Below are 71,257 nucleotides of genomic sequence, written 5' to 3' on the forward strand. Positions count from 1 at the left end.
GAATTAAAAAGATTATTATGATTATAATATGTCTACGCAATTGAATCTACATTAACGTAAATTTATGACTCAAAATAATGTGAATTCATTACTCTCTCTCTCTCCCTCTCCCTCTCCCCTAGATCTAGATTTAGATCTAGAGAAAATATCCTCATTCATGCATGATGAAACCTCCTAAGGCTAAACATCACATTCTAGCTACAATTTTAAAATATAATACTAGAATCATGTGAATCTACACAATTAAATCAATATTGCAACAAATTGGAGCTAATTTGATGATCAAAATAGCAAGAACCATGAGCATCTCTAGATCACATTGAAACTCTAATTTAGCCTTAAATCTAAATTTAAACTTCAAAAAAAAATGCAAGCTAGGGATGAGATATACATACCTTATTTGGCTCCTCCAAGGAAATCAAAAACAAAACCTTCCCCCCTATTTTCCAAATCGGCCGCCACAGTAAATGCTTATTGTTTCGAACGGTAAGTCTGTCTGAATGGAGCTGGCCGAGAAGAAGCAGTATTTATGAAGTATTTTCACAGGCGGTCGACTTAATAAACCGCATGTGAAAAGTAATTTCCACAGGCGGTTTCTTACGTGGACCGCATTTCCACAGGCGGTCCACGTAAGAAACCGCCTGTGGAAATTACTTTTCACAGGCGGTCCTCGGCCGCACGGGGCCGCAGCCACTTTCTCAAGCGGTTTTTCCTACGAACCGCCTGTACAAATCAATCCTAGGTGTCTCGGAAAATAGGTTTTGTAGTAGTGACACCCACTCTCTTGCGCGCACCCTCGTGATGTCCACGCCCACGCCGAGCACAATCTCGCAATCGCTAACACTAAGGGCGCTAAGGGGGACCTAGCTGCGGCTAGCGAGCTCCACCTCCTCTTCGCACTCCTCCCCGTTGTGAGGATAGGTGACGTCCTAAGAGGGGGTGAATTAGGATACTTAAAAACATAAACCAAATTGGCTCCAAAAACTTCACAAGATAAATTTATCTCAATTTTTATTTAAATGTGCTCTAGATTTATCTAGTATATCTACTCTATCGCTCAAGAGTATTGCAACCTACTCTAAAAAGGTAAATTGCAAGAATGCAAATGCGGAAACGTAAATAAGGTAGAGAGACAAACTCGATACAAGAAATTTTTATCCCATGGTATCGATGACATGAGTACCACTCATAGTCCACGTTGGAGCTCCATTAAAAATATGCTGCCGGTTGGCACCCGGTCATAACTCTTGAGCCACCAAGCGACCAAGGCAAGATCTCAAGCCGGATGAGCCACCAAACCACTAAGGCAAGGTCTCACCACTAGCCTCTCTTCCGGTCACTTACCGTTGTGATCACTTCAAAGCTTGAGCCACCAAGGTAAGGGTCTCAGTGTCCCCATACACGTGTCTTACCGCTGCTCCACACTAAGTTGGAGGGTCAACAAGCTTGAGCAACTACGGCTCAGGTTGCTGGCGAGTCTCTAAGACTTCAAGGCACTGGCTTACCACTTGGTACAAACTAGGATCACTCCTTGATCCACTCTCTAGGCAGTAATCACCTGGCAACACTCTCTCTAGGCCTATAAGCACTAATCACTCACTAATATTGTGCTTAATTGACTTATATGATCACTTTAAGCACATTGTTAGCTTGGATATCTTCTAAAGTGTCTATAGTCTTCTTTGGACTCCAGTAGCATGCCACACCTTTAAATGACTAAGTGGAGGGTATTTATAGCCTCAAACCCATCAACTAGCCGTTTTCCTAATGGCTCAGAAAAGCTGTTGACACCGGATGATCCGGTGAGAACTGTAGTACTAACACTGGATCATCTAGTGAGTACATCTTTAGAAACTAGCCATTAGAACTCCTACTCAAAGCCTTTGTGAACACCGAACACTTCGGTGTACCTTCAAATCTATCACCGGACCTTCCGGTAAGTTATCTTAGCCATCCGAACATTCGCAGCCTCTCTGTGTAAAATGCTCCAGTGCAGCAACGAACCTTCTAGTGGGTTGTTCTTCATTCTTCAACACTTACAGTTGCATCTGCAAGAAATGCTTCGGTGCTATAATCTGGTGTGCACAAACATAGCACCGAAACATCTAGTGGGTTGATCTTCAATCTTCTGCACTTGCATTCTTCTCTATATGAAATACTCTGGTGTTACCCAATGCAGATAATCGGACTATCCAGTGAGCTTCTCAGCCTCCTCTCCCTTTGTTAGAAACACTCTGGTAGTCTTATGTCCTAATCACCGGACTATCCAGTGAGGCTATCAGCCTCTGGACATAATGCTCCGATGAGTGCAAACTCCTTTGCACCAAACCATCCGGTGAGGCAAATCTTCCTGGAACTTTTTAATTCAATCAAACTTCGTCTTGACTTTGGTGGTTTCTTCATGTATTGCATATATGATACCTACTAACATATATTCTTGACAAACATGTTAGTTCCAATGATTATATTGTCATTAATCATCAAAATCACAATCGTGGCCTAATATGACCATTTTGGCTACAATCTCTCTTTTTAGTGATTGATGACAACACAACCAAACCAAGTGATAAATAATAAATGATACCAATGTAAATAGCACAAAGTCTTACCATATTGCTTAGATGCATGTTCTTACCACTTAATGCCCCTTTGTTGTGGCTCCCCTTTCTCTATTGTCACTATCTCCCTTGATCGATCAATGCAAGAGCTTCTCCCCCTTTGTTAACTTTAACATTCCTGAACATCTTATATCTTGCTTCTTATTTTGGTCATCAAATTTCTCCCCCTTTGTCAACAATCTCAAAAAGGGCTATAAAAACATGTTGAACTCAAGGAAAGATATTAGAGCACATAGAATAGAGCTTTATAAATCATGATCCAATAAAATGATATCAATAGAAAGGATATCACTTGTAATAATACCACTTGATGGAATATAATTCAAGAATATTGTACTAGTTGGAATGAAAGCATATAGATCACAATTCATGGAACTCACATAATATGATTTAAACTCCTTGTATATGTGTGCATACATATGATGAGAAAGAAATATATGCATAATTATACAATATGGGAGGTAGGAAGTTTAAGCCATATTATACATGGAGGTAGCTTAAATGAACAAAAGAATTAATAATTATATCAATTGAAGCCTTTAAACATTGCATACATCTGAGGACGTGTTGATTTCTCTATGAGACTACAAAAGATATCTTTATGAGACTACAAAAGATACATCTAATAATACATGTTAGTCTTAAAATCACAACCTATAAGATATGATCCCACTAAATATGTGCATAAAAATGTTAAATACTTGTGAGAGATATGTATTTATTTTTTATAACAATGGGGATTTATCCTATAGATTGGATCATGACATATTAAAGATACCAATTGTAAAACTGGTGCTATGAAAAGAACAAACTACTAATAAACCGTGTAGATTTCTTATAAGAAAGAGAAACACACAAGCGACCTACCATATGAAAATCTACATTAGGCATTGCAACAAATTGAAATATGCACATGCAATTCTAGACAAGACATATAAGCTACAATAGTTGAAAGATTTTGAATCTAGCCACATTATCACTTTTACCTTGGATGAGGATTTTGATATATGATGATCACGATCTTCATCAAAGCGCCCAATCTTATACACTTGCCTTCTTTGCTTAAACCTTCACTTCATTTTGTGAGCTAAGTCTCCAAACCCTCATAGCCGCCTCAGGCTTCAAGTATTCTTTGGAACCCAAACTGATTAGAACCCTTTTCATGTTGGTGATGACTTCCTTAGCACCCAAATAGGTTGGTTCCACCCTCGGTCCTTTTTTTCCAACTATATGTGCAATCACCTTGCTATTTTTCTTCTTCTTGAGCTTGTAGTGGTTGCTCTTGATCTTATTCTTGTAGTTAGACTTGGTGTAGATATTGAAGGTCTTGTTAGAGAGGTTCGTGATCTTCTTCTTTTTTTATCTTCTTCTTGACTTGCTTATATTGAAAGTACTTGTGACATTCTTGATGGCACTTAAAGCATATCATGGTGGACCCCCCTCCTCAAGCTTGTTCACCATGGTTGCATGGTTATCTTGAGAAGGTTGAACATGATTCTTGCTTTTTAATCTTACCAAATCTTCCTTGAGCTTCTCCACTTCTTACTTGAGCTCATCATTCTCTTGTGCAATGAGTTCATTAGATGGTTCTATAACAACATTCTCAAAACAAATCTCATTGTAAAGGGGTGATCTAGATAAATCAATTAAATCATCATGAAAAGTACAAGCATCTGTATTAGGATTTAAATTAAATAGAGAGATAGATTGCTTTAAAGGGACCTTAGTTTAAGATTTAATTCACTCAAATTTTATCTTAATCTCTTCATGCTCCTTGTTTAGCAAATTGAATTAGCTCAATAATTGTTCATAATTGGAAACAAATATAGCATGAATGTCATTAAGTGCATAAAATTTCTTAAGTTATTTAGATTATTTCTTTAAGGCCCTTTGTTGTTCATTAATCAAATCAAGAAGTTCTTCATACGAGAGAGAATCCTCATCGAATTTATCATCATGTACATCGCTATTCATACCTTTGGCCATAAGGCACTTGTGTGATGACTTGCGCAATGACGACTTGTGTGATAATGATCTTAAGGAAGAGTTTCTCTTAGAGGGTAGGATGGTGAGGCTTTCATCACTTGAACTCAATTCTTCATCATCGCTCACTCATCTTCCTATACTTGCAAATGTTTTATTTCTTTCTCTTGTCTACCTCTTGCTCTTAGTCTTCTCTTTCTTGATATGATTAATTGTTTTGATCAAGTCTTTTAAAGAATTGTTTTGATCAAGTCTTTTAAAGAGATTGAACGATCAATATTGGCATTGATCCTCTTGATGTTTTCTCTACTTGTAACATGAGCTTGATTATCTTAGGATCAATTTCTTCATCACTTGATGTGCTTTGATCATTTTATTCATAGCTCTCTTCATCTTGATCACCATCATCTTCGCTTGAGCTTGACTATTTCTCTTGTCTCCTTATCCTTGCCTTCATGTGTTGGCATTGAGCTTGTCTACTTGTGAGAGCAAAGTTCTTAATATCGGATGAGGTAGAAGCTTCAACCACCATGTTCATAGTCATCTCATGGGTGATGATCTTACCTAAAACTTGACTTGAAGTCATCTTCTTGATGTCGTTGTCGTTATAGATGATAGAGACTATTAACTTGTACTTCGGAAGAAGAGCATAAAGTATTCTTCTCACCACTTGATCATCATCAATTTGCGCCAAACCTAACTCATTGATCTCATTGACAAGAATATTCAAACATGAGTACATATTATTAGCACTTTCATGAGTAAATTGTTTGATGCTATCGAGTTTAGTAACAAGCACATGCTATTTTTCATTGCGCATATTCTTTGTGCATTCATGTATTTCAATGAGACTAGTCTAAATATCATGTACAATGATGAGAGAATAAACATGATTAAATGCATCGATATTTAAAGATTATAAAATAAAACTCTTCGCTAATGCATCTAATTACCTCTCCTTGTTAGTGATGTGAGCTCTCATCCCTTCCTCGGTGACCCTCCAAGCATCTAAACCTTTAGCTTGCAAATAACAAGTCATTAGAATTTTTCGACGAGAAAAATTAGTATCGTCAAAATATGGAGTGCTATGAGTATCTATCCCAACCCTAGATGTCATAACTTTAGGCGATTAAACCTATCAAGAGCATGAGACTCTGATACCAAATGTGAGGATCAGTGACGTCCTATGAGAAGGGTGAATTATGACACTTAAAAACCTAAACCAAATTAGCTCCAAAAACTTCACAAGATAAACCTATCTCAATTTCTATCTAAATGTGTTATAGGTTTATCTAGTATGTCTACTCTACAAGAGGATTATAATTTACTCTAGCAAGGTAAATTGCAAGAATGTAAATGCGAAAATGTAAATAAGGTAGAGAAACAAATTCGGCATAAGGGATTTTCATTCCGTAATATCGATGACATGAATGCCACCCTTAGTCCACGTTGGAGCTCCACCAAGTATATGCTCTTAGTCGGCACCCGGTTATGACTCTCGAGCTACCAAGTCACTAAGGAAAGGTCTCAAGCTGGATGAGACACCAAGGCACTAAAGCAAAGTCTCACCACTAGCCTCTCTTCTGGTCACTTGTCTCCATGATCATTTTAGAGCTTGAACCACCAAGTCAACGGTCTTTGTGTCCCTATACACGTGTCTTGTCATCACTCCACACCAAATCGGAGGGTTAACAAGCTTGAATAACTCCGGCTCAAGTTGCCAGCGAGTCTCCAAGACTCTAAGGCGCCGACGTACCACTTGATACAAGCTAGAATCACTCCTTGATCCACTCTCTAGGCAGCAATCACCTAACAACACTCTCTTTAAACCTATAAACACTAATCACTCACTAATCTTGTGTTTAATTTCCTTGGATGATCATTTTAAGCACTTTGATGGCATGAATATCTTCTCAAGTGTCTATAGTTTTCTCTGGACTCTAGCAGCATGCCACACATTCAAATGACTAAGTGGAGGGTATTTATAGCTTCAAACCCGCTAACTAGCTATTTTTCGAATGGCTTAGAAAAGCTATTAACACCAGATGATCCAGTGAGAATAATAGTACTAACATCGGATCATTCGGTGAGTATATATTTAGAAACTAGTCGTTAGAACCACCGCACCGAAGGCACACTCCGGCTCCGACCAACCTCCACTACCTCCCGGGGCACTGCCGCGTTGAGAACCATCCTCCAAACCGACCACAACCACCTGCACTCCTGCAGATGAGCATCCGTCACCACCACTGCCACTGAAAAAAGGCACATGCCTGCCGTCACAGCTAGTGGCGCATAATGACGCCACAAGGCTGACCATGTGGCGGCCGGAGTCCATACGCACACTACCTACAAACAACTAACGATGCAAAGAAGAAGAAGTATCCCTACAAGCGTACGCTCGCGTATGGGTACAGGGAGGACATGGTGGTCAGGAACTTGTGGCGGAAGAGGTTGGCGCCCCGAAGTATCGCTGCCGAAGTACTCGCCACGCCCTGGCCGGAGCATCCCCCGATGCTGAAGCTTGCCGCGCTTGACGCCGAAGCGCCCTTCGCTTCCGAAGCCTCGCTCACCTCCGGTGTCCCCATGCCTTGCCATACTCCGGAGCCTCCGCCTCCTACAGCCTCGTTATCACCTCGGGCTCTCTGCCACCGGGGACTCCGGACGGATCCATCTTCTTCACGCCCATCAGATTCGCCGATGACTCCACTTCGGCATCTACCGCTGAGGGGGTAACGGGCTGCCTCCCGCAGCCTCGTTATCGGCTCCACCTCCTTTATGCCCCTCAGCTTCTCCAATGACTCTACTTTTGGCATCTACCACTGAGGGGGTAGTGGGCCACCTCCTGCATCCCCGTTGTCGACTTCGCCACCTCGGCCTTGTCATCAACCCTGTCGTTGACTCCATTTCTGGCTCTATCACCGCAGGCTCCGGATGACTCTACCTCCGACGCGCCTCTCAGCTTCACCAACGAATCCGCCTTCGGCTTCACCGCAACGCTCTGTCAGGTCTCTCCTCCGTCAAACCTCGCCGCCACCACGTGCGGTTATCGCTGAGAGGTTTTTCGAGGACGGGAGGCTGTTTGGGACATCTAGACTTCAAAGAGGCTGGAGCTAATTCATCGTGCATCCGCTCGCCCCTCAGAACCTTGGAACTAGCGGATGAGGGGGTACTGTTAGGGAAAAATAGACCAGCCTGAGGATACTGGTTGACGATTGCTATCAAAGGTCCCTCCGGAGCCTTCGGCCTCCGGACTCCCAGCAAGAGGACTAGCCCCCCGAGGCTGCGGACCCCTTCAGGCCACCCCTCCGGCATGTACATGGCCTTCCGAAGACTCGAAGCTTTAGCAAGTCCTTCCAGAGCCTTCGGCCTCTGGACTCCCAGCAGGAAGCTGGGCCCCTGGAGGTTGTAGACCCCTTCAGGCCACCCCTCCGGTGCCCATGCGGCCTTCCAAAGCCTAAAGATGCAGCCGGCCTCCGAAGATAATATTAGGGAAGAAAGGACACCTCCTGCAGCCGACCTGACGCGAGGTGACGGGCGATTAATGCTGGTGAAAGTGGTGCTTATCCTGACACCCCAGCGCGATGAAAGTCATCCTAACACCCCCGACAGAGCGGCATCAGGCCGCAAATAGCAACCGGCTCACCCCTCAGGGGCAGGCACCACAATAGTTACCATGGTAGATATTTATCTTCTATGTAAGGTAAAAAGTAGTTATTTAGGATAAGGCCTGGTAATTCGGCCAGGTCCTAGATATTTATACATCATGAGAACTTGTATACTAAGCTACGTACACCCTATAAATAGGGGGTCAGGTCATCTGGGAGGAGGGGACCCTCCTGGAAAGGATTTTTCTCCTTTGATCAGATGTAAAAGCTCTTCTTATAACCAGTTGATACACACCATAAGCAAAAGCACAGGACGTAGGGCTGTTATCCAACCAGGAGGCCCGAACCTGGTAAAATCTCTTGTGTTCTTAGGTCCATTATAGACACAACCCTTCTCTCGCTCTCTCCTCTCAGCTCACTGCTATCCCTAAGCTTGAGCTTTCTCATTAGATGAGGCTCTCGTCATACTCTGTTCGCGCAAGACATCCTCTTACACCAATAGTATAAAAGCTTTATTTTCCTATAACCCATTCAATTAAGTTCCTCTTTGACTAGCGAGTTGTTCGGTGAATTGTCTGATCAGTACATTGTGCTTGTCCTTTGAAAATATGTTTTTACTAAGTACAAAGTTTAGATACCGATGGTTTAGATTTTATTCCATGATTTTCCTATCTAGCAATATTGTAGTGGAAAATCTTGCAACATTATCCATTATTGCACTACCTAGCAATATTGTAGTAAAAGACCTTGCAATATTGTGTGGAGGCACTACTACACAAGAGAATGCAGTTATTTTTAAAATATTAATTAATAACAGTTTTTTAAAAAAAAAATGATCTATCCCTATTTTTATATGCCACATGGCTCGCTCAATTGGTAGTGTTCTATTGGTTGTAATGAACTTTTTAATTATCTTATATTAAATAGGTTGTGCTATTATACGTGTTATACGTACACGCTTATTAGTGCAAAATTGCTTAATACAAAGGCATTTAGTTTCTAGTTCAAATTGACCCACTACTATGTTAGTTGACTGTCTTGAGCAATTATCAGGTCATTAACTATCCCTACAAATTTAGCAATTATCAGGTCATTAACTATCCCTACAAATTTATGTATTTTTCTCATAAAATATTCTTGAGCAATTATCAGATCACGAAATGTGGGAGGAAATATGTACTATAGGATACAAGCTTTGTTTTCCCACGACCTGTTCGATTAAGTTCTTTTTGACTAGCAAGTTGTGCGGTGCATTATTTTCCCACAACCTATTCGATTAAGTGTACAACCTTGCAATATTGTCTATAACTATCTAGCAATACTGTAATAAAAGACTTTGCAATATTGTGCAGAGGCACTGCTACGTAAGAGAATGTATTGTTCTTAAAATATAAATTTATAGCAGGTTATTTTAAAAAAAATGACATATCCGTTTTTTTATATGGCACATGGTTGTTCAATTGGTGGTGTTCCATTGGTTATAATGAATTTTTTGATTATCTTATATTAAATAGGTTGTGCTATTATATATGTTAATTGGTGGTGTTCCATTGGTATTTTTATATGGCACATTTACTAGTGTACTTCAAATGGATGAAGTGACAACATAGGAATGCAGGTCCAATAATATAGAGCCAAAATATTAAATATGTAAGTTCACCACTCATTAATAAATAGGTAATTACAACTAACTCAATATATCTCATCCCTCTAACCAAATATATACTAACTTAAATATCCACTCTTATCTCTTCAACCCATCCACCTAACTAAACAATTTTTTTAAATCATTCAAAAAAAAAAATTCTATCTAACCTTACACTCTAACCAAATACGTCATAAATGCTCCTGATATATTCATTTCATTTCGTAATACTTGGTACCTTTGACCAATCACAGAGATTTAAGCAATCATTGGTAAAATATTTTATGACCAAAATGTCTCTTTTATGATTAGTATTGAGTTACATGAATAATGAGGTGAAGTATCAATTGGTAGGGGTAAAATGAGAAAAAATATTAAAAAAAATATAGTGAGATACATAAAATATCAAGTATTTTGAAAAGACTTTTTATTAAAAGTGATAAGTATTACCAAAGGGAGGAAGTACAATTTTTTTTGTTTTTCCGGTTGTCTACCGATACGGACAGAAACAGTCGGAAAAACCTCTGCGGCCAACTCTCGCTAACCCTAACCCGATCCAATTAGGCCTACAATGCCGGCGGCGATGGCCGGAGCAGGCGGCAGCGGCGGTCGGGCCCTCGATTGCCGCAGCTTCTGGAAGGCCGGCGCTTACGAGGCCCCCGCCGCCCCCACCCGCGAGCTCCACGGTTCGTCTCCTCCTCCAATTTCGCTATCCTCTTGCGAAACCCCGACGCGAACTGCGTTGCTGATGTGTCTGTGGCCGCAGATGCACTGGAGACGGGGGACTTCGACCGCGCGCGTGTGCACCCCAAGTTCCTCCACACCAACGCAACCTCCCACAAGTGGGCGTTCGGAGGTTGGTGCCTCTTCGCTCATCCTCCCGTTCCGCGATTTGTTTGCGTTTGCTGCTGCGGTGGTGATGTGGGTTGCCGTCTTTCCGAGGCGGTTGGAGTTTTACAGAATAAGGATGATTCTGTTATTTTAAATTGATAACCTAAGGTTGTTATTGTCAAGAGGGGAAACATTAGGTAACTGACTCATTACCTTGATTGATGTGAAGGGTGTACACATACCGTGCAGACGTGCAGTGTTTGTTGCTAATGTTAATTGTGTTTGATCAAGTGGTCAAAGAAATTTTTATCCGATTGCCTAGACAGTGATACACCATCATAGTGTGATGAACCTTTTGTGTTAAATAAGACAAGGCGATAAGTTTGTTAGGGCAAAGAGGGGGAATTTTTTAGATAATTGAAAGAGCATTCCATTGATCGATGTGAATAGGTTACACATACGGCGCACTGGTTGCCGTTAGTGTTATTTGATCAAGTACTCGACTGCCCTTGAGGGTGACACATATTCTTAGTTTTTGATGTGTATTGATTTCCTTACATTTTGATCAAGTTACTTGATTGTTAGTCAATGTTTTCCTTACATTTTGTTTCTTCGTATTTTCTGTTGCAGCTATAGCCGAACTTCTTGACAATGCGGTGGATGAGGTTTGTAATATCTTCTTTATAAATTTAGCTAGTGCCCCAGAATTTCCTTAGTTTGTTATTGGTATAACGTTCTGATAGTGTGTATCAGATATGCAATGGTGCCACATTCATAAAAGTGGACAAAAGCATCAATTTGAAAGACAATAGCCCAATGCTAATTTTCCAAGGTACCCAATGTTCAATATAAAGCATGAAGGTGGAATATAGTTAGTTGAATCGGTTGGGGGTAGATCCATAGTTCTATGTTGATTTCTGTTAACTTGGAGCTACTTCACAGATGATGGAGGAGGCATGGATCCTGAAGGTGTTCGTCAATGCATGAGTCTAGGATTCTCAACCAAGAAATCTAAGACCACCATTGGCCAGTGTAAGTAATGTGTTTGAACCGGATGATTTTACGACCTTGACTAACATGTGTTGACTTTTAAATAGATGCGCACCTCTTACTAAGTTCCAATCATCTAATTTTAAGGATTGTGCACTCTATTCTCTTGAGGAATGCTACTAAATGAGGAAACTGAAACAAAAATATGATGGAAAAATGGTTTTATCTGTAGTGCTTAAGACATAAAATCTTAGGTGTATTATGTATTTAATCATTTTAACACCCCCATTGTGTTCATATGGTGATTGTACTGTCGTATATGACGGTTTGCTATTTGATGTAACATAATAGGCTTGAACTAAGGTTTTGTTGAACTAATTTAGTGCAGTTCATTTGTGTTGCTTATATTTATGAATTGTGGTTTAAGGACATTCAAAAAGTTCCTTTTAATCAAGTTTAAATGGCAACCAGAAAATCTTAATGCCAAGGTCCTATTTGGATATGCAGTGAACGTGATAACTACCATTCAGAGGAAGGCCACACAGTGTGGCCTGAAGGAGATTAGGGCTATAGAGGAGAGGGATAGAAGCAGGCTGTGATGAGAGAACTTTAAATGGGACATAATTCTTTCTTGCTTGCCTCAATCTATATGGTATTAGATGTTTGAACCCTCCTAGGACTAGAACCTGGACCTTAACTTAGGCTATCTTGATTTTCCTACTTTTAGTCAGCTGATTTGGCGACTCCTCTTTCCTAACCCACCAACTGTCTCTCCTAACCATCATAGGCTCCCCTCTGCGCCAAATAAAGTCCATACAGGATAGGATAGTGAGGTTTTGGATCCTAATCCTTATAAATTATAATGTAATTCAAATTTGAACTAAATACTAATGTTTCCTAGAGGAATCCCCCTCATGCAAACACCCCTAAATGTCATATATATGGTTGTCCAAGTTGAAGGATTGATCCCTTGTTGTTGGTGACTATACTTGTTGTTGGTGACTATATTTTAGAGATATCAAATGAAAAGCTGTGCTACAGTTCATAGGCTCTATTTCTCACATAAACATAATTGAGATTTACTTGTATCTCGTATACACAATTGGTATTAAAAAAATCAAGCTCTTCCATTCAAGTTGCAGTGTTCTGCAATTTCAAATCTCAAATAGATCTCATTTGTTAACAATAACTTATTCTTGAAAAGAAGGCTTAGTCTTAGTTGTTGATAATTTTTAGTTCAAAACAGTTGTATCGATTCTTGTATCTAGTATCTAGCTGCTTGATGCTTTTGTGTAAAAGACTCTTGTTATGTGTTCCTATTATTATTTTTGTACCTTTTCCACTGACAGATGGAAATGGCTTTAAGACAAGCACAATGAGACTTGGTGCAGATGCAATTGTGTTTACACGTGCAATCCGTGGAAGGTAAATGTTCTTAACCACATTTAGAATTGATTTATTTTGATTGTTGAATCTTTTCTGTAATTAGCAATGATTTTCACACAGTTCATTCTCCTGCAGCAATGTTACCTTGAGTATAGGTTTGCTCTCCTACACTTTTTTGAGGAGAACAATGAAGGACGACATTGTTGTCCCAATGGTATGTGAAATTGGCTCAGTGTTATATATTTCAGGCAGTGTTTTTTCTGTCTAGATCTGACATTTTCCATCACCATTGCAGCTCGATTTTAAAATCCAAGATGGGAACATTGTACCTTTGGTCTATGGTTCTCAGGGTGATTGGGACAGTAGCCTGAAGATAATACTTGATTGGTCCCCTTTTTCTTCAAGGGAAGAACTTCTACAACAGGTCCGCACATTTATACCAGGCATTATTTAGTCCATTTCCCAGTCAAATTTTGAAACCAAATACTGTTTTTTCACAAATGAGTATTTATGATTCGACACTAGATAGTAGCTCCTATATTTGTAAAGGAATGAGCAACATTTGTCACAAGCTAGTTAGAATCCCAATTGTAGTCCTAGAATCCTTTGACTATGCAACTCTGCAGGACCTAGTCGACTGGGTCCTACTCTGGATCCCAAACAGCGTAAGCCGTAAGATACCCATCATAATTATAGATTACCTTAGAGTTGTCACTCTGATATGAACCAAACTAACACGAGAGTTGTCACTCTGATGCGATCCAAACTAACCTAATCCCACCGGTTCTAGCTAACTTTGTATAGCTTATCTTCTAAAATGTCACCCTTTTCATCTACAAAAGCCAATTTTACTGATCATATACACAATGCTATTACTTTTTCCATATAAGATGTGTTGTTCAAAATATGGGTACAAATTTTGACAATATTTTAGCGGCCATGTTTATAACAATGCGGTTTATTTTAGTGTTGGAAATACATCATATTTACTTATTTTTTAACATGCTAGAGTCCACGATACTATGATTCAATGTCACACTTCGACTTTGCAAGAAGAAAATCGATCTGACTTAGAATCCTGATTCTGACTACCTTTTGAAAGACTGAACATAGTAGGCACAAAGCCTCAATACTGAAGGGCTAACCTATTTGGGCCCCTAGTAGGCGCAAAGCCTCAATACTAGTAGGTTATATTAGATTAATCTTATCTGTAATGTTTATGAGTGCCCTCTATATAATCAGGCTTATTGTAGTTGTAGGCTACAAAACACCGATACGTCACTGATCGAGCGTATCCATATCAGATACGGTATCCGATACTTATACGGCTCCGATACGGCTAGGATACGTATCTGTCGCGTATCGGGAAAATAAGAAAAAAAATAAAAATCAGATACATCTCCGATACGCGCATCCGAAGTGCTATCGCTGTGTCAGGAGAGGAGACGGAGGCGGCGGAGGGGCGAGAGGAGGCGGTGGCGGGGACAGGGGGACAGAGGAGGCGACGGGCCGACGGGGGCGAGGAGGCGGAGGCGGCGGCGGGGGCGAGGAGGAGGCGGAGGCGGGCCGGCGGGGGCGAGGAGGCGGCGGGCCGGCGGGGGCGTGGGCGACGGGGAGGCGGAGGCGGGGGCGAGTGGAGGAGGCGGTGGCGTCTGGGTGATGACTGATGAGGAGTCGCGGGGGGTGTGGGTTATTTAGGGTTAGGTAGATGGACTAGATGCCTATATGGGCTGAATAGCAGTCCAATACATCTAACCATTTATTTTTTCTTTTCGTTTTTTCTTATTAAACAAGTGATGCATTTTCTGCTATTATTATATGCACCATATTAATTATTTAAAAAAAAGTCAAACGTATCCACGTATCGGGGTTTTTAGGAAAATGACGTATCCACGTATCCGTATCAGCCCGATACCGATACATGTATCCGTATCGGTGCTGCCTAGGTTGTAGGCATCATCCCAGTCTTTAGTATCTCGTTGTGACTCTGAGGGAGCGTGGACATAGTTCTTTTTGTTCTCCCAAAGTGGCATCCATAATTTTTTTAGTGCTATTTCCTACTCCCTCTGGTCACAAATACTTGACATTTTGGACAAGATCTGGTAAATTTTTTGAAATTTTGACTACCAATGACATTTAAAATATTTAGTTTGGAAACATGAAAATCATATGTGTAGATTTGTCTTGAAAAATACTTTGAAGATATCATAAATTATTCTACCTTATAAATATATTCTAATAGAAAAAAGTGGTCAAAAGACCTTGTCATGTCCAAAACGTCAAGCATGCTTTCCATGGTTTTAGTCCTTTCATTACAAGTTAAACTGATTATCATATTTTCTGAAGCTATTCAATAAGCAAAGTTCTACAGCAGTTATGTTCTTGTTGTTAAGCAACATATTTTCTGTATGCATATATACTGACAGTGTTCATATGCATTCAGTTTCAGGATGTTGATAGTCATGGAACTAAAGTGGCAATATACAATTTATGGATGAACGATGACGGCCTTTTGGAACTTGACTTCGAGGATGATGACGAGGTAAATGTTCATATAATTTTCGTTGCAAGTAAACATTGCCTCTGCGTATTGTCCATTTTGTTTTGTTCCCTTAATCCTGCCACAGAATATAATAAGTATTTTATAATGTATGTGGATTGTGAAGAATGATTTTCCTTGCCCTGATGAAAACGCCTTGAAGGCAACAACCCCATACATGCTATCGTATTCTTTTCTTGGTTGTCTTTTTCCACTACAGATTTCAAATACATGGTCAGGTGTCTTGTAAACTCATAATTTGCACATAAGAGGACTGTAACAGAAATTAGCCAGATTATACATGTTAAACATGATTCTAAAACTTGTTAGAGAAGTTAGGGTGTTTTGCTTTGTATCGTTATAGTGGTAATGCCTCTGGAAACAACCTGACTGATCTGTTCTATGTAGTTATTCAATTCTCAAGGGAACTAATGTTTACTGTAGGAGCTGTATTAGAATACAAAGATACACATTTAATAATTTTTGTAAACTGTTGGGCTGTTGAGAACTGAGGGCTCTCTGTTATTTTCTGTCAGAGCAGGATATCTGTGCATTTCAAAATTGCCGCACATGAGACATTGAACAATGTTTAACATTGTTTTTTAGACTTCAGCTCTTGCATTGCATAGCTGCATTCTGTTCTTCCGTTATTATACGTCCTAATTGTTTTTACACTCAATTATTGAAACCCTGATTTCCTGATACTCAATTTTCAGGACATATTGCTTAGAGATCAAGGTGGTGCAAGTGCAAGTGGGGGATTCAGAAAGCTCCAGAAAGAAATGGTTGAGCAACATATATCTCACAGACTCAGATTTTCATTGCGAGTAGGTTTTGTTTGTTTATATTCTGGGTTTGTTCATATCTAGCTTCTTTATCTGGATAATAACATGCGTTCCTCCATATACAGGCGTATACCTCCATCCTTTACCTCAGGAAGTTTAATAATTTCCAAATAATATTAAGAGGAAAACCTGTTGAACAGATAAGCATCAATGATGAATTGAAGTTTAAGAAAGTTGTTACTTACAAACCTCAAGTTGCACATGATTCTCATGTGGTAAGTAAATAACTAAATATTTACATTTTCCACAAAAATTGTCACATTCTTTATTAGCTATGCTTGAACTTACTGTTTTCTTCCATGAAATGGTTCATTTGTTTTTTCTTTACAAATACATTTTTTTTTGGTTCGTGGTTTTATTTGTTTATGTTTGTTTATAACTACTTTTCAACTGTAACTGTAGGTCTCAGTGAATGTAGATGTTGGATTTGCGAAGGAGGCCCCTGTTTTGGGCATTTTTGGGATGAATGTCTACCACAAAAATCGTCTTATAATGGTAACAGCTCCCTCCAGATCTGGCTTATTTTTTAATTCATTTCATTTGATATCACCACAGTTCCTTTTTTAGGGCAATCGCTGTTTTTTTAATGCATCATGTTACTTAGATATCAGCATTTAGGAGCAAGGTTTTTCCTATCAGTCAATGATGCCCATGCATTGCTTCTGAGTATGTAGGATATTTAACATAATTGCTGTACAAGGTTTGATGGAAAATTTGTGGCATACTAGCCAACATACTGTTTACATATTTAGACCCACTAGGTCCATATACCGGCAGTAATACTCGTAGGGAGGTCCATTTCAGCAATCGCTAGGCCGTAATAGTTTCTTGTTGGCCTGTTGGGTACTACTCCCTCCGTTTCTTTTTATAGGGCCTATTAGGATTTGAAAAAGTATTGGAATGTATACTTTGACCATTAATTCCTCTTATGATATATTATCGCTACAAAATCAATATCATATCAAAGATATGTGAAATACGAATCTGTTGATACAACTTTTGTACACTAAACATGCATAGAATTTAACTAATTGTTGGTCAAAACTTATAAAGTTTGACCTTTTCAAATCCTAATATGCACTATAAAAAAGAAACAGAGTACTTTTTAACTAGCCTTCTGCAGTCTCCTGAGAATTCAACTACTATATTTGTGGAATGATGAAGGGATATACATGCCCAATTGTTTTATTATTATTTTGAGTTATCTCCTCTGCAATCATTGTAGTTTGAGTGTGCTTGTGTGTGTGATCCGGGATGATGTCTTCTTTCAGAAATATTTAGCTCCATTTTTAAGACTCAATGTGCAATTTAGATATACACTGATTTTCAATCAATGCTTCTTGCCCTCAAGTTTCTCTACTGAAAATCGAGAATTTTCGTTGTTTTGAATGGTATTTAGACCTGTTATGTAAGGGATATCAAGCTTCCTAGCAAAAAGTTTTCGATATGTTCTGGCAGGTGTATAGATTCTGCTATACTTATTTTTTAACATAACGAGAATGTCTAAATGCTCGTCATTAAATTGACATTTTCTAAATGTATGAGCTGATGTTCTTTATATCTTGAAATTACGGTTCTGACTTGAGCCAACCATCTTAAATGCACAGATCTAGTGATTCAAATGTAATAGTGAAATTTTGGTCTGAACTGATTTTCTATTAACTTTTTTTTTTCCCCTTTACAGCCCTTCTGGAAGGTCCTTCAGGAAGGATCTAGTAGAGGGAGGAGTGTAGTTGGTGCGTTTCTTATGGTTAATACTGCAATATTGTTATTTATGTTATTCCTCTCTGGGATGACAAATGTCATGATTCAGGTGTACTTGAGGCAAATTTTATTGAGCCAGCACATGACAAACAAGATTTTGAGCGGACTCCACTATTCATTCGGCTAGAAACGAAACTTAGACAAATTATTGTTGATTTCTGGTAAGCACTTTATGCAATTTGGTTCAGAATCTTTTCTTGTCCACATGAAATGCTCAATCTTGAAGTAACATAGGCAATTGTTCCTATATTGTAGTCATCAAGTTGTATACTAAATTTCGAATACAATAAAAGGAACAACCCTTGTAACCACCCGAGAAGCTGCTATTCCGACATCACCAGCTTCATATTAATGAATAAACTTATTGCAGATTTCTATGGCCCCATCTAATGCTTCTGTCATAAGCAGTTAACTAGTTGAAACACTACTGAAGTGAGAACTGAGCATTGTATTGTATTCAGTACTACTACTTGTACTGTGTCTTAGCAGAGATTAAAATACCGCAGAAAACAAAAACTTGACTCACATCCTGAAATTCAAATTTGAACGAGGGCCCCACCCCTGAACCTGCCTGTTTCCTTGGATAGCAGGCAAAACAGGGGGGGGGGGGGGGGATGTTCCTGGTCTTCAGTATGAAAATCACATACCTTGGACCTTGCAGTTGGGCACTTTCCATACAGCCATCTGATCTCGCTGTATTGCCTTCAGTGTTGATTATTTTAACAAATTTATGTATTTACAGGAAAGAAAAGTGTCATTTGATTGGTTACCAGCCAGTCAATCCTCATTTAAGAACCCAATATAAGGCCACTCTCAAAGATTCAGCTGGTCCTGGAACTCGGGTTCAGCAGAAAGCTTCCAGTGCCCGGAACACTGGAGGGCTTTCGTCAAATTTGCTACCAGAGACATATGATGATGTAGCAGCTGTCGGGCTGGCAGCTAATGGTGCTCAACTCAATGCTTCCTCGTTTGTTCTTTATTTGTACTAGTTCCTGCTTTTGCTAAAGTATTTTTTATTTTATGTGTGGTTTAAATGTTATGAAATATAAATTTCTCTACAATACTGTGAAAGCTGTTCTTTTGTGCGCTTAACTGCCAAGAGGTATCCCACTATTTCTCTGTCTTGAATGTGTGTAGCTGAGTCTCGAATCAAAACTTTTGAACCGAGAAATGGTTTGATGATTTCTTGTGGCTGTTTTGGTGCCATTTCAATTGAAGCTCATTGTCCAATTAAATAATGGTGTAAAATACCGAAAATACAAATGCAGTGATGTGCTGCAACCCTGTGAGGGCAAAGCTGTTGGTGTCTGTTTGTCAAATAATGACATAAAGAGAATGCATTTTCCTCTGGTTAATATGGAACTAAAGTATATCAAAATTTGCATGTGAGAAAACTTTTCCTAAGCCCTCTAGAAGAAGCATAGGTGGAATGGTAGTAGTTCCTTATTGGACCTTGGCCTGGGCAATTTGGACATACCCAAGGCTGCTTGCTGGTTTGAAGCAGAACATGTAACCAATGATCATAAAGTAAATGTAGCTTGAGTTAGAATGCTTCGTCCACTTCTTGTTTGTAAAATAAAATAACATTTGGAACCAAAGGCACCATATGGTAGCCCTAGGGGCATCAATAAATTTATTATAGCTGCTTCAGTGAGATTATATCCATTGTTTGCTTGTGTATCATAACTCTTTCACTTGAAATGGCAGGTTTTATTTATTATAGATTGGTGATTTAGTTCATGCTTTCCTTGTGTTTTTAATCTCTTTTTTACATGATAATCATTGATAGCCTATAGATTTTGTTTTCATCTAATTCATGTTCTTGCTATTTTTTGGGCCAGGTTCTCATTTACAGTCGTCTGGTCAAGCGCAAGAAAACAGTATGGAGTCAGAAGGCTTGGATGAGGTTTGAACTTTTAGGCTTTCAATTAAGTCATGTTGCTCTTGTAGGTAGGTGCCTAGGCGTCCTGGGGTCCTGGTACCTTGGGCTGCCATGACTTGCCCGGGCACTGTGAGAACTTGACTAATAGGTTATTTGTTGGCACTAGATGAGTTATACAGTTTGCATGATGCAAATATACTTCAACTCCTAAATTATGCTACAATGATTGTTAACAATTATAGCATTCCTCCAAGTGTATTTGCTATTGACATCTGACCATTTCTATTTTTTGATGTTTGCTGCATTCAGGATCTGGTAGAGATTGGCTCTCACGGTGTTCTTGATCCCAATTTTATTGAGAAGCTGAGTGAAGAAAATATTGCTCTGTTTTCAAGGTAAATTGCTTTACTATTGACTTAATGTATCTGGGGGAATTTCAGCAAGATATCAGTAACTAGAGTTTCTGCATGGAATTTTGCAACTACTGATCTTGTTAAATTAAACTAAGTGTGATTTTACTTATAAATGCATTACCCTCATAGAAAACACTTGATACTAATAACCTAACATGTTTGGGAATAAAACATATAAGACAGTGAGCGGAAGGAACAGCTGAGACATTAAACACACAAATGTCAGTCGCACAGATAACATCATTTTATCTTGATCAGGTATTCAGTTCATGCACAAATAGCACATTCTCACAAAAAAAACTTTGAATGAGCACTTCCTTTTTCCTTCTAAAAACGCCTACCGGTCAGTTTTCATCGGTTTTGGTTGCAGTCAGTCAATATGTTAGAAATTGCAGACGCACCTTGAGACTATCCATGCGTGAGCTCAAGCGTTGTACTATAAAGAGAAACACACAGCGAGGTAAACTTGTTGGATGGAGAGAAGCTAGGAGAACCCACCGATGGATCTAGGTGTGGAGTGGAGGGTTCGAGCGGCTGCGTCTTGTGCACGATCATGAAATCATGTTGTGTGATTGCGGTGAAGTGGAGTGCAGCACGCTTGAGGTAGCGTCGCGTGAGGGGGTGTCAGGGGCGGCGTTGGGGGCGCAAAGATGCCTGGGAAGCGGTGGCGGCTGGAGGCGACGAATAGAATAGGATGGGGAGGAAAAAACTAATGATTTGGGAATAGTAATGGCATTGGTGGTTAATTACCCTAGGCTTGTGTGGACTTCTATTTTTCCTATAGTCATAATCTGTAAAAAGCTGGTGGGAGACAACTTGTAGGTTGTGGCAGAAAAGGGGGTTAGATTTTGACAAGCAGATTGTACAATCTACTTGTTTGTTTTAGCTTCAGCTTTTCAGAATCCCAAGCTAAAATAAACAGGCTATAAGCTTTATAAATGGCCATGGACAGAATATGTGCCTTTATGGTACATGTATGATTGTCATGTTATAGTCTGTATAATTACTGAAAGGCTGGGTGATTAGTTGAGTACCGGTCACCGACTTTGGAACACTGTTAACAACGTAATATTTTCATCGCACGTGTAAGGAAATTACAAAGTACTACAGAACAATATTTATTCCAAAGTAACTTTAAGCTTCTTAATCAGACTATTGTGCATCAGTTAAATTGTCTGCTCTTGGTAAAAAAAAAAAGTTGCTGCTACCTGGAGGTTTAACAGCTTTCTTAGTGGCTGCAGCTACTATACAACTTATGTAAACATACATATGTATTCATGATCACTGTATCCTTATTTTTAGTAACTTCTAATTCAATTCATAGGGTTATGTAGTAGCAGTGCATTGTGTTAAACCCGTCTTGCACTCATTCTTTGCACGCTAAAGTTGCAAATATTCTTTACAGGCGTGAAGAGCTTCGACAACGAGATACACAGTTGAAGCAGATGGTATGCATACCATGCTGAGCCATCAATTAGCGAAGAGAAAATGTAATCTCCTGTTCAGAGCTGAATGCTTCTTCTTTGTAGATTGGGGACCTGGAGCATGAACTTGAGGAAACAAAAATGAAGTGCTGTCAGCTTGTTGCTGAGCTGAAGGTACGGAAGAATCAGCAGCATCTCCCTTACATGTGAAGGTTAGTTTGGTTACTTTTGACATTATGTTTGCTATGTGCTAGGGTTTCCATTTCATGTCACCTGTTTAGTTCTTTAATCTTGCTACTATTGTATTCCTGTATGAAAAAAGAAAAGAATCCATGGGGTGTGTTTGTGAATTAGAAAGCTTAAAAGCTATTACTTCCATAGTCTTACTTGATCCCATCTTGTGCGGTACTGCGGTTACAATTATCTTTAAATCTTTTTAGTGTTCCAATATATCATAAAAATATTCTTCGAAATCACCAGCACATAAGCGGCTAATGATTTAAGACAATCAAGGATGGTGAAAGTATACAAGGAAATTTGCTGTCAGCAACATAATGGGATCTCCATCATTGTTAGCCACTCTTATGGAGTGGTTGAATCATCATGTTTGTTCTGTGGCAGGTCTAGAAACTATTTGGGGATAAAAAAATTGGAATTTAGGTAGCTTTTGGTCCCAAAACTGGTCTTGTTGTAGAACATAGATTGCTTTGAATTAAAAAAATTCCAAATTCTGATGAACATACTTGTTCTTATGGTATATGCGGTTGAGAGGGAGGTTTAGGGGTGTGAACCGACCAAATTTGTATTTTCCTGTCTAGCTCTAATTTTGCGACTCAAGGAATACAACGAGTGCATCATCCGCTCATCGAAACTATCATGCAACTACAAATAGGAATTAGGTTATCCCACATAAAAAAAGGAATGATGGACCAATTTGTCCTTGTATCCATTCACTTGATCTAAAAATGACATTGACCACCAAAAGGTATATTTCATGATATTTCGCTATAATATCCAATAGTTGAGATATGAATGAAACAAGTGATTGCTTGCATATCTTTTTTTTGTAGGTTGTCACTGTGTGCATGCAATGACTTCTTCTAGGTGCTCATTGTTTTTACCGAAATGACATAGTTTAGAAATGTGCATAGGAAAATATAATAAATGACATATGGATTTCTGGCCACATTCTCCATAAAAAAGGAATGATGGACCAATCTTGGGTTAGGGAAGGAGATATTCGTGACTACTGGCAGTTGCATTATGGGGCAGCTCATGATATTCATATCGATCTAATATCCACCTCTTCATCTATTGTTTCTTTGCTAAACGGGTGGAAAATCCATCCAATTTGGTTATATCATGGACTCGAAAAACGGATCTGAATGTGATTGAAATGCACGATCTTCACAGGTATCACTTTTTTCACGATACCTAAACCTAAAAGGTGTTGCAATATATGATTAAGTACAGGGGACTAGTTGCCCGTTTTTATAATTCAGAAGTGGGAGATTGCACCAAAGTTCATGGAGCTCAAAGTTCATTGTTTTTATGATTATTTTTTTATCCTCTTCTGGTCTTGCCTATTTTTCTGCAATCCATTTTGTTCATTTTGAGCAACTTTTTTGAGATCACATCAAATAGTAAACAGTAATGCCAATTGTTGTAACTGCAATTTGATTGTTTGAAAAGGTGGCCTATGCTTTGGGCTGGTCTAAGAAATAGATGGTTTTTCGGTTTGTTAGTAGGAAGGAATCGTAATTTATTTAGCAATTGCAGCAACTCAGGGTATACGTAGGATTGAGGACACAGCAGGGCAACCAATGGCCAACAATGAACTGAAGGTGATGAAGTGCTGACATTGCTTATACTTTTGGCTTGTACAAAAGTAGGCTAACTCATAGTTGAGCTCAAAGAAGTGTAGGACGTAAATTTCAGTCAGACAGAATGGTTATGTCGTGGATAAGTGATATGATAAGGTTGCGACCTATGTTCCAGCCTTCTGAGCATAAGTACGACCCAAAACCAATCCATTTTGGTAGATCGGTTATTTTGCTGTCGATTTCTACCTCAAATTAGATGCTGCTTTTGATAAAGGAATTTAGATGGATTTTTTTGTGGGGTGGGGGGGGGGGGTGGGGGGGGCGGGGGGCACCAGCTGATGAACCAGTCAGCGTTAAGGTTGGTGACAACATTTCTCAGCCACAATATCACGTCGTGAGTTGTTACATTTGAGTTCATATTTGGTTTTAGATTGTTTCCTTGAATCATCTGATCAAAACACTTTCGTGCTGTTGGACTTCTAGAAGTCCATGTAACTGCAGTAACGGTAAGGTCCGTTGGAGTACTATGATTTATTGTTCTTTGTATGTGCACAAATATGCAAGTTGCTCAACTTTTCTCAAGTACACCTAACCAAACTAAGATAAACAAAATTAGCTTCGGACTTTGCTCCTGATGTCTGGTCCAATCAGTAAGGCACAGTTGCAGTGACTGTTCTATGCCTGGGGTCTGTCAGGATAGAATGAACATTAACGAAGCCAACTTGTCTCATCGTCTCCTCCAAGTTCAGCATGTAGTACTCGTCCAGAAACGGTTCAGTGCTCTTCATCAGGGTAAACAGCACTGGGGACAGTTCCTGAAACGATAATCGACACGTTAATTTGTCAATGCGAGGCATTCCTTACGTGCTTTAAGGTGATTTAATTTAAATATGGTCCCGGAGCTTACCTGAAGTACTTTAGATTTTGGCTGTAAATCGAAGAAGAAATGGAGCTATGTTAGTCTACTTTTGAACAAAGGCGTATGCAGATAATTCAGGGAAATTAAGTTATCTTACCGAGTTGTCGGTCAAGGCGATGGTTCCTCCTGGGCGAAGGAGTCGGAATGCTTCCTTCACCAATCCAGTTATTGCCCGTGCTGGACACTCGTGGCACTGCGGATTTTTTCAGAAGTAGCATGACTGAGCTAGTAGTAAAACCTATCCCGTCCTCTTAATTCTTGTACTCTTTTCTTGAAAATGGCTTAATTCTTGAACTGTGGAAAAAGGTTAATCTGCCAAATGACTTCTATCCGCTATGCAATCTGTTTTGTTTAAGTTAATCCTTTTGCACTGTTGTGCGTAATTGGTGGGTTTAAGTGAAAGATTAGGAGGGAAGAGGGATGGCCAGTAGATTTATGCACATGAAATTGCACAATCATGCTCTTGTTGGACAAACTGAGAAAACCATGCAAATCCTCTACTATATATCATCTCAAATTTCAAGACCAAACAGTATCGTGTCTAGTTTTTGCTACCTCCAAATTCTCTACTATATCGTCTCAAATTTCTTGGCTCTAGTTAATATGTTGAATTAATTTTATGAAAGCATCTGCATTCAAATTTGATAAAAGCTTACCACATAAGCAAGGGAGACTAGGTCGAATGAATCCGACGGCAACCCAGTCGCTTCACCATTTGCATGAACCCAACGAATAGGGTTTTGCCGTGACAACTTTTCTTCCTTCTGTGCCGCCACTGCGAGGAAGTAAGGTGATAGATCGAGTCCCTACGTCATGTCATCAGAAGCGTCAATAAATTAGCACGGTAGTGTAAAACAAAAACACCATCCATATGCAGAAAGATTGCAGTGTAAGCTATCAATCTGTTTTTTTTTTATTTCTTTTGATGAACATGGGGAGATTGTGAACTAGATTTAATAAAAGATAATAAACAAGCACATCCTTTCATGCAATCGGGTTGATGACAACAAGATTATACGAAGTAGTAGCATCATACTATTGATCTTTCAGAAGGTATACTAGGATAAAGAAGTTTATCAGACAATTTACAGTTGGACTGAGAACATTTAAAGGAGCTTAACCGGATTTGAGTACTTACAACAGCTTTAGCCGAAGGGAACTTCTCAGCCAGGTATCTGGCGCTTACTCCAACAGAACAGCCAATGTCCAAAATGTCATTTATCTGACAGTTTCCCGAGTACTTGAGGTGATGCTCCTCGATTGCGTTCAGCCAGTTACCTCGAACGATTTGGTTCGCCTCTTCGATGGATGTAGCCTCCGGTATGGCCCTCTTTGCAATCGACATTGTTGCAGGTTCAGCCTCTGCTGCAGCCTAGCTCATTCAGGATCGACATGAGAGAAAAGAAAAGCTCAGTTCCTTAACTTCCTTATATCCCTCCAAGTTAAACAGATAAAATGTTATGAGTTTCAGATCTTTCAGAGTCTTGGAATGACAGCATTATCATCTTTACTTAGAAAAAAATTATGCAAATCTGAGCTACAATTCACAAATCAAAAGATCAAGTTGATGGGGGGAAAGTGAGTTACCTACCAGCCATGATAGGTTCCCTTCATCGTAGGCGTGAAATGGGTTGAGATAATCTGCTCAACAGAAGCAAGTCGTTAATGCTCCAGTTTACTTTAGATAAATGTGTAATTGTTCAATGGAGCCTAAATCACTTGCAACAAAGGTTAATGTCATCTTTCTTTGTAACAAATGGTGAAAAATCAGTCAACTGCAAGAAGGAAAGGCAGAAGTGAACTCACAGTCAGGGTAGACGAGGTTGGGGTCTCGTATCCTCTCGAACATCTCGTACACGTCCGACTCCAGCACCTTCTTCGTCATCTCCCTCCACGGGATGTTCGACTTCTCTGCTGTCCTGCACACGCATTCTCACAATCTCACCACCATCTCCTCCATTTCCAAGAGTAAGTGAACAGCGATGTCCTCTGTCCAGAAAGAATGGCATTGCCTGTACCTGATGATGACCTCGCGGGAGGCGAGCTTCATGAGCGAGTAGAGCGGCTTGAAGGCGATGAGCGCGCCGACGAGCCGCGACAGCGGCGTCTCGCCGGACCAAGCCGGCCGCTCCAGCGCCCCTTCCTGCGGCGCCGCCGGCCCGGCCCCGGTCACCGCGGCTACGACGACCGCATTGCGGGGCCGGCGGTCTGCGGGCCGCGGGAGGCCGCCGCCGGCGCCGGCGCGCGCGAGGATGGCCGCCATGTTTGGTCGCTTTCTTGGGCTTTCGTTTTTAGCATGTACTAGTGGTTCTTGAGCTCTCTGGAGCGATGGGTTTATATTTCTGCCGCGTTTGATTGGCGGGGTGGATTGTGTTTGTTATCTGGAGGGAGGAGCGGCGACCAATAAGGTATTGACACGCTGGTATGGTATCCTTTGGCAGGTTGAGCGTTTTTTTGGGGCTTGCCTTTGTTTTGTTTCCAAAATACAAGGGATCATTTTGCCTTGGTATTGATTTGCTTGCTAATGTAAACGCAATCGCAAATGCACCGTTACACACATTTGATCATTACTTTTTTAAGTATATATTGATTTTTTAGATAATGTTAAGTATAAATTGATAAATTAACAAAAGATAAATTTGTCTAGAGGACACTATTAAAATATGGCTTCATCAACACTCTTATTTTGGATATAACACTCTTATTTTCGATATTAGCTCCAGGACACTGAAATCGTGCCATGGGTTGTGGGACATTGGAGGAGAGAGGAGGAAAATATTATTATGCCTCAGCTTCACAGCTACTTCACGATGATTTGATAATTAATAATTATAAAATTATTAGAAATATAATATATCCTGAGGATAGAGTAATATCGTATATGTATCTACTACCTTGTATGATAGATTTAATAACCGTATGAGGTAAATAAGACATGTGTAGATAGTTTAAATAGTTTATCGTGTTCTATATAAAAACTATTCTTAGATTAGGAAAGAATCCTACAAATAACACAATCTAGAAAGGTTACACTCGAGACTCTGAGAATAATATGTGTCGAGAGATGATCCCTGATAATGAATCCGCAATAACCAGACGAATGCCACGTTAGCCTACGTTTCTTGTGGGTGTATATCGAATTGGACTAAAAAATATAAGGATTCATTTAGGTTCAGAGTTTTCATAGGATAATAGCACTACGTCCTGTACAAGACCGGTCTTGACATTTAGTGGGCCCTAGAGCAAGTAGAAACAGAGGCCCTTTCTTCGTGTATTCAGTTGTATTATAAAAACAGATGTCCTTCCTTCCTACTCCCTCCCATCACAAATAAGAGTCGTTTTGGGTTAGGTGTAGTCAACCGTTTCATACTTTGGTTATAAATTACTTTTTACGTTTTGAGTTTGGATGTTTGGAAATAATAATGGTAGATTCATCTAGAAAAATACTTTTACAATAGAATATTTTTACTATATTTTTTCAACATATTATAATAAAAAATAATGGTCAAAGTTGTATTTTGAGGACCGTGTCGATGTCTAAAATGATATTTATTTGTGATTAGAGGGAATATATTTTATTGTATTTTCTAGAGATAAATTTACATGTATTTTTAAAAACCACCATAAACATCTTAATCGCTGCTTGAGCTGAGCGGTACAGATTGTAAATCAGGTAGGGTTGCTCTTATTTTGTACCATTTATTAGGACAAAAACCACAATTAGATCAGACCAGTTATAAAGAAATTAAAAAAACAACCATACGAGTTAAGGACTTAAATGATTTCACTCTTAAACATAACACCATGCACGTATAATGGTATCAACACATGCTTGCCTAGAGAAAAAAAAAGAGAGAGAGAAGAACCAGAGTTATTGGTGAACGATGGATAACAGTGCCTCTTTTATTTGACTTTGTGCTAATTAAAATAAAACAATAGATGCGGTGCAAAGAGGAAACAAACAAATAAACAAAGCTCTACTCAGCTTTTGTAGCCAAAAATACTAGTACTAATACAATATTCTTTAGCTAATATGGGCCCCTTCAGGCTTGATCCCGTGTATTGACTTATAAATTTATATGAACTTGTTTTAGAATGTCCTCCTCTTTTTTACAAGCCGGTTCCTCCCCCTTTATATCAGGAAAAGAATTTACAAACATACAGATCATGCCAAACTTCGTGGCAGACCTACTTCTGATGAAGCCAACTACCCAAAGTTCATCATGACGTCGTATAGGAAAGTATGCCTTGCTCTAGTTGTCCTGCATGTCCTGTCCCATCACTGAACGCTGTCACACTCACTAGTTAGGCCATCCCGAAGCATTAAATGCTACGATACTACATGATGGGTCACTGCTCCAACACGCTTGCCGACGACCTCGCTCACTGAAAGGGAGTGCCTAAGGAAAGAAAAATACTTGAGTGTATGGTATTAAATGCATCTTGATAGGTTAGGTGAATACCTAACTTGCAACCAGCTCTTTTGCAACCAGGGGGTTGGTGGCATGAGCCTCGCCCTGGTCGCGCGATGAGTCCTAAGGTCTTGAAAATATCTACTGCCCGCTGACACTTAATGATATGGGACCCACCCTGTAGGGCACCCCTTATCTATTACACCGATGGTACACCTCTCTAACCCGACTATATAAGGAGAGGAGGGGAAACATCGAAAGGGGCCAAGGAGAAAAGGAACCAAAATACAAGTCAGAAAGAGAGCCAAAGAGAAGCAAAACAAGGTCGGAAGAAGTAGAAACAACTCATTAAGACCCACAACAGATTCAAGCCTTGATCAGATACATTCGACAAGAGTTTCATGATTTAGAACATGAGAGAAGTCATCGAGGTTCATATGAGTAGATCTAAACACATCCCATTGTAATTGTGTTATCCTAATATTAATCAAAGTAGCATAGAATGTAGAGCTATTATCCTATAGGAGGTCTGAACTTGTATAAAATGTGTTCTCCTCTTTGATATGTATAGTTGATGACCATATATCCCTAGTTTAAATAACTATTTGCATAATTAACTTTATTAATTATCAATAGCTGATGCGGTCCGTGGGGTGCGACAAGACATGTCTTCATCAACTAAGTGCATCAAGTCTTTGACAATGGGCTACTTCGATGACAAGTTTTATAACGTCTTCGGACCCAACATCTATGTGAAGCCCAATGAGTTGGCGGAGGTTCCTCAATCTTTGATGGTAAATTTCGGCCATCGAGCCTTGGAGGTCAAAGGTCAAGATGATTACTCATTTGATCATATGGCTAGTAGTTTGGGAAACCTAACTATGATTACAGCCTTAATTTCCACGCCCTTCGCCACCGAGTATCACAAATATAGAGAAGAGATTCTGGAAGATGAACCTCGCTTCTCGGAGTTCGATGTATCTATAGACGAAGAAGACATACAAGACTACAATGTCAATGTGCTTTCTGTTGGTCAGCCAGAGGATCCAACGATGGTTAGTCGTGGCCATGAGAACCGTGACACAAGTAACAATAATGACAGGGCACGACAAGAAGAGTTGAGTCTGATGAGGAATAAATAATTAATAATTGTATACATTTAATAGAAATACAATATCCTTTGAACAAGTATCCATGGTACACACGTCCACTATGTAAGAATCAACAAAAGAGACACGACATTAGTGACGGCTGCTCAAAATACGTCACTAATCACACATTAGTGATGGGTCCAAAGATGATGCGTCACTAATGAAAACCTCGGGCTCAAACTCATCTTAGATGATAGGTCATTAGTGATGGGTCTTAACTTGACCCATCACTAATAATAGCAGTGACGGGTCCAATTATTACCTATCATTGATGCATCAGTCATTAGTGACGCGTCTACAAATAGACCCGTCACTGATGTGTTACATCGAGCAGAGGATAGATATCTCCTCCCACCTAGCACCCGGTCATTCTCATCCACTTACTCATCTCTCGTCCCTCTCTTCGTCACCACTGCCCCCTCCCCACCGCACCTTGGCACCTACCTTCCCTACTGGCCTCTGCTGCCATGGTTGACAAGCATGCTTGAGCTCCTCCCTCCTACATTTATTCTATTCATTATCTCCTTCATTTGTTTTGTTCCTCCTCTCTCACCTCCCCTATTCTCTCAGATCCAGACAACCGGAGGCAATGACTCTCCCAGGCATTCGCACGGCGGCGCAGGGATGCAACGCCCATGCTAGAAAAATGCAACGCCCATGAGAAGAGGCAGTGCCCGCGTGAGGAGGAGGCGGCCATAAGGCCGAGGCCCACCCGAATCCAGCGATAATGAGGTGCACCAAGGCAGGACCGAGGGCACCCGGATCCAATGGTGGTGAGGTTGGGCCCGCTCGGATCTGGTAGGCACGAGGCCAGGGTCATCCAGATCCTACAGCGGATGGCGGTGGGGCGAGACGGCCTATTGGGTGGTGAGGAGAGGTGGGCGGAGGTGGAGTGTGGTCAGGCGAGGTGACCCATGGTGGAGCGCAGTGCGCCAGCGAGGCACCGATCGACCGACCGGTGCTCTGCACCGCCTTCCTCCGCTCAGGTACCCCATGCCATCTCCCTCCCCCTGTCGCGTGTTCCCTGATTGACCTGACCCCGTGCCTCCAATCAATCGCTGCCTCCTCCCCAACACCGCCACAGAGTCGATCCACGCCGACGATGGCGGAGAGGAAGCTGGATCGACCCGTGACACTGTCCATGCCCCTCCATGCTATCCCCGACCTCCTCTTGTCCTCCACGCTGGTGTCAGCCGCCCCCTGCTAGTGCATTCAACTGGGTCACCGGCCGCAACAACCGTTGTCGTCTCGTCACCCCCTGCTAGCTGCTCCGACTAGGTCACCGGCCACCGAACGCTACCAAGTTTGAATATAAGTTCCTCTGGGCTACCAATGGTTTGGGTTGGTAGGATTAAAAATGGTTTCCTCTGACTAACAACTACAATATGAGATTATAAATAACATTAGTCTATATGACTGCATATTGTGATGTTCTATTCAATTTATTCTTATTGCTATATGACTACTGCATATTGTGATGATCTATTCAAATCTCATTACAGTCATACAAGTCAATGTAAGGTCCATGGCTTATATTACTGGTGAATCATGACAGAAATAGTAAATTGCTCTCGCTCATATATTATTTTTTTTAGAATTTTTTTACTTTTAATGCAAAGGTCACAGATCAAAGTGGCTGAATATTCTAGGACCGAGTTGATTTACTGGATAAGACTCTTTTGAATGTGAGGTCATTGTTCTTTTGTTTACTTTTATGTCTAGTTTGTAAAGAGAAGAAAATTTAGTATTAAGCTAAATGCTATTGTACATGAACACTCGCAAAAGGCCGAACTACCATTGCAGCTTATGCCCTTCTTGAGCACGATGGTTCCATTGCATGCTAGAACTACCATTGCACGCTAGAACTATTGTTATTTTTTACAAGATTTTTGCTTGAAATCATAGTTGTCTGAATCTCAAAAAGTTTATCATTTAATGGATGTCGTTTTAGATAAATTGTTTCTTTGATAGCCTTACTTCACATGAATCACGTATAATGCTTAAATGCAAAATTGGCTCTTACTCTAATTCATATTTGTAACTAATGCATCTTTGCTTGTAACCCGTTTTATATTTTTTTTTTTCAAAAACACATTAGTAACGGATCTTGACCTGACCCATCACTGATATACATCATTAGTGATAGATCTAAACCAGTCACTGATATACGTCATTAGTGATGGGTCTAGATCTAGACCTATAACTGATTTACAGTCATTAGTGTCGAGTCCAGACTCATCACTAATGTGTCCACATTAGTGACGTATTTGGAGTGATAGGGATTTTACGCGTCACTAATGAGGGTTATCACCTGTCACTAAAAAGCTATTCTGATGTAGTGGTCTGTAACACGATGCGACAGGATCTACAATCCGTCACTAAAAAGCTATTCTGATAGCTCATCGTGTTCTATATGGAAATCATCCTCAAATTAGGAAGGAACCTTCCAAATATTTGGAAGTTATACAATTCGAGAATGTTACATTTGGAACTCCGAGTATAGTACATCTCCTTGACCCAATTATATAAGGAGGGGAGGGGGGTACGTCCAGAGGTAGATCTGGGAGAAAGTTGATAGGAGTCGAGACAATCAAATTTCAACCTTTAAGCTTGACAAGCAATACAGAACAATCCTAGTCGGATAGGAGCAGATTCAACCCATTGAGATGTACAAAAGAGTCATGCCATAATTAGATTTATCTAACAAGAGCTTTAGGATTTAGAACATGAGAGAACTTTCCAAGTTCCTTAGAATTAGATCTAGATACTTCCCCATTATAATTATTTTTTTTCTAAAATTAATCAAGGCAAAACATGATATAGAGATATTATCTTAAGGGATGCCTTAACCTGTATAATATCTCGTGTTCTTGTCTTCGATATGCAGAGTTGATGACCAGATATCCCTATTTTCAATAAGTATTTGCATAATCGATTTTACCAATCATCCACAGCTGGCGCTACCCGTGGGGATATACGACAAGACATGTCTTCATCAACTAAGTGCACCAAGTCTCTGAAAATGGGCTATTCCGATGGCAGATTCTACGATAACTTCAGACCCAACATCTACGTGAAGCTCAATGAGTTGATGAAGGTTCATCGATCTCTAATGGAGAATATTGACCGACATACCCTAGAGTTTGTTGGTCAAAATGATAACTCGTGTGATCATATGGCTTGTGGGTCAACAAACCCAACTACAATTGTGGTCTCAACTTCTGGTAGCTCTCATTACTAAGTAATTGCCAATATAGAGAAGGATATTCCGGAGGACGAACCTCGCTTCTCGAATTTGATGCATCAATAGATGAAGAAAACATGGAGGATAATGGTGTCAATGTGATCTTTGCTAATCATGCTGAGTATTAGCCGGATGTTAGTTCTAGACATGAGAGCCCCATTATAAATAAAAGTGACGATTGTGTTCCATGAGGATAGTCGGGTCCACCCAAACTCCCCTCCTCGACACACGTCCTAGGCAGAAATTAACACCGCATGAGTTGCCATTTAGAGTTCAATTCTTTGGGCCGACAAGGTAACAAGAAGGAGTTTGCCTTCGGTACTGCTCAATACCAACAAGGCACGAGGATTCTGCTCTCCAATCCACCTCGGGAAGAATTAGATACTCTAGAAGGAGTGTGGTGGTTGGAATACGTTAATGTAATTATTACCGGTGCACAACAATGGGCAGTGGTGGGCCCACTCACGGACATGGGTGTATGTACACTTAAAAATTTTGTGCATTTTTTCTGTATCTCATATACTAGACCAGCCCAACTCCTAAAAGGCAACCCAACCGGCAACCAGAGCACATCACCTGCACACAACGCACACTGCACAACCCATGACCTAACGGCCCAGCGACGCTTGCACAACCGCATATGTAGTTCGTGGCGCACAACCAATGGCCCAACGACCAGTTTGCACATGCCTTCACACCCAACTTGCTGAGACAGAGTTTGGGGCGCATGGCGGCGGCAGTGCGAGCGCGCTAGGGCAAGGTGGAGCTGTGCGTTAGGTGCAAGCGAGGTGTCTCCTGTGGGGTGCTAGGCGCAGGGCCTGCTGGTGCTGGGCATGGGCACGATGGCACGAGTGCAATGTTGGCAAGCATAGCACCAATGGGGTAGGGCAACGGCCACAGCGCGAGCTAGGCACAGATGGTGGTGAGGCGGAGCAACACCAGGGTGATCACGACACCTACGAGGTAGAGCATGGTGCCAGTGACTGCGATGGCTTTGACTCCCTCTCTGACACCGGCGGCCATAGACACAACCCGTAACACTGTGAGAACTCCTTGAGTCCCTCTCTCTCTCAGTCATTCGAACAAATATGATAATTTGGGAAGGCATGTGTTAATCATCTACCACAGCTAAGATGCAGACAGTAGCATCTTTATTTGCATACTAGTTTGCTTTTACTCAAATTAAGCAATTGTTCTAAGGCATGGGCTAATCATCTACCGCAACTAGGATGCAGACAATAGCATCTTTATATTACCTTAGATATTGGCATTATTATGAACAATTTGTACTTTGCATCTTGTCATTCTTTAATATTTATGGTTATAAAAAAAATTAGCTGCATATAATGTAGTATGTATATCCAAGTTGAAAATCCTGGGCTTGTCACTGGCTACAGGTAGAAGCCTCGAGCTGAGCAAGATCTATGTCACATCCCAAAATTTCTTTTTATGTCATTGAACACTCATGGGTATCACTGGCATCATAATTGAATTCTTGAGCATTTGTTGAATGCTTTTGAATTAAAATTTAAAATGACAAACTCAATGAAAATGATGCATTGTGAAGGAGCTCACAAAACTTACATACAAATTTGGCCTACAAATAATTTTAGAATTATCCCATGATTTTTTAAGAATAGTGAATTTTACTAGATTTTTTAGAGTTAAATTGAAGCTATAAAAATTCATGCAACATTTAAAAGCTTCCAACTTGAATGCATTTTAATTCAAAATATGCTCAGACTTTTTGGGCCAATCCAATTCAAATAGGTTGCACATGAGTTATAGAAGCTACACAATTTTTTTCATGATTGTTAGGGCTTTAGAAGACCACTGTTTGGACTGAGAACAAGGGAAGAACAATTGGAATCATTGTACTATTCACCAGGGCACACCTGTCATCTTCCTCCCCTCTATCGCCCGTTCTGTCTCAAACAGCGGCTCGGCACCACACGGCTGAAGTGGCCTGCCATTGCTGTGGCCGGCCAGGTGCCCACGCGAAATGGCACTCATGCCCTCGCCCTTGCCTTATCCCCCAACGCCCTCCTGCTCCTCTCTCAATCTCTCCCTCACTGCTCTCCTCTCTCGCTCATTCTCTCTCTAAGTTGAGCCCACGCCATAGCAACGCCCAGCCGAGCTACTGCTCCCTTCTTGCCAAGCTACCCCACGCTCAAATCCTTCAAAAGGGGATCCCCAAGAGCTTCTCTGCTAGCCCGGCAACTCGCCATCCTCTCCCTCGCAGTCGAGCCCGGCAACTCCCGGCTACAAGTCGAGTGAAGTTGTTCTTTAAGCAATGCTTGTGAGTAAGATAACCATGTCTGATTTATCGGTCTGTCAGCACAACAAGGAAAGAAAAAATCTATCTGATTACCTAAAGAGAGGATTAACTACTTCCTTGACTTTGACTGCCAGCTCGAAAGTTTTCTTCTTGATCGAATAGTGGGGGGCTAGAGAAGGAAGGACAATTTCGAGTAATATTTAAGACACTTTGATCTTCTTGTTTAGAATTGTATTTGATCTGTCAGAGAGAGATTCAACATGTAGTCTATGGGGACTGCAGTTTGAGTTCTCTGAGCTTGCGCTTTACACTACGGAACCTGTGGATGTGGAGTCATGGAAATTGGTGAAGCTGTGCCACCTGACTGCCTGAGAGGAGGTGATCGACTAGCTACCATTTTATCTCCATGCTGCAAATTATGCACCTGTTTTATATCATCTGTAGGTAGCCTATCCAAACAGAATAAGGAATAATATAGAGAGCTTTGGCTCTTGGGGTTTCAATGGAAAATACTTTGGATTATTTATGTTTGTCTAGTACTGTATGTCTGAATGGCACTCTAGCATAATGTAAAAATATGGCGCTTCGGCTTTGAATTTGAGCTTGCAATTGTGCACGTAGGTAAAGTAATCTGACAAGTATATCTATCAACATGTATTTTTGAGGAATTTTTCACATCGACCAGTTGTTCTTGAGCCATGCTACTACGTAAACACAAGTACCGCCCTCATAGTTACACAAGGCAATTCATGCCATTCAAATACGAATCATATCAATAAGTTGTTCCGGACGTAAGAGTTTTCCTGCAAGATCCTACGGGAATTGTGCGATTTGAAATTTCTTAAGTCCGCAAGCCTGGCTGCAATATATCCCTGGCTCAAACCTCAGAATATCTTGAAGTTGATAAGGGTATCATTGTTAATTCCTAAAAAAAACCTTTTATTTTTAGATCTGGAGCTATCCTGCTAGCTAAGTACTTTTACTATCAATTTCAGCTCTACGACGGATCTGCTCCACTGTGGATTTCTAAAGCAGAGTAGAAAAAACTGAAGTATAGCTATGCCAAACATACCCCCAGATATAATCCTATTATAATTATCTTCTTCTAAAATTAATGATGATTATTCTAAAAGAGGCTCGAACCTGTATAAAATCTCGTGTCCTTATTTTCGATATGCTCAATTGATGAACAAGTATCCTTAATTTAAATAAATATTTGCATAATCTACTTTACCAATTATCGACAATTTCATAAACTTGCAAGTTTAGATTCAAGTAAACATTTGAGCAATCGCAACATTAATTAATACTTGGGAAGTAAAGTTTTTTTTTTTACGTTTCAAAACGCAAGTTTTGGTTGTAGAGCTGGGATTTTTTTTTTTATCAAAGTTAAGGCCCGTCAACCAAAAAAACTTACATCTAGAACGGTCTTTCCCCTTCTACAGTGCTCCTATGGCACACCAAAACTAGTGGCCTAAAAAAGGGGATAAAGTTGGGAAAAAGGGGATAAACCATCATGTGGTTGAAGCTTGTCTCTTAAGCTCGTACTATTATGATTTACGGGGATTGTTGAAAAAGTATTAAAGAGAAGAGTGCTACGGATGTCAATACTATCGATCCTGAGATTATTGTTGACGTGAAAAAGATACCGTACTAAACACTAAGCATCTTGTGTGCAATATCTGGAGAGTAGCACTCAGGATATCCCAGTCGTGATGATGCGTCATCGGATATGCGTCGTCACCCACACTCAGAAGGAATCCAGTTGGAGCGTGGATGACCGATGGCTCATCCTTAATCGTCGAGATCAAGAACATGTAGTAATGTAGATTAGAAAAGAGAACAAGACTACATGAGCTAAGTAAAAGACGAAAGGTAATATAAATTATATTTGATCGATTGATTGATAATTCAATCGCCTATGATCCTCTCATATTTAAAGGGCGAAAGGTCTTAGCCGTATAAGATTATGATTTTTAATAAAACTAAATAAAAATTACAGATATAATTCAGCTATATCTTTCCTATTTGACGATGCAAATTTTAAATATTCACCCGAATATCCTTTATTAAAGTTTGGTCTTCTTCAATTCGACTACATTTTTTTTCGGAATATCTGTCCGTGTCAACTAACCACGGGTCGAAAGTACTGTTTACTAGGCGGAGTACTGTTCACTGGCGAAAAGTACTGTTCATTGATCAGAGTTACTGTTCACTGATAGGAGTACTGTTTATTGTTTATTGGTCGGAGTTATTGTTCACTGTAATGCCACTGTAAATACCAAATATTATTATCAATAATTATTAAAATCCAATTTTTTGAAGCCATAGTATTTTATGTTGGCCTTACACTTTGCCACCAGCCAACTTATCACCAAATTACATTTTTATTAGGAAGGGCTGGGTGACCCGACAACCTGTAAAGTGCATGTTTGGAATTCTTCACAATTGGACGTAAAAGGGTTGAAAAGTACTGAAGAAGGTGGAAAATGTGCCTCCAACCATGCTTAGCGTGGTCATCATCGGGATTCATCGGTAAAAGGCAAGTAGTGCCTCCAACCATGCTTAGCGTGGTCATCGGGATTCATTGGTAAAAGATAAGGGGTGTGATTAATGTTATGTTTAAATTTATACATCATATTATTTTATCTAATTAAAATAGAGTATACCTCATTAAGAGAAATAGCTTGTTTATTTTTGGTTTCACACTTGGTACTTCAGAGGTCGATGAGTATACTCATGTCGATGCACTTATACTTGTGCTAATCTTTATTAATTCTAATACAGAGATTGTCATCGTAAGGTGAAGTATGTCGACCGGTTGTATTTATGATTTATTCCATAATACTTGCTGCAGTTGCTTAATGATGGGTTGTATGCATATATATGCACCATGTTGCAATCATGTCATTTCATGAGCATTATTCATGGTTTTGCATAAACCTGAAATCAATGATGATTATGACGTTATGAGAATATTTTTTAAATTTCGTTGACATATGCATACATATGCATATCATATGAAGATAAAAACTGATTACTACCATCATGTTGTTACTCTCACCGATACATAGAGTTGCATAAGAGGTTGTCATCATTCAACATTAAACTCTCCAATGGAGTTATATCATGTTATTCATACAATCTCATACCGTCTAAAGAATATAAAATCCTGGAGAATTGGTACTATGATATATGAACACTTTAGGTGTTTGTTTGACGGTCACCATATTGAGAAATTGTATTAGCAGATGTTGTACTATATGGAGGAGTGTTTTTTTTTTAATTTCCCATGTCTTGACTCATCTTTGAGAGTAAGCTTTTGCTTTCAGGTTAAATTTTTATTTAAACTATAGATGATATATATATATATATATATATATATATATAGTCGTTACTTGTTGAATATATCTCACCTCATATTTCTTTTACAGGTATGCCTAGACCGTTTTGACGAGCATAATGAGCTGGGGAATTGAAGCTTGAACGCACCATAATGTTAGTATTTCAAATCATGTTGCACAAACCCAGTTTAATAGTACGATGCTTGTGATTGTGATAAGATTTTGTCTAAAGGACATTTAATCTCGTTTATGTTGTAAGGAATTATACAGTGTAATAGTGTCATGAAGAATTTCAATTACTGGTTATATTTTGTTTAGAATATTATATTTTATCATATCTGTTATACCATACAATACAAGAGAGGTGTTGCCAAAATTTTAATTTTGGTTGAAATATGCTTTAGCCGTAGAGCATGGCGTTACAATGTTTGTTTGGGTTGATGTTTTTTCAAAAGCTACTTTTGGCTTGGGACCTTGGAGATGCTATTTTTTCAAAAGCTGCTTGTGCAAAAGTTGTGACCGTTTGACAACTTGCTTTTTAGATGGGCTGGTTGATGACTTTTGAGCTGAATGAAGTGTGCAATATCTGTAATACTCCTAGCTGTTTGGAGTGAATATAAATTGTTTTAGTGACTATTACTAATACATATAAGATGTATATACATGTATATACATGTATCTGGTATTATTGGAATATGTAAATAATTTATAATCTATATGATATAATTTTTCAAACGATTTGTGAGCACCAAAATATATAAATTATGTATCTAGTATTATTGAAATATGTATTATCGTAGGTGTCAAATGATCTATAACTTTTTGTGTCAAAAAATCACTTCATCATTCTCTTCCTTATCTATAAAGATACTCTTAGACTTTCTCTGAACATGTATACTGAACTTATATTACTTCGCCTAGTGTCACAACTAGACTCGTCAAAAGTACTATAATACTGTTTCAACAATAAATGTTTGATGCACGTGAAGCCATGTTAACATCTCCTCGTGTGAAAGTCAATGGAGCTTATGCCATTAGATTCTCTTTGATAACGTACCACTCATTGAAGCTAAGAGAGTAATTTTTTTAAAATATTAATAAAATATTATTTACTTAGATTTATTAATAAAATATTCTTTCCTTAGATTTAAGTGTTATTTCTTCTCTTAAAACCCTTTCATGCTGAAATAGAAGCATTATAGTTTTATTATATGAAAAATGAATTTTTAAAACATCGAGATGCGTCGTTTGAATTTTAAAAAAGTTTGAAAATGCTTCATAAAAGAAAATTCCAAGTTTTTTCCTCCTTCGAGCCAACTCCCTTTTCACCTGAGGACCTCTGCAGAGTATAAAATTAATATATCAGTTATGCTCATGGTTAAAAGTGGTGTGATCCTTTTACATGATTAATTGGTTTGCGTTGGTATGGTTCAGATGGTTTGGGTTTTGGTTTGGTTGATGGTTCGTTATTTGTGATGAGTAGTAGTTGGATGGTTGATTACTTGTGATGGGTAATAATGGATGTTTTTTGGATTACTTGGGATGAGTATTTAGTTGGTTTGAGAGCTTACTGTGGATTTCAGATGGTTGAGAAATCTGTGTAGATGTTTTTAGAAGTGAAAATTTATTGATGATTCATCTAGTTAAATAAGATTATTTTATAACTCTTACGGTAGCATAGTTGGTATTTATGTAAATTATACTTGTTATAGCATGTTCCTTTCTTTAAATTTGCATATAATTTATTTCTCACACTTGCGTTGCGGAGTATGATATGTATTTACACTTGCTATTTCTATACAAATGTCCATCAAATTGTTACTCAGACAATAAAGGAGAACCATATTACTACTTAAACGAAGAGGAAGACTTCTAGTTTGGTGGACCCAATCGATTGTCTGTGAAAGATAAAAGCTTCACTGTGTTTTGCTAGCGTGCTTTGTTTAAGATATTAAGATTATTTCTATTTATTTAAATTAAATATTATAATAAAAACACTGTGTGATATATTAATAAAGTCGTTATATATATCAAACTTGACCTTAATATATATATATATATATATATATATATATATATAACTTATTTCTGATTTTTTTATAAAACTGGTTGTGACAGTGGTATAGCAGTGACCACAGCCAAGGCAGCTGTAATGACCATGGAAACCAGAGCAAAGGAAACAAAAACGACCAAATCTGGCGCCCAAAGCGACGTCCTCCGCACCACAACTCCTCGCAAACTCCGGATAAAACTCATCATCCTCCTCCTAAACCTCGCTCGCTCCGTGGCTCCTCAATCCCCCATGGAGGCCTCCGCCTCCGCCCCCGACCCCGCCTCCGCGGCGCCCCGCGCGCTCCTCCCCCTGCTCACCTCACCCCCGCGCTTCATCCACCTCCCCCCCCGCCCATCCGCCCGCCGCAACGGCCGTGGCTGGAGCGGGGGTCTCCTGCTACGCCCGCCGCCCCTCCGGAGGCAGGACCCGGGCGCCCGCGCCCGCCGCACGACGAGCTGTTGCTGCTTGTCCAGCGGGAGCTCGGCGGACTTGCTGCAGGGCGGCGGCTCGCTGGTCGCCGCCGCGGCGCTCCTCGCCGCATTGCAGGTGGTGTGGCTGCGGTGTTGCCGCGCGGGGCACGGCGGTTCCCCGGAGGTGAGTTCTAGTGGGTGGACATTGTGGCCTTGTGCTTCGTATGTAGTTCATGAATTCTTCTTCTTCTTTCTGAGAAAAAGTTACTTGAATATTGTCATTTTATATGTTCTGCTTCTTGAACATTACGGCTCGTACCCTGCACATTTTGAACTTGAATTGTCAGTTAATAGCATACCTTGCTGGACAAACCAGATAGTAAAAACATCCAGCACAAAATATGGTTACTGGTTTGGGCTAGTGTCATCCGGTTCCACAAATGTAGTTATATATATTTTTCGTAGATTATCCTTCTAGACCAGGCAAAGGTTCTCGATGAGAAGCGCTGGTGATACCAAAACTGTTGATCGTGTGTTGAATGCAAGTAGTAGCTTCAGGTTAGCCCAGCTTATTCTGGTTTTGGGTACATGTTCTTGGATTCTGAGGTCTGGGAATCTGGTGACTAGCTAGTGTTTCATTGACAAATCTTGGAGACTACAGCAAATAGGCAACCTTTGCAAGATTGTCCTGATTAAGGTTCTCAAATCAGCATAGGCTTGTAGAAAAACTGTCAACATAATCACTTTTATCATCCAGCATAAAGTGTAAGCTTGTTCATTTCCTGGAAGGAAAATAATCGTCTTCATTGGTTGGACATGTAAGTGGCACATGATTAGTAGCTTAATCATATTTGGCAGATGTGTAAGGGACAAATGAGTCATGGTTTAACAAGAACATTAAATATATTCTTACTTTAGTGATCTTCATATTTGGCAGGTTTTACTTGAAGATGACAAAAACTTTGTAAATAAGGCCCTTGGTACAACAAAAGCAGTATATGAAAGTAATTGTGCACCACAGACAACTCATGATAATGGGTTTTCAGAGCTGTGTGTTTCTGGAAGAATGAGTGTTGATGAAATGCATTGCAAGGCTCATAGTTTTTCATGTGTAAATACTGTACATAAGGAAACGCAAGCTTATTCTGTAATTACTCCTTGGACATCACTGGATACATCGGTAGATATTTCTAGACCAGAAGAAGTTTGTTTCTCAACTCCAACTGCAAAAACAAGTTATATCGAAAAGGTTACAAGTGCTCCTGCGATGCCACAGTCTGTGTCAGAAGGACAAGATAAAAGCAAGTATTTCTCGAGCACAGTGGGCTGGGTTGTTGGACTCCCTCATCAATTTTTATCTCTTTCGGGGCAAAAGGAAGTGATTCAAAATAGCCAAGGTCATACTGATAAGCCAATGGATAAAGAGGATGCTAATTTAGTTGGATGCAGTCAGAGTGATCAAGAGGAACATCTTGATTTGACATCTCTTTCGTCCTTCAAAAGAATAGCAGAAAATCATCGCAATTTTGTTCCCCAGACCAGCAACAGCAATTTGTTCGAACCAAGACACGCAATTGAATTTGCAAACTCATATGCAGGGGGCTCTTATTTGCCAGCAGGTTTAACTTTGGAATTCATGTATCCTTCTTGGTTCTTAGTCTGCTAAAATTATTATTTTTTTCTTTTCGTATCACCTCTTGAATGATTTGGTCCTCTGAAGAATACTCTATATTCAGGGCAATTCACTCCTGTTGCATGCTTAAGGGAAGGTCCTCTTAGTAAACAAAAGAAATCAGTGAAGGACCACGATGGGGCAACAGTCATTGGCTGGAGTATTTCAAACATACTAAACAAGGAGAATCCAGATAACTTCGCTACTGCAAATAGAGGTGGATTGAATGGCACGAAGGATATACTAGATTACTTGAAGCGATACAATAGTTTCCTAATGGATGGAAGGTATAATATTTGATAGATAATCACTACAGCATTCTTGCCTCAAACTCTATTTGTGTTTCGATATGTAATGTTAATTCCAAATTATGACCATTTGTATCTGTAATTTTTATCGGTGGAAACATCCATTTGGTACTGTCAGGTTGAAAGACTGTGTGGATTTGTTAGAAATCATGGATCAGAAGGGATTGCTTGATATGAAGAAGGTAAATTACGTTTTTCAATGGCCCAGTGATTTTTACAATCTTTTGAGGAGAATAATTGTTTACAATTTAATCTTCAATTGAAAGAAGTATGTATTAACCCCCTAAACTATAAGATAATCTAATTTTAACCCTGCATTATAAAACTTTCTAATATTCATCCTTCAACTATTGAAACTGGAGCATATAACCCTCTAGACCTGAATAATTCCAGTTATGCGACGTGGCAAGGGTTTTTGACACGTAATAACTAAGCCAGCTGGGAGGTCTGAAAATAAAATAGAAACACGTTGGGGCTGCATTCAGGTTCTTTTCCATCTACTGTCTTGTTGTCTTCCCTTCATCTTCTCCCCCCACCCCCCGCCTCCTTACCTGTCCTGGAGCATAGTTGCGCTTGAGCTCAGGCTTGAGACCGTCCAGCCACCTATGCGGTCACTGCCACCACCACTGCCTACTCAGCTCAACCGTGGCACCTCTCATCAGGCATATCATTGGGAGATGCTTGGGTTTGGTGAGCTATGAGCAGCTGCTTGAGTCCAAAACGTCAGGCTTGAAGTGGTGCTCAGATTTGGAGAGGAGCACCATTGATTGATTCCTGTTGGAAAGTTTCTGTTCCAGGGCCACACGGAGATTGTTTGGTTTTGGCAAGAAAGAAAATAAGAGCTCCAGATCATGGTTGGCTTGCTAATCTACTGTATACACACAGGCTCCAAGATCTGGAAGCTCTCGGCAATGGCGCTTGACTTGGAGTTGGGGATGAAGAGATGAAGATGGTGGAATATGACATCTGATGCTACTTGTGGGTCCTATTATTTTCTCTAACTTTAAGTGCTGATGACTGCTACTAAGATGCCATGTCAACAAACTAGTGCCTACTAGGAGCATCAGCCATATCTAGGGTAGTTTTGGGTTCAAGGGGTTACATGCTCTTGTTTTTAAGACATTTTTTTTATGTGTGTGTGTGTGTGTAAAATAGACGGTTTCATCTTTCAAAGTTAAAATCAGACAACTTCAATAGTTGAAGGGGGTAATATACACATTTTCATTTAAAGTTTTTCCAACTTCAAATGTTGAAGGAGGAAATGTACACGTTTTCCTTTCAAATATCTTCAAGTTCCTGATTCCCATTTATTTTAGATCCACCATGCCAGCTTTTTTAGTGCGTGTAAGAAGCAAAGGGCTGTCTTGGAAGCTCTTCGCTTTTGCAGATTGATTGACAGCCCGAAAATGAGCACTTTCAATATGCTTTTGTCCGTGTGTGCTAATTCACATGATTTTGATGGTAACCGCTCTACCTTGAACTTCTAGCATTTCTTGTCAGATGTACCAGAATTGGGGCAGAGATTATGGAATATGACCAAATGTTTTTATCTTTACAGGAGCACTCCAAGTGATGGTTCTCCTAAATGAAGCTGGGCTAAAACCTGATTGTAAACTTTACACCACATTGATATCAACTTGTGCAAAGTGTGGAAAAGTTGATGCCATGTTTGAGGTAATTAAATCACAAAGTCACATATAGGTTGTTTCCATGAAAATCTGATAATATACTATACATCATGCTATATCCTTTAAGTTGTACTTATATTTTAGGTCTTCCACGAGATGGTTAGTGCTGGTATAGAGCCTAATGTTAACACATACAGTGCCCTAATTGATGGCTGTGGTAGAGCTGGACAAGTGGCCAAAGCATTTGGTGCTTATGGGATCATGAGTTCAAAGGTGATGTTCTGTCTGATGCATTGTTTATGTTGATGTTACCGAAGAAATTTTCCAGTTTATAACCCTCTTTAAGGTTCTTCATCCTTGTTAAACTTACTGGGTCGTACTTGCAGTAGAAGGTGAAGCCAGATCGAGTTGTCTTCAATGCTTTGATCAGTGCATGCGGTGAATCCGGAGCGGTGGCTCGGGCTTTTGATGTTTTATCAGAAATGACAGCAGAATCCTCAGAATCCAAAGGAACCAAACCAATTCTCCCTGATCATGTCACCGTTGGAGCGCTGATGAAGACATGTATTCAGGCTGGCCAGGTTTTTTATAGATTAAAAATATTTTCGGAAATTCAAAACAGAAAATATAGTTCCTGTATCCAAAATCAAGTTTTCTTAATCATCTTCTTTGTGTAGACTGATCGAGCTCGTGAGGTATACAAAATGCTTCAGGAGTATGATATAAAGGGTACCCCAGAAGTTTACACAATTGCATTGAGAAGCTGTAGTTTGACTGCTGATTTAGGGTTTGCATTGAAGATCTATGAAGATATGAACAAGATTGGAGTAAAACCTGATGAGGTGTTTTTTCTTAGTGGGAAGCTTAAGGATACCTAATGTGCTCCTCTTCTACAGCTTATTTTACTTCTCTGATTGTATTATTCCTTCAATTACAGATGTTTTTAAGTGCTCTAGTTGATGTAGCTGGTCATGCCAGAAGGGCGGATGCTGCCTTTGAAATAATGAAAGATGCAAGAGCAAAGGGCATACAAGTTGGAACCATGGCATACAGTTCGTTGATGGGTGCTTGCTGCAATGTAAGTCTTCCACAAATTGTTGGAGAAAAGCACATCTTGGATTTATTGTGGCTTGCATGTTTTGCAATAGTCCTAAATTTTGCATAGCTACTTCTATCTTTTTCTTGCATGGTTTGCTCTTCTCATTTTGAGTCCATTGGTACATTACCAAGATTCCTTTTAGCTCATCATGATTTGTGTGCCACTGTTTCAGGCGAAGGACTGGAAAAAGGCACTGCAGCTATATGAGGAGATTAAGTTGATTAAGTTGATCCCAACAGTTTCAACGTTGAATGCTTTGATCACCTCGCTGTGTATGTCCACTTCTTGAAGGAAATAAAAAACTATGTTCATTTGCCACCTGTATATGTTCTGAATGAGAAAATTGTACTAGATATCCCTTTACTTGTCATGGTGTACCACTTAGATCCCTGAATCTGAATGGTAAGTTTGTAGGTGCTCTAATATGTAAACTGCCACTTAAATTATTCTTGTCACTAGCTAAAAGTACTGATGTGCCAAGATAATAAAGATATCAAGCTGATGTCACACTATTAGCTAGTGAAAATCACCATGACATAACTAATACAATTTGCAAGTTTACGGGTCCAAGTGAAACTTAATTACTTGATTTCCATTTTCTGAAATGTGAACAATATCTCCTTGTCCGTTTCATTTGAATCTTGCCCTAGTTCGAACATTCAAACAATGGCGGTTTCATGCTTTTTATCAACCATGCAATTAAATTGCAGGTGATGCTGATCAAGTTTCGAAGGCTGTTGATGTGCTTAACGAGATGAATAGACTAGGAGTCCATCCGAATGAGATAACATATTCTGTCTTACTTGTAGCTTGCGAAAGGTAATAACTCTGAGCATGCACTGCACACTTCATATTAATCTTACGTTATTCGTCAGATACTAACAGCTGCCATGTAGAAACGGTGAAGCCCAACATGGTCTGGATCTATTTGAACAATTAAAAATAGATGGTATTCGTCTCAATCCCACCATTGTCGGTTGTCTTACCGGTACGTTTTTTTTATTTTTTGGTCTTTACTGTATGGGAGAACCTGCATTTTGTTTGTTCTCTCAACTCACTTATTTTACTTTTTCCTTAGGTCTACAAGTGCTAGCAATTCTTTTTTATTATTTGTTCCACTTCTATATATAGTGACAATGCTTCCTGCTAAAAAATCTTTTTCTTCAGGTTTATGCCTACAAATGTTTGACACTGATCTTTCACTTGGAAATATTATTGTCAAATTCAACTTAGGGAAACCACAAATTGACAGCAAATGGTACGTTCCTTGCAGCCTTGCTGGACTGCCTCATAGTCTCAAATATTATGCCTGACTGAACTTTATGTTAATAGATCAAATTGTTTAGATTAACCCTTAGGCAGAATTGGCATGCAAAGACCATACAGAGTTGACAATATCTTTTAAACACTGCATTAATCCAAGGAGATGATACGTGAAAAACCTCCTGAAGAGTATGGTTGAGTAGCAATTAGCAAAGCAGGCTGACCTTGACAAGCTTCAGGACCTGTCGACAGCAGGCACTGAAGCAAAGACAAACTGTTGCGCGAGCTCATGGAAAAAGGGTGAGAGAGTTGTTTACTGTTTTGCTGGTAAGGAGCACCAGCAACAATGACCAACGCCACCACAGGTGCTAATCTGAGAAGGCACAAGGCACATGAAATAGGAGTGATATGGCAGCTTGTGAAGGAGACAACAGCGCAAATTTGACACCCTCGGCTGTGGTCGTCGGCTGCACCCAACTGTTGCCAAGCTCGATGGAAGCATAGGCCTGGGGGACTCAGTAGTGGAGCAGAGAGGCTTAACACCGGAGAGACTCGACTCGGGGACGAAGAAGAGATGACAGCTGGGGAGGCCAGCTGTGACTCGGAGCAAAAGCTCAACAGTGGGGACCCGGGATATGTGAATAAACATTGTAGCAAAAGCTGAAGCCGAAGTCTGAAGTAGAAGCTGGAGCTGGAGCCCAAAGATGAAGCAGCGCCAACTAGATCAGTTTCTAGTGTATCCACATCCAGTAGCAGTATACCAATGCTCCACTGAACTACTTGCAGTATACCAGCTTCTAGTGTATCTGCATCCAGTAGACAAGTGACGTTATAACTTTAATCAGTCCAATACTATTAGAACAGTTTGATAGCTCCACTTATAGATATATATGTATGACTTTGTGACTTGTCGCAACACAATCAAGATCTCATAGTTGCAACTTTTACCAACATAATTTATTATTAAAAGAATATATCACTTCTATGATGTTTCGAGAGAACAGCTAGTATGCCTTGAACATGCTTTGGTTGTTTTGTCAATTTCTTTGTTAAGCAGCGTAAAAGTCTCCTATGTGGACCACATGTCCACACTCCAGCATAACTCTTAACAATTTCATGCAAAATGGATATGCTCAGATATATTTGGGGGACCAGACTCCATTATAGTTCTTTAACAACATCCTCTTCAGATGCATCTATAATCAATTTTACAATTCTCTCTCAGCAGCTTATATTTGCTAATTTTTATAGGACCTCCGCAGCAATTAAGGTCTACCGTGAGGCAATTTCCACTGGGCTATTACCATCAAGTGATGTTTTATCTCAAGTGTTGGGATGTTTGAGGCTTCCTCATGACAGTTCACTGAAAAACACTTTCATTGAAAATATGGGACTAAGTTGTGATATTCCACAGCATCCCAATGTAAATTCACTTTTTGAAGGATTTGGGGAATATGATATCCGTGCTTTTTCTATACTGGAGGTAGTGGTGTAATGTTCAATTAAACAGTGGCTCCATCTCAGTATCCTGCAGGTACTGATCAAAGCTGCATGGCTTCTTGTCACAGGAAGCTGCTTCATTAGGAGCAGTTGAAAGCATTTCCATGAAAGATGCCCGAATTGTTATTGATGCAAGAAAGTCAAAGATCTACACAGCCGAGGTGTTTTTTTTGCTAACTGCACTATGTCACTTCATGAAACTGCTTTAAATGTTTTATCTTAATAAAATATGATGTGACATCATTATTTTGCCCTTGCTATTGTACTTAAGCACAATTTTTGCAGTTAAACCAGATCTATGGTGGCTATGTGTTATATAAACTTGGTACATGAACGATTTTCTGAATGATTACAATACTCAGCAATCAGTTTACAAATATGCATACTTATTTCCATTTCTTTTGACTGGAACTTCTTCCCTGTCCAAATCAACCCTGTGATGGATGCACAATTTTTTCCCGGTTGTCTGCGCATGCTTTGTGTTTTCCTTTCAACTGATGGGTACTTACGCTTTACTTCTCGCAGGTATCTCTTCTTACAACATTGAGGTCTTTGAAGCATCGGCTCGCTGCAGGTCAATCTTAAAGTACTTTGATGCATCAAATTATTTACTATCTTGTTGCAACAAGCAAATAAGAAGTGGCTAAAGACAATAAATATGGAGGGGTTATTTACACTCCTGTGAAGTTCAATTAACGCATAAACTATGAACCAATAATTATTGTCATTTGAGAAACAGATTTCTAATTGGTATTCCTCTATCCCCACGTCAGTAGCTTCTGCCTTATGATTCTCTTTCATTCGTGATCAAACATGCCAGAAGAGATATATTGCGTGGGTCAGCTTCATACTCCCTCCAATCGTAAACATATGATATCTTAGGAAATGTGTGGTCAATCCTCCCAAACTTTGACCATTAATTTCAAAATAATTATTTGGATCAGTAATATGGAAATAGTATTGTTGAATTTTTTGTGAAAGTATTTTCATAATATAGTAATTTCACAATTTTTTACTATTATTTTTACATAAGAAGTAGTGGTCAAAGTTGCATATTAGAGACCCTATTGATTTCCAAAACATCATTTATTTACAAACGTTGGGAGTAATAATTTACTACCATGCTAGCCATATTCTGCATTGTAACGGCTCGGAATCAAGTCTCTTTGGCAGAATACAAGATCCTTCAAGGTCACCTACAAATTATTGTTAGTTGTTCGTTTACAGTTCTAGGTCCTCCAAGTAATGACTTAGTAATGATGTGACTTCCTCATGCACCAATAACAAAGGGAGAAAATTATTGTATAATTTACATCTTAGTTACTCTGTTCTAATTATTATTATGCCACAGGTGCAAGGTTACCAAATGTGACAATCTTATTACCCACAGAAAAGAAACAAGTTGACTTTGATGAAAGAGAGAAAATGCTTAAACTTGCTGGACGGTAAAATTCCATTCATTTTCTCAATACTTGTGCTATATATTCATAGATCTTGATTTATCTATGTGGAAGTTGGTCTGAAGAGTTTGGTTGTTTGCTTTTGTTCTACCTAACGCATCGAATGCTATTGCGACTAATATATGAAATCCAGAGTCAAATAGAAGGATTTTTCTGTGCTGCTTTTTGCTTAAATTTCTTTCAAAAATTTCCTTTATGCATTCGAGTTATCCAATAACTTCTAGACGAGACTGATTTGGATTATGATGTACAGAATTGGTCAAGCAGTTGGTGCCCTTCTGAGGCGATTAGGAATTTCATATCAAGGTGAGGAGTCTCATGGGAGGATGAGGATCGATGGCCTCACCTTAAGAAGGTGGTTCAATCCAAAATTGAAGAGCACATCCTCAACTGCAGCACCCGCTGACTTGCTTCCACTACCGTCGCGATTAGCGAAAGGGATAGCTGATCAGCAACGCGAAATCAGAAACCTTTCTCTTGAGTAGCACATGACTATGCAGCAGCAACCGATCTCAATAACTGTGTGACAAGAAGTTCAGGATGGTAAAATCTGTGAAGAGTTCGTTCAGAGGAAAGAAATACACAACACACAATTTGTAAAGAGATTATTCAAAGAAAAGAAATACACGATACATCACACTTTTGTAATTAGGCTGCATAAGGGATTTTAGTTTTTAGAATATGAAGCTTTTTTTTCCCTCTTACACGCCCTCTGTCGCACAAGATGATGAATGAATGTGCCTCCTAGCATTGAGAAGCTTTAAGTTTCCACTGACACACGGGTTTTTGGTTGGAGGATTAGGTCCAATTCCCTTGGATTGCAAGAGAAATAAAACTTCTTTCTTTGCTATAACAGGGGATTGGGTCAGATGCCTGCCTATCCAAACATGTTATAATGCTTACACTTGTCTCTGAAATTTCTTGTACATGTTACGTTTGAAATTATTATTTAGTTTGTAAAATCAATATTGTATTCTGCAATTCGAAAACTCCTAGAAATTTATGAACTTCACTAAGGAAAGCGCCTCCACAATTCTTTGCCACACATGTAGCCCACTAGCAAACTCCTCTTATATATTTGTCTAAACCAGTAAAGGGTAATAATTTCTCCTTCACACATTGATGTCCCACGGTCATTCACCGCCCCTTCATCTTACATTGATGGTTCCTCAGGTCATGCCCCACCAGCACAAACGATCAATCTGACCTTCACACATATTCATGTCTATCGGGCCAAAGATTATGGTTCACACTTTGTGAACTGGGCTCTGATACTAATTATAGAATCGAAAAGGGCTTTCTACACCCTAAAAGCTAGCCGATGAGGTGAATTGCTCTCCACTTTTAAGTTAGGCGTATTGCTCTTCCACAATTAATCTGGGACTACTGCAACAATAGCCAGAAATTTTTCTAATTTTTCTTAACCGGAAATTAGAAATGTTGGGAATGATCTCATAGGCCCCTTCGGTCATCGGGTCGAAGATCTCCGCAGATGCCGCAAACTAACAAGGCTTACAATTACCATGGATCTGTTATGTTGCAGGAACCCTTCGACAAGCCGAAGGAACGTCGAAGGTGCGACCGAGCGGAGACCTTCGGAAGTCCAAGCGAAAGGTGACCAAAGCAAAGGGTGACCTAAGTCCAGCATGAAGGCAGAGCAAAGGGTGAAGGCATGGTCGAAGGGAGGACCATAGGCGGCGACCGAAGACCATGAAGGGTAAGATTGTAAATATTATGGATGTGCTTAGGAGAGTACCTTAGTACCCTCAAATACGTTGAGCATGTGGCAGTTGGAGGGTAATCTTGTAAACTGTGACGGGGTGTGGTTGAGTACGGCCTATAAATAGGGCGTCACTGTAACTGACGAATGTGGTGGCATTAATATCACAGAACAATCCCTAAATCCTATACGTTTCCCGCATAGCCTTCGGACCCCTTTGGAGTCCGAAGGCCCACCATCTTGTCTGGTTACGCAAGTTTCTAACAGTTGATGTCGTCCATGAGGATCCGAACCTATTCCGAAGCCATGCCACTCAAAAAGAAGTCGAAGGGCGTCGAGACGTCAGCAACACAGCAGACACAACAACTTCTTGGGGGGGGGGGGGTTGGTAACACCCTAATTTTTCAACCTTTTGAAATAGTAATAAATTATCCTTTCTTTAGATTTAGGGTGTTATTCTTCGTCTTAAAACCATAGGATAAAAATTATATTCTAATTAAGTAATTAATTTAGGTTATTATTTATTTTTAATGTTGCATTCATGTTGGAGTAGTAGCATTAGGGTTTCTTTGTGTGGAAATTAATTTTTGAAAACAACGAGGCATGCCGTTTAAATTTCAAAAAAGTTTGAAAATGCTCCCATAAAAGAAAAATCCATTTTTCTTCCTAGGCCAAATCTCCCTTCCTTTTCTATTTTTTTCTTCCCTTTTCTTTTTGGCTCACTCCTCCTTCCTAGGGCCAAGCCCGTTCCTTCTCCCACCCCCCGTTTTCTCTCCCGATTGTCGGCGTGGGCTGAAACCGTGCTAGCCGGTCCATCACTTGCTAGCCTCCTCTCCACATGCGGCTGATGCGTGGGGCCCATCCCCTACCTATTGTCCCCGACCAGGACTCCGGCCAAGTCTAAGTCGAATCTGACGCGCCGCACCTTGGATCCTGGCCCCACACTCCTCCCGAGGCCCTATAAAAGGCAACCGAGGTCGCTCGACCTCCCCTCACTCTATTTTTGCTGCCATCTTCTTGAAAACCCTAGCCCTAGTGCGCCGTCAATGAAGTTCTAGCGCCACCACTATTGCCGACTGTACAAGCTCAACGCCCTGCCACCCTAGAGCCACATTGCCACCGTCGACTTGCTCACAGGTTTTGCCGTCACCCCCTAAGCTCGCCACCACTTCCGCCTTCGCTTCCCGACCATCGAAGCACCGCCGCTGACGAAGGCCTGAGAGCCGTTACCACCCCTCTCGCTGCCAGCAAATCTCACAGCCTCTCTGAAGTTGCCAACACCCTAGGTGAGTTCGTCACCCTTCCGTGATGTTTTTCCGCTACTCATCATCGTCGCCAGTGAGCCAGAGCTTAGTTCCAGTGAAGCTCTGATGAAGCGTAGCCGTGCCTGAGTCCCTTCGCCATCTACCACCTTCCCTCCAGCCGCCATCTCTTCTTGCCGTTAGATCAAAAACCCATGGCCAAGATTAGATCTAAAGATACCCCTTCGTCATCCAATCACACATTGCCATGTGTCATGTGTAATCCTAGTCAACCGGCTGCCAAGTCAGCGTCCACCTCGATCCTGCGTGGCTGCAGCATGCTAGCCACCTCAGCAACAGAGCCTAGTCAGCAATACCCAGTCAGCCATATTTAGTTTAATTTCGGAAAATTGGTAATTTTGCACTTAAACCCCTGAACATTTATATTTTTATAAAAAAGTCCATCTATTTTTACAAAAGGCCCCTTCCCTTTCTATTTTATTCAAAATAGGTCATTTTATTTTTCAGATTTAACCCTAAACTTGTTTTTAGCATAAATTTCTCGTTCTAGCTCCGATTTAGATGATTTTCACACCCTCGTGTTCATAGAGACATATACTAATGTTTAATACCTTTTTCATAGATGTTAGCTATTGTTTGGTGTAGTTTTCTTAGATAGTATTGTTGTGTGCTTTTCCGGTGTGTTTCGAGAGCAGACAAGGAGTAGTTTGAGAATCTCTAGGACCAAGTCTTTGAAGAGTATGAGCAGCAATTGGAAGAGGCAAGTGTCCTTGAACATTCTGATCCTAGTTTTTCAAATGCGTTCTTTATTTCAAATATGCATGCTGTTAACTTTGAATCCCATTTACTTATAGTATCCTGTTCCATATATCCCTTGTCGTCTTAGTGGTTATGTTGGTTAGCTTATTCTTAGCTTTGCCCAAGGGTATGATTGGGTTGTTAGTTAAACATGATTAATGATCTATAAAACTATGAGTTAGGAATACTGATAATTGTGTATCAGCTTGGAACATAGGGATGTTGACCAGAAGGTTAGATGATGATGATGCGAGAATGCACAGGTGCGTGGAAGCACTATGGTTGGTGGTAGTGTCTGATCGGTATCCTAAGGACAGTTCATGGAATGAGTAACCCCGATTAACAGTTCAACCATGAGGCTTGTATGGGTATGGCATGGCCAATTAATTAGTAGATCTTGAACATGGTTGTTGGAGGATGAACTCCTGTCGCAGGGATCCCGAGAGACCCCTTTTTAAAGATTTGGCCGGGGGGATGATCCTGAACGAGCTCATCGGGGAAATAAATGGAAACGAAAATAGATGCAACGGCTGGTGGTGGGGGACGATCAACCTAGTGCAAAAAAGAGATAGATGCACCGGGGTTTAGACAGGTTCGGGCCGCACGGGGGCGTAACACCCTACTCCTGTGTGAGTGCTATATCTTTCCTTGAAGGGAATTCTTCAAGGATGTATCCGGTTACAAGGGTGTATCGCCTACAGAGAGCTTGAAGCTCTCGTGTTCTAGCTCTGCTCGAGCTTGTTTGTGATGTTCCTGTTCTATTGTGTTCGTCGCGCTTCTTTTTTAACTTACTTGGTCTTCATGTGTTCTCCATCCTTTCCTTTTATAGGCGCGCACCGACCTCGACTTATCCTGAATGGGAAAGAGGGGGCGCGCGTGCCAAGGCACCACGGAGAAAGGCGTCATCATTCCGTCTTGGCGAAGTGACAGGGGCGGTGGAAAAATGCGGCGTGCATCCGACCACCCGCCACTGTGGACGTCCTCCGGTGCCATTAAGAGGGCCCACCGGGCAGCCATAGAGGCGCCCGGTGCACCCACCCTGTCTTTTTCTTCTGTCAGGGCAGGGTGGCAGGAGGAGCGCTTCGATCCTGGCAACGTTATCCCGAGGCACCCGGATGATACGGGACGGGACCCGTGCATTTAATGGACCCACGCCCCCCTGCCAAAGCATGGCAGGGTCTGACACTAGGGCGTGGGCAGCTGAGAATGTCAGGATGTCAGGATGTCAGGCCGCGCGTGCCTATTAAATGCGGCATTGGACCTTTGACTGGCTGACACCCCGTCGACGGGACCCTTCGGATCGTCGGGCGATCTTGCGCGAACCTTCGGGGAACCAAGTGCTCGGGGGCTGCCACGTACTCCTGTAGGACCCTTCGGGGAACTGAGTCCTCGGGGGCTGCCACGTGCAGCCCCGAGAACTCTCTCCCTAGCACTTCGGTAGGACCTTCGGGGAACCGAGTCCTCGGGGGCTGCCACGTGCAGCCTCGAGCACTCTCTCCCGAGCACTTCGGTAGGACCTTCGGGGAACCGAGTCCTCGGGGGCTGCCACGTGCAGCCCCGAGCATCCTCTCCCGAGCACTTGGCTGTTTGGATCATTGGGGGACTACGGTACTCGGGGGTAAGTGGGAACCCTTCCGAGTACTTTCTTCCCGGTACTTAGACTCTGCGGGTCATCGGGGAACTAGGGTGCTCGGGAATCAGAGGCTGTTGCCCCGAGCACCTTCTCCCGGAACTTAGGTTCTTCTCATCCGGCAGGGGGGACCCCGCGGGATGGTGACACGTGGCGGACGGCCGGCCCGGTCTCGGGACTTAGGGACCCCTGGTTCCTGATACACCGACAGTAGCCCCCGGGCCCATTGGTAGGCGACGGGGCGGAGACTGCGGATGGTCCCTTTGTCGCGGCCGAGGCCGAGGCTGGTGCAGACGCCACATGGCAGGCTTTCGGGAGGTGGCCCTTGCGGACCCAGACCTCAAGCACGACCCAGTGGGAAAACGAGTGGACGCGTGTCCACACAACTTCCGAAGGGTATGACGACCGTACGGGCGGCACGCGCGGTCGCCGCGCAGATCGAGGAAAATACGCCTGGCAGCCGCTGACGCCGCACGATCGGCGGGAGATTCGCCTGGCAGTTTGCGTCGATCGAGGCGACGCTTCACCGAGCGAACCGTTGGGCGGCAATTTTTGAACTTTGAGATATATAAAAGGGGGAAGGGATCGGTCCGTCCCCCTCTTTACGCCTTCTTGCACTTCTGCTCTTGCTTTCTTCGTGCTCCGAAGCCCTTAGGAATTTCTCAGGCGACCGGAGCACTCTTCCTTCCCTTCCTCCACCACTAAAAACTCCTCCATTCCTGCCGAGATGACGAGGGTCAGAGGAGGCCGCCGGGACAAGGCTTCAGACAGCATCTTGCCGGAGTCTCGTCTGAGGAACGAGGAGGCGGCAGACAAGATCAGGAAACTGCTGGTGCCCGAGGGGCAAGCAGGAGCTGTGGTGGTGACGCCGGCGAGCCTGATGCCGGCGACGACCGTCCCCGGGCGGATTGTCCTCTTCACATCTTTCGTGGCGGCGGGGTTGGTGCCGCCGTTCTCCACCTTCTTCTTGCAAGTGCTGGAGACCTACGGCATTCAATTGGTGCACCTAAGCCCCAACTCCGTGGTGGTGTTGGCGATCTTCACGCACCTCTGCGAGATGTTCGTGGGGGTGGCGCCTTCGGCGACGCTGCTTCGCCATTTCTTCGTCCTTCGGCCGGTGGGGAAGAAGAGGGGGCACTCCACGGCGGACGTTGTGGGGTGCTGCAACCTTCGGCTTTGGGACGGCCTGGGGGATCATTACATTCCCCAGGTGCTGTGCAGCAAGTGGGAGGAGTGGCGACGGGACTGGTTCTTCATCGACGTCGACCCCCACGAGCGCCTCGAACTGCCAGAGGCGGTGGCGGAACCTCGGAGGTCGACGTGGGAGGCACCGCCGCCAGAAGACGCGAGGCTGAAGCCAGTGCTGGAGCGCATCCAGGAGCTGCGTGAGTCCGGGATGACCTCCGTCATGGTGGTGGTGGACTTCCTGCGCCGTCGGCTGGCGCCTCTGCGAGAGCGAGCCCGGCCGAGTTGGTTCTACACCGGGCCGGAGGACATCACCAGGACCCAGATCGGCGCGAGCTGGGACCTGGGCCCGGCGGAGTTGCGGGGAATGACGCGGGTGATCACCGGAGTGGAGGACATGGGCCGGGCGGAACTCCTGTGGCCGGAGATGGCGCTCTGCACCAATCCCGACCGGGTGGCAATCATGGCGCGGCTGCCAGAGTTCGACGCCCAGGGGCCCGTGGACCGGCCGAGGAGCCGGAGCCCCGAGGCCTCCAAACTCCCGGCTTGGAGGAGCTGCTCGGCGAGGAGGCCACAATCAGCTCAGCGCGGGCTGGTGACGGGGCCGCTGCAGGCAGCAGCCGCCGTGCTAGAGAGGAGGGCGCCTCCGAAATCACTGTGGAGGTGGCTCCGGGGGACTGGGGAAAGCGTCCCCGAGCCCTCATTCTGGTGCCAGATTCTCCGCCGTCGCCGTCGGCAGCGGCGGCATTTCTGGTGCTGGAGCCGCGGCTGGTGCGGATGGGGCCTGTGCCGGCGCCTGAGACCCGCGCAATGGCCCCGCCGAGCCCCCAGCGGAAGAGGCGGCGGGAGGAATCCGGGCCGGTGCCGCCGGACCCGGACTTCAGGCTCCCAGCGGCTAAGTGGCGGTACCGGTGAGTCTCTTTCCTTGCTCTTTCCTGGGCGTTTCTTGCCCGAATTGAGCTTTGACATTGATCTTCATCTATCTCCCGTAGGCCGGCTGCGGGCGCCACCGCGACGGAAGGGGGACGGGCACCGAGGCCTGAGCCGAGCCCGCTGGCCGCATCAACGTAGGCGGGCGCAGGGATGGTGGAGGCGCCAATAGTCGTGGCGGCCACTGGGAGAGAGGCGGAGGCGGCGGCCGAGAGGATGACGGAGCAGCCATCCGAATCCTCGGCGTCGGCGGAACCTACCCTGGGCGCGGAGAGCCCGGGGCGGACGACGGTGGAGGTGGAAGTCTTGCCGGGGCCGGCGGACGTGGCGGCCGATGCGGTAACGCGGCCGCCGTCCGAGTCTTCGGCGCCGGCGGAGCCTACCCCGGGCAGGCAGAGCCCATGGCGGATGGTGGTGCGGGGCCCTGCGGAGAGCTCGGACCCCCCCGGAGGCAATCGGCGGGGAGGCCGGGGCCCCACCGGCGCCCGGCCAGCCCGCCATCCCCTTCCTGGCCGCGATCGCAGGTGTCCAGGCGGTGGTCGGGCGGCTGGGCGCGGCGGTGAACGCCAAGGGGGAGGAGCTTGTGGCCGAGTGTGCCCGCCTGGCGTCGGAGAAGGTGCAGCTGACGGGCGCCCAGGAGGAGGCCCGCGCGACGGCCGCGCGGGAGCAGAAGCTCCTAGAAGACACCCGCGCGGAAGTCGTGCGGGAGCAAGAAATTTTGAAGGCCGCGCGGGCAGAAGCCGCGCGGGAACGAGAAGACGCCGCCCGCCTGGCTGAGGCGTTGAGGCAGCAGGCTGCCGAGGCCCTTGCCAGGATGGGGCAGGCGCAGGAGAGGGAGGCGGCAGTCGCAGCTCGCGAGCAGGCGGCGGAGGAGCTGCGAGCCGAGCTGACCCGCCGGGAGGGCGCAGCCGAGAAGACGCGCGCCGACCTCCAGCATTGGGAAGACGACCTCCAGAAAATCAGAGAAGAGATTTGGCGCTGGGAAGAGGACATCTCCCTTTGGGAGGTGGACAATGAGTTGTCAGCGGCAGACCTCGGCGCCCGGGAGGATTCGGTGGCCCAACAGGAGGACGCGCTGGCCCGGCGGGAGGGCGAGCTGAGTCACCGAGAAGGTGAACTGAGTCGTCGAGAGGGCGAGGCTACTGCGGCGGTAGCGGCCGCTGCTACCAGGGCGGAGGAGAACGCGAAGCACGAGGCGGAACTGACCGCCCGTGAACGCGCCTTATTCGAGATGGTGGCCAAGACGAAGCAGGCTGCGGACCCCGCAGCCGTTGGCGGTTCTTCTGGTCCGGCCGGGGACCAGGGACTTGAGGCGCAGCTACGGGCTGCTAAGGAGAAGCTTGAGACCGCTTTTGTCTCGCGGGTCAACCTGCAGCATATGCTGGAGGATATACTCCGGCGGATGCGGCGGGCCGTGGAGAAGGGTGGTCTTGGGCGGCTTGTTGAAGACCAGAAGAGCGAGAGCCCTGCACGACAAGTGCTGGGGCTCCAGCAGGTCTGCGAGCACCTTGAGGCCCTGCCTTGGGCGGTCCAAGAACTTGCCGCCCGGGAGGGACGTGGCTTGGCACATGCAGTGGCCGAGCACGTCCTGGCCTGCTACCGAAGCAGGGACCCGAACTTCCCGCTGAAGCCAGCGCGGGAGGGAGTGGTCGAAGCTGAGGGAGAGGCCGCCCGGGAAGCGGTCCGGAGTACCGCCGCCGTGGTGGCGGCCGGCTTCAGGCGGGAGGTGCTGCCGTCGCCAGCCCCCAGGGACGACTCAGAGGACTCAGCTGCCGCCTCCGCCGCCGACTAGATCTTTTGTAGTTGTTTCTTTCTTTGTTGTCTTGATGAATGTAAATATAGGAGTGATCCCTTAGAAACGCTTTGTATATGCCTTGTGAATATAGTGGCAGCTTTTCTTTGGGCTCGCAACTCCAATTTCTTTGAGTGCTTGATGTTCCTTCTGATATTTTGCCTTGAAGTCCTGGGGAGTACTCAGTCGGACCGTTTCCGACCTTCCCATCCCTGAGAACGAAGTTGTCCTGATTGCTGTTTGTTGGCGCAGTCAGCCCTCGAGCTCTCGCGAGTCCGCATCGTCTAAGTCAAAAAACAAAGACACGAACTTCCTTGCCCGGGAGATAGATCGATCCAGCACGGAACACGCCGTGCCCAGTGAATACTTTTTCACTTCGCGACCACTCAGTCAGTAGACGGGAGACGCGTGCGGGCAAAAATGTGACCAAGAGTCCTCGTGGTCCGGTGGTGCCCGGGCTTAAGACGGACCGGACCGAGCACTGACAGCCCACCCCCGAGGCCTGAGCTCCGGACTACTCGAGCAGCTCGAGCGATAGGATTACCCAGGGTACCCGAGGACTCGGTAGTGCTCGGGGTCCTTAAAAGCGGACCGAACACCACGACCACCACGAAGGGCTTCGGTCAGACATTACCGTACGCGCGGTACTCCTTTCTACAAACCGCTCTATCGTTCCAGGAAAAAGTAGACACGCGGTAGGGTTTTGTGCGCGAGGAGATCACCTCGCCGAACAGATTAAAGTGCCAGAGCTCCCGAGGATGACTCGGGAACATAAATTTATTGAAAGCAGACTTGTCTGAATATAACCACTCACCGGACAGCTGTCGGCCTTCCGGGCAACCGATCCAGGAGGGGTGTGCTTTCGAGCTCGGGGTGCCCGGGGACTTGGTTCTTTCAGCGGAGCGCCCGAGCGCCCAGAGGCACACGAGGCTCCCGGGGTCGGGTGATCTCGACCACTCGTGCCTAAGTGGTAGGACCACCCGAGGACCCTTGGGGCCGATCAGAGACCGGGGCATTGAAGCCCTCGCGGTCGAACTGCTCTTGATTGTCGGCCTGTGACTTAAGAGAGAATATAGAATTTCTTTGTCTGGTGCGCTCTGTTAGTGCGGTACTTGTTATAGACTGCTCTCGTTTTCGACCCGAGACCTCTTGAATACCCAAACCGGCGGACAGGAGCGGTCAGAGGCATAACCCAGAGGTCCTATGGTTTGGTGGCGCCCGGGTATGACAGACCAGACCGAGCACCGACAGCCCGCCCTGGGGGCCTGAGCTCCGGACTACTCGAGCAGCTCGAGAGATAGGATTACCTAGAGCACCCCGGAACTCGGTAGTGCCCGGGAGCCTGCCACGACACCGAACACCACAGCCTACCATGCCGGACGTAAGTTAGCGGCAACTGCCCGCATGCATACCGATTGGGATTCTTTTATCAGCGGGGAAAATGAGAGAGCGAACTTTTTCTCGCATGACCGAGCACCTCACCAGACATATTAAACATACGGAATCCAGAAAAATATTTCGACATAGCGATTGCCTATTGAAATGTTGAATGTGCAATGTTTACAAGGTTGGGCGACGGCGACTTACCCAAGGGGTGGAGCCCTCGGTCTGCTTGGGCGGGGGGAAGCCCCCGGCCTGGTTGACCTGAACCGCGAGCACGACCATCTACGGGTAGAACCTTCGGAGATGCTCGATGTTCCACGGGTTCGGGAGTGGCTGTCCTTCCTCTGTCGCCAACCTGAAAGAACCTGCCCGCGGGACCGCGATCACGGTGAAGGGGCCTTCCCACACAGGGGACAGCTTATTCATTCCTTCGCGCGACTGGACACGTCGGAGAACTAGGTCCCCCACCTCGAGAGATCGGGCCCGGCCATGGCGCAGATGATAACGCCGCAGACTCTACTGGTACCGAGCCACCCGGACGGCGGTACGCCGCCGGCGCTCTTCCAGGTAGTCCACGTCGTCGCGCCTTTGCTGCTCCTGCTCACCCTCAGAATACGCATGCACCCGAGGGGAGCCCAGAGTGAGCTCGGAGGGGAGTACCGCCTCGGCGCCGTAGACGAGGAAGAACGGAGTCTCCCCGGTGGCGCGGCTTGGCGTAGTCCGATTAGCCCATAGCACGGCTGGCAGCTCGTCCACCCATCCCTTCTCGTGCTTGGCGAGCACGTTATAGGTCTGGGTTTTGAGGCCCTTCAGTATCTCCGTGTTGGCGCGCTCAACCTGCCCGTTACTCCGAGGATGAGCGACGGAGGCGAAGCAGAGCTTGATGCCGAGGTCTTCGCAATAGTCCCCGAACAGGGCACTCGTGAACTGGGTGCCGTTGTCGGTGATGATCCGGTTCGGGACGCCAGAGCGGCTGGTGATGCCGCGGATAAACTGGAGCGCCGTGTTTTTGGTCACCTTGATGACTGGGACCGCCTCCGGCCACTTGGTGAATTTGTCGATGGCGACATATAGGTATGCATAGCCCCCGATTGCTCGGGGGAATGGACCCAGAATGTCCAAACCCCAGACCGCGAAAGGCCATGACAGGGGAATGGTATGAAGAGCCTAAGCTGGCTGATGAATCTGCTTTGCATGGAATTGGCACGCCTTGCAGCGCCGAACCAGCTCGAAAGCATCCTGGAGAGCTGTAGGCCAGTAGAAACCTTGTCGGAAGGCCTTCCCGACCAGCGTGCGGAACGATGAATGGCCAACGCACTCGCCCTCATGGACCTCTGTGAGAAGATCGCCGCCTTCTGCCCGGGAGATGCATTTCAGGAGGACACCTCCTGCGCTACGCCGGTAGAGATCCCCATCTACTATGGCATAGCGCCTGGACTGCCGAGCAACTCTTTCGGCAGACGCCTCATCCCTGGGTAGGAACTTTTCTTTCAAGTACCCTCGGATGTCAGACATCCACGAGGCATCTTAAGAACATTCAGCGAGCGCAGCGCACTCGCCGGATGGCGGCGCCCTGACGGGGCTTCCCACTGAGGGCACCGCCGGGGTCCCCTGAATTGAGTTCGAGGTTTCCCCTTCATCCTGTTCGGTAGGCAGGACGGAAGGCTATGCGAGACTTTCTTCAAAGACTCCGGCAGGGACGCGCGCACGGGAGGAGGCCAGGCGGGAGAGCTCATCGGCCGGAGTGTTGTCGCGGCGAGGGATGTGCCGCAACTCCAGGCCATCGAAGCGCCTCTCCAGCTTCCTGACCGCAGCCACGTACGCCGCCATTTGAGGATCCGTGCACTGGTACTCCTTGGATACCTGGTTGACGACCAGTTGGGAGTCCCCTTTGACCAGGAGGCGATGAATCCCGAGCCCCACCGCAGCCCGGAGGCCGGCGATGAGACCTTCATATTCCGCCATATTGTTGGACGCGCGGAACTGCAACTGTACGACGTACCAGAGCTCTTCACCCGTTGGGGAGGTGAGAACCACTCCGGCCCCTGCGCCTTTCAGCGAGAGGGAGCCGTCGAAGTGCATGACCCAGTACCCGGGCGCGTCGTGCCCAGGATAGGCAGAGATCTCCTCTGGGACGATGTAGGGGACGGGCGTCCACTCTGCCAAAAAGTTGGAGAGCGCCTGGCTTTTGATCGCCTGGCGACTGATGAAGTGTAGGTCGAACTCCACCAGCTCCACTGCCCATTTGACAACGCGCCCGGTGCTTTCCCGGTTTCGGAGAATGGGTCCCAGTGGATACGTGGTAACCACCGAGACCTTGTGCGCCTGGAAGTAGTGGCGCAGCTTCCGGGAAGCGAAGAGCATGGCATAGAGCAGCTTTTGAGCCTGGGGATATCTTGTCTTGGCTTCCCAGAGGACTTCACTGACGAAGTACACCGGTCGCTGCACCCGGTGGGCCCGGACGGCGGCTCCACCCGGGGGGCTGCTGCAGCCCCCAGGCTCGGCGGCATGGTCGGGGCTGGCCGGGCATTTGGGCTCGACTCCCTGGCTGGGTGGAGTAGTGTGGTCGGGCTCGACCCCTTGCCCAGGGGGAGCCGCGAGGACAGGTGAGTGGTCGGGGGCCTCTGGGAGCTGGGACCCAGCACCCGGCCCTGAACACTCGTCGCGCTCCACCACCAGCACCATGCTCACGACCTGAGGAGTGGCCAAAACGTAGAGCAGTAGGGGCTCACCTTGAGAGGGAGCCACCAGCACGGGTGGCGAAGTGAGGTACTTCTTCAGATCGCGGAAGGCCTGCTCAGCCTCCGGCGTCCAGTCGAAACGACCGGATTTCTTCAGAAGCTTGAAGAGGGGGAGCCCTCGCTCCCCGAGCTTGGAGATGAAGCGCCCGAGGGTTGCCATGCAGCCGGCGAGACGCTGGACCTCCTTGAGTCGAGCTGGGGGTCGCATCTGCTCGATGGCCCGGATCTTCTCTGGGTTGACCTCGATTCCTCCGCCAGAAACCAAGAAACCAAGGAGCTTGCCCGCCGGCACCCCGAAGACACACTTGTCCGGGTTGAGCTTGAGGCGGGTTGTGCGGAGACTGTTGAAAGTCTCGGCAAGGTCCTCGAGCAGGGTGGCGCGGTCTCGGGTTTTGACCACGAGATTGTCGATGTAAGCTTCAACGTTGCGGCCAACCTGCGAGTCAAGGGTAATACGAATAGCGCGCTGGAAGGAAGATCCAGCGTTGCGCAGGCCAAAAGGCATTGACATGTAGCAATAAGTCCCCACCGGAGTGGTAAAAGCAGTTTTTTCCTCGTCCCCTACGGCCATGCGAATCTGGTGATACCCAGAGTTTGCATCTAAAAAGCATAAAAGATCGCATCCCGCAGTTGCATCTACAATTTGATCAATGCGAGGTAAGGGGAAGGGATCTTTAGGGCAAGCCTTATTTAGGTCGGTGTAGTCCACGCACCTGCGGAGCTTGCCGTTGGCCTTCGGGACGATGACTGGGTTTGCCAGCCAGTCGGGGTGGAGGACTTCTCGGATAAATCCGACGTCGAGGAGCTTGCTGACCTGCTCGCAGATATATTCCTGGCGCTCAGGCGCCTGCCGCCGGACCTTCTGCTTCACCGGGCGGGCGTCCGGATGCACCGCCAAGTGATGCTCGATCACCTCCCTAGGGATCCCGGGCATGTTGGATGGTTGCCAGGCAAACACGTCTGCGTTAGCTCGGAGGAAGGCGACGAGCGCGCTTTCCTATTTGCTGCCCAGGTCACCGCCGATTCGGACGACCTGGGTAGCGCCTTCGCCCACCACGACCTCCTTCGTTGGAACAGAGGCGTCGGCAGCGAGTCGGGGTTTGGATGAAGAGGGTCCCGGGCCCCTTGTAGAGCCATCGACCTCGGCCTGCGCTGAGACCAGAGCCATGTATGACTGCTCAGCGCAGGAGACGGCGATCATGGAGATGGGGCCCGCGGGGCCCGGCATCTTAACCGTGAGATATGCGTAGTGCATGGCCATCATGAACTTGGCGAGCGCCGGACGCCCGAGGATGGCGTTGTAGGGGAGAGGGAGCTCCGCGACGTCGAAGAGGACGCACTCCGTGCGGAAGTTGTCCCGGCTCCCGAACGTCACGGGCAACTCGACCTGCCCGAGGGGCAGGGAGTGCCCGGGGGTCACTCCGCAGAAGGGGAGCGACGGCTTTAGGCGCCTGGAAGACACCTGCAGCTTCTCAAAAGCCTCCTTGGAGAGGAGGTTGAGGCCGGCACCACCGTCGATCAGCACTCTGCCGACCTTAACATTGCAGACAGTGGGGGACACCACCAGGGGTAGTCGCCCCACAGCTGCAGTACTGGCGGGGTGATCAGCCATGCTGAACGTGATCGGAGCGTCCGACCACCTCAGGGGCCTCGCGGCCTCCTCGCTCGGGGTTGCCGAGCACACCTCGCGTCGCATGACCTTAATGCCACGGCGCGAGGAAGGCGTGTACGCGCCTCCGTCGATGAAGGCGACGGCGTGCTCGGGCTCCTGGAAACCGAGCTCGGCGTTGTCGGGGGTGACCTCGGCATCGCCTCCTCCGCGGGACTCGTCGCGCTCCCTCTAGCGCTGCTCCATGAGTCCTTTGACCGTACGACACTCCGTGAGGTCGTGCCATCTGGTCTGGTGTATGGGACACCATTTACCTGGCTCGGGCCCCGCGGGAGCGGGGGCCCTCGCTGGAGCAGGAGCCCGGCCGGGGGCTGGGGCTCTTGCGGGAGCTGGTGCCCTAGCCGGTGCTGGGGCCCTCGTGGGCATGGGGGCCCGAGGAGGGGCCCTAGCAGGGGACCTTGCAGGACGTCGAACGACGCCCGGCCGGCGCTCTTGCCGGCGGTCGGGCTCTTGCGGCGCCCTATGGGCGGGGCCCTGGGTCGGCTCTACGGGTGCGGCCTCGCGCTTCCTTCTCTTCTTCTTTTCCCGCTTGTCGGAGCGGGAAGAACTTGGTTGGTCGGTGGCGGGGCGAGGAGCATGCCACGCCCTGGCCTCCGCAGCCTTGGCGCACTTATCGGCCAGTGCAAAGAGCTCCGCAGTGGTCTCGATCCCGTGCGTACCTAGCTTTTGGGATGCTCGTCGCGGACGCCCTGCCGGAAAGCAACAATAACAGCATGGGGGGCCACTCGCGGAATAGTGTTGCGAACCTGGCTGAAACGCTGTATAAAGCGCCGCAGCGTCTCCCCTTCTTGCTGTTGGACGGCGTGGAGGTCGCACTCCAAGCCGGGGCACGTAAATGTGCCCTGAAAATTGGCCACAAACTGGTGGCAAAGGTCATCCCAGGAGCTAATAGACCCTGGGGGTAAGTTCATAAGCCAAGAGCGGGCAGAGCCCCTCAAGGCAACATGAAAATAGTTTGCCATCACCTTTTCGCTGCCTCCGGCCGCTTGGATGGCCGTTGTGTAGATCTGGAGGAACTCGACGGGGTCGATGGACCCGTCGTACTTGTCCGGCAGCTCGGGGTGAAACTTGGAAGGCCACCTGACTCAGCGGAGCTCGACGGTGAAGGCACGGCAGCCGGTGCCGTACCCCGCAGCGCGAGCGGGGGTCCTCGGTGGCGAGTGGCGGCGAGCCGGGGATTCCCGGTGGCCTTGGGCCAGGAGAGAGGAAGCCTGGTCCTCTGCCCCGACCCCCTGCCGGGTCTCCCGCTGGCGCTCGAGAGTAACTCGGGCGTCCTCGTGGCCCCTCCGCTCGTCAAGGCGCAAGCGGAGGTCCCGGGCTTCGGACACGGCCAGGGGGACGGCACTCCGCCTGGAGGCCCCTCGGCCCGTGCGGGTGTTGCCCGTTGAGGAGCCAGCTCTGGCGGCGCCACGCTGAGAGGTGGCGCGAGGACTCCCAGCCTGCACCTGGCGGCGAGCAGTGCCAACCAAAGCGACGACATCTTGGATCCACCGGCCTTCTGGAGTGTTCGCCGTGGCCTCAACGGGCGGGTGCCTGTGGAGAGCATGCGCTGCAAGCAGCGCGCTCCCCGGGCCGGCCTCGCTGAACGCGAGCCTGCGCCGAAGTGGCACCCGACGCGGTCCAGAGGCGGACCTAGTGGCCGGGGTCCCGACCTCCTGCTGGGGGTCGGAAAGTGCATCAGCAGCGGTGGCGGCGGCCCTGCTGGGCCCAGCGCCTTGATCCCCTTGGGCGGAAAAAACCGCGCACGTGGATAGCGGCTGCTGCTGGAACGCAGCAGCGACTGGGCTCTCCCGGGCGTCGGGCAGCACTCCGTCACTGGAAGTGGAGCCGGAATGCTGGAGACGGTGCCCACCAGCCATCTTTTCCTGTGGAAGAAAGCAAACGAACAAATCCAGGGATATTCCCCCCTATCTGGCGTGCCAGCTATCGGAGGATGAACTCCTGTCGCAGGGATCCCGAGAGACCCCTTTTTAAAGATTCGGCCGGGGGGATGATCCTGAACGAGCTCGTCGGGGAAATAAATGGAAACGGAAATAAGTCATTTTATTTTTCAGATTTAACCCTAAACTTGTTTTTAGCATAAATTTCTCGTTCTAGCTCCGATTTAGATGATTTTCACACCCTCGTGTTCATAGAGACATATACTAATGTTTAATACCTTTTTCATAGATGTTAGCTATTGTTTGGTGTAGTGTTCTTAGATAGTATTGTTGTGTGCTTTTCCGGTGTGTTTCGAGAGCAGACAAGGAGTAGTTTGAGAATCTCTAGGACCAAGTCTTTGAAGAGTATGAGCAGCAATTGGAAGAGGCAAGTGTCCTTCAACATTCTGATCCCAGTTTTTCAAATGCGTTCTTTATTTCAAATATGCATGCTGTTAACTTTGAATCCCATTTACTTATAGTATCCTGTTCCATATATCCCTTGTCGTCTTAGTGGTTAGGTTGGTTAGCTTATTCTTAGCTTTGCCCAAGGGTATGATTGGGTTGTTAGTTAAACATGATTAATGATCTATAAAACTATGAGTTAGGAATACTGATAATTGTGTATCAGCTTGGAACATAGGGATGTTGACCAGAAGGTTAGATGATGATGATGCGAGAATGCACAGGTGCGTGGAAGCACTATGGTTGGTGGTAGTGTCTGATCGGTATCCTAAGGACAGTTCATGGAATGAGTAACCCCGATTAACAGTTCAACCACGAGGCTTGTATGGGTATGGCATGGCCAATTAATTAGTAGATCTTGAACATGGTTGTCGGAGGATGAACTCCTGTCGCAGGGATCCCGAGAGACCCCTTTTTAAAGATTTGGCCGGGGGGATGATCCTGAACGAGCTCGTCGGGGAAATAAATGGAAACGGAAATAGATGCGACGGCTGGTGGTGGGGGACGATCGACCTAGTGCAAAAAAGAGATAGATGCACTAGGGTTTAGACAGGTTCGGGCCGCACGGGGGCGTAACACCCTACTCCTGTGTGAGTGCTATATCTTTCCTTGAAGGGAATTCTTCAAGGATGTATCCGGTTACAAGGGTGTATCGCCTACAGAGAGCTTGAGGCTCTCGTGTTCTAGCTCTGCTCGAGCTTGTTTGTGATGTTCCTGTTCTATTGTGTTCGTCGCGCTTCTTTTTTAACTTACTTGGTCTTCATGTCTTCTCCATCCTTTCCTTTTATAGGCGCGCGCCGACCTCGACTTATCCTGAATGGGAAAGAGGGGGCGCGCGTGCCAAGGCACCACGGAGAAAGGCATCTTCATTCCGTCTTGGCGAAGTGACAGGGGCGGTGGAAAAATGCGGCGTGCATCCGACCACCCGCCACTGTGGACGTCCTCCGGTGCCATTAAGAGGGCCCACCGGGCAGCCATAGAGGCGCCCGGTGCGCCCACCCTGTCTTGTTCTTCTGTCAGGGCAGGGTGGCAGGAGGAGCGCTTCGATCCTGGCAACGTTATCCCGAGGCACCCGGATGATACGGGACGGGACCCGTGCAATTAATGGACCCACGCCCCCCTGCCAAAGCATGGCAGGCTCTGACACTAGGGCGTGGGCAGCTGAGAATGTCAGGATGTCAGGATGTCAGGCCGCACGTGCCTATTAAATGCGGCATTGGACCTTTGACTGGCTGACACCCCGCCGACGGGACCCTTCGGATCGTCGGGCGATCTTGCGCGAACCTTCGGGGAACCAAGTGCTCGGGGGCTGCCATGTACTCCTGTAGGACCCTCCGGGGAACTGAGTCCTCGGGGGCTACCACGTGCAGCCCCGAGCACTCTCTCCCGAGCACTTCGGTGAGACCTTCGGGGAACTGAGTCCTCGGGGGCTGCCACGTACAGCCCCGAGCACTCTCTCCCGAGCACTTCGTGTGAGGAACCGTCCAAATAGTATTTTAATTAATCATCAGGAGGATCATTATTCATAATCACAACCTCGACGATTAACCAGAATACTATTCCGGTAGTCCCGGCACGTGTTTTGTGCCCAGGATCGGAACACATGCCTTCCAACTCAAATATCACAACACAGTTTAATAGAGAGCAAGTAATTAAACTGGATTACAATTCTTAAACAAGCAACTGCTTCCACAATTTACAACAAAAGAGGAACAACCACAACTACGCAGCGGAAAATAAACCTATACAACAAAAGAGTATGGAGCCGTATGCCCTTAGGCTCCATACCAAAAGCGCCGGAGTTCGGAGTAGAAGGTGCTACTCCGGCCCGCCACCCTGATCGACAGGCACAAAGTTGCCGAACACAGGCTCTTCCTCGCAAACCTGCGAACCTGAAAGCAACTTAAGGGCAGCACCCTTAGTACGAAGGTACTAGCAAGTCTTACACAGTATGAGTATATATATATATATTCTCGACTCCAAGGATCATGCATTTAAAGCTGTAGCAAGGATTAAGACATGTTTAAGTTCATTAAGCGGTAAGCAACCTAGACTCTAGGTGTAAGCAACTGACTTAACCAACCACCAACTCAAACTTTGCCAACCAACTGACCATATCAGACATGTAAACAACAAGTGTATAAAAGTAAGCCAATACCACCAAACCACCGACCACATACCGACCAAACCACCCCAATCCAACCATGCCACAACCCACATCGAAACTCTACGACCAAACATGGTCGCTCGGTGGAGATAAGCGATAGCGATGCTCATGACCGAGAGCGCGGCAATTCGAACTGATTATACACCCTACAGGGGGATACTCCTGGACCCACATGACACGGGGACCATACGGCTTGTGCCACCCGCTAAGATGCACACAAGGGGGTACCCGTGACAACCTTTCCCAACCAGGTCCAACCATGTGGATCAACCATAGCTCGGCACGGCGGTATTAGAGCTACTCCCCGAGCAAACTAATACCGCTAAAAGCCCGGACTCAAACCGGACTCACACCGTCTATGACGAGGCCCACATGACCACGTCTGCGAAGGTAATCAGCTCGCCTACCATTATATCAGCATGTGGTGAGTAAGGTAAGTGCTAAAGCCGACTACACCGACGATCGGTGCTTAACCGGTGCAAGCGGTCTACGGTGTCCGGGTTCCCTCCCCGAACTGCCTGAGGACTCCTCGTGAGCAGATGACACCCCTAACACCGCCCACACCTCGTCTCAACTCACCACTCACCAACCGACACATCATCAACATAACCACAAATGTGAACAAGTAATAAGCCCTAGGCTCGCGACAACGGTGGACGCCGTCGTCGACTTCTACCGGAAAGCCTAAGTACCACTAAGCATAGCGAACTATCATTAGACCTCGACGACACCACTAGGCTCCAATGGAATAACACACGACACGTGACCGAAATGGAAGAATGCATAGGCATAGGTTCTACCCAACTCGGAACCCGACACATGCAATATATACATAAGCGTAGATAACATATTAGAGTTTCAATTGACATGGTGCAATATGATAGATGCTTGCCTTGCTGCCCTAGCTGCTGCTCACAGCTACCCGAGTCACGATCACCACTGCGGGAACCTCCGGGGACAGCCTCGTTCGCCTCGCTCGCCGGGTCGAAGTTACCTAAAAGAATCACGCATGCAATGTAATGAATATGAATGACATGCAACGAAAGATGCTTCACTGTAAGACAACAGTGGAGATGCAATGCACTTATGCCATGAGTTAAAAGC

General features: G+C 44.6%; 3 protein-coding genes across 8 annotated transcripts; 2 read left to right on the forward strand and 1 right to left on the reverse strand.

Annotated features, from left to right (window-relative positions):
* The first annotated feature begins 10,337 nt into the window (after positions 1 to 10,337).
* On the forward strand, positions 10,338 to 27,499 carry LOC133904130 (protein MICRORCHIDIA 1-like). Of its 4 annotated transcripts, none has more exons than XM_062345623.1 (20): positions 10,338 to 10,540; positions 10,621 to 10,710; positions 11,316 to 11,350; positions 11,439 to 11,517; positions 11,628 to 11,717; positions 13,025 to 13,100; positions 13,197 to 13,275; positions 13,357 to 13,485; positions 15,505 to 15,603; positions 16,317 to 16,427; positions 16,511 to 16,660; positions 16,848 to 16,940; positions 18,130 to 18,181; positions 18,259 to 18,370; positions 18,952 to 19,154; positions 20,051 to 20,115; positions 20,401 to 20,486; positions 21,910 to 21,952; positions 22,034 to 22,139; positions 27,421 to 27,499. In XM_062345623.1, the coding sequence occupies exons 1-19, from the start codon at positions 10,426 to 10,428 to the stop codon at positions 22,136 to 22,138; spliced, it is 1,812 nt and encodes a 603-aa protein (XP_062201607.1). In that variant the 5' UTR covers positions 10,338 to 10,425; the 3' UTR covers position 22,139; positions 27,421 to 27,499. The 4 variants fall into 4 exon arrangements, with proteins under 4 accessions (XP_062201607.1, XP_062201606.1, XP_062201608.1 ...); XM_062345622.1 differs by lacking the exon at positions 27,421 to 27,499 and adding an exon at positions 23,708 to 23,940 and having other exon boundaries at positions 22,034 to 22,140; XM_062345624.1 differs by lacking the exon at positions 27,421 to 27,499 and adding an exon at positions 23,342 to 23,687 and having other exon boundaries at positions 22,034 to 22,140.
* LOC133904131 (uncharacterized) lies at positions 24,248 to 26,988 on the reverse strand. Of its 2 annotated transcripts, XM_062345627.1 has the most exons (8): positions 26,689 to 26,988; positions 26,477 to 26,589; positions 26,262 to 26,311; positions 25,809 to 26,042; positions 25,327 to 25,476; positions 24,768 to 24,863; positions 24,659 to 24,679; positions 24,248 to 24,566 (listed from the first exon to the last, which is right to left on the reverse strand). In XM_062345627.1, exons 1-8 carry the CDS (start codon positions 26,931 to 26,933, stop codon positions 24,399 to 24,401), a joined length of 1,077 nt encoding a protein of 358 aa, XP_062201611.1. In that variant the 5' UTR covers positions 26,934 to 26,988; the 3' UTR covers positions 24,248 to 24,398. The 2 variants fall into 2 exon arrangements, with proteins under 2 accessions (XP_062201611.1, XP_062201612.1); XM_062345628.1 differs by lacking the exon at positions 24,659 to 24,679.
* Positions 27,500 to 41,298: 13,799 nt separating the features above from the next.
* Positions 41,299 to 51,263, forward strand: LOC133904132 (pentatricopeptide repeat-containing protein MRL1, chloroplastic-like). 2 transcript variants are annotated; one of them, XM_062345629.1, is made up of 19 exons: positions 41,299 to 41,746; positions 42,500 to 43,181; positions 43,299 to 43,521; positions 43,661 to 43,724; positions 44,859 to 45,003; positions 45,101 to 45,216; positions 45,315 to 45,443; positions 45,560 to 45,751; positions 45,848 to 46,012; positions 46,108 to 46,248; positions 46,442 to 46,541; positions 46,980 to 47,088; positions 47,166 to 47,257; positions 47,437 to 47,527; positions 48,784 to 49,018; positions 49,101 to 49,193; positions 49,558 to 49,606; positions 50,384 to 50,477; positions 50,746 to 51,263. In XM_062345629.1, exons 1-19 carry the CDS (start codon positions 41,402 to 41,404, stop codon positions 50,975 to 50,977), a joined length of 3,297 nt encoding a protein of 1,098 aa, XP_062201613.1. In that variant the 5' UTR covers positions 41,299 to 41,401; the 3' UTR covers positions 50,978 to 51,263. The 2 variants fall into 2 exon arrangements, with proteins under 2 accessions (XP_062201613.1, XP_062201614.1); XM_062345630.1 differs by having other exon boundaries at positions 48,784 to 49,015.
* Positions 51,264 to 71,257: the final 19,994 nt, after the last annotated feature.

The sequence above is a fragment of the Phragmites australis genome, chromosome 21 (assembly GCF_958298935.1).
Source record: "Phragmites australis chromosome 21, lpPhrAust1.1, whole genome shotgun sequence".
Classification (NCBI taxonomy): domain Eukaryota; kingdom Viridiplantae; phylum Streptophyta; class Magnoliopsida; order Poales; family Poaceae; genus Phragmites; species Phragmites australis.

Coding starts and splice junctions, on each gene's coding strand:
- LOC133904131 (XM_062345627.1), bottom strand. CDS start 26,933: ATGGCGGCCATCCTCGCGCGCGCCGGCGCCGGCGGCGGCCTCCCGCGG. Junction 26,043..26,261: donor AAGGGAACCTATCATGGCTG/GTAGGTAACTCA, acceptor TGAATGAGCTAG/GCTGCAGCAGAGGCTGAACC. Junction 24,864..25,326: donor TAGTCTCCCTTGCTTATGTG/GTAAGCTTTTAT, acceptor AAAAATCCGCAG/TGCCACGAGTGTCCAGCACG.
- LOC133904130 (XM_062345623.1), top strand. CDS start 10,426: ATGCCGGCGGCGATGGCCGGAGCAGGCGGCAGCGGCGGTCGGGCCCTC. Junction 11,351..11,438: donor TTGACAATGCGGTGGATGAG/GTTTGTAATATC, acceptor AGTGTGTATCAG/ATATGCAATGGTGCCACATT. Junction 16,661..16,847: donor TTGCACATGATTCTCATGTG/GTAAGTAAATAA, acceptor CTGTAACTGTAG/GTCTCAGTGAATGTAGATGT.
- LOC133904132 (XM_062345629.1), top strand. CDS start 41,402: ATGGAGGCCTCCGCCTCCGCCCCCGACCCCGCCTCCGCGGCGCCCCGC. Junction 46,249..46,441: donor TGATGGGTGCTTGCTGCAAT/GTAAGTCTTCCA, acceptor CCACTGTTTCAG/GCGAAGGACTGGAAAAAGGC. Junction 47,258..47,436: donor CATTGTCGGTTGTCTTACCG/GTACGTTTTTTT, acceptor CTTTTTCTTCAG/GTTTATGCCTACAAATGTTT.